Genomic DNA, 72,089 nt, shown 5'->3' with positions numbered 1-72,089 from the left:
CCCAGGAGGGAGGGCTAAATAGCCATTCCCTCATCCTCCTGGAGTTTCAGCCACCGTGGGGCTTCCTGTCCCATGTCAGCACTTCAACCCCATCATCATGCCTCAGGACCCTGATGCTCCTCTTCAGTTGTCTGACCTGAGTGAGGACAAAGGTCTAGGGCCCTGCTGCCCCTTAAGATGATCCAAAAACTGGAAATTCAGCAGAAAGTTTACTGTGTGACCTTTCAAAACCACATGATTCTGTGTAACCACCTGCCTGTGAGTCATCTGATTTTGCTAAGGGATGTAACTTGTTTGACCTTCAATTTACAACTGATTAGGCCAGGCTCTGTGAAGTTATACCTAGTGTGTGAAAGAATATGTTTTGCAAATAACTCTTTCCAGTAAAGATGTAAATGACATCTGTCTGGTAGAAAAGATAGGCCCAAAGTTTGACTACACTATGAGGACATTAACCTGCTTTGTGCCTAACTCAGCCATCTTATTTCAGCATTTTTCTTTTCACTGGCTGTATATACTTCAATTTATCCTCCTTTGAACTAGCTTTGCCATCACGCTGGTTTCGTCCTTCATGAGCTAGATAAATATTCAACAAGGCTCACCGTATGCTTGATGAAGAGCTATGTTTCTAACTTTTAAAAAATCATACTTTGACATTCTTAGCCCAGCTGTAGCAGGCTTCCATGATGACTTTGCCAAACATGAAAGAAAGAAACAAGAAATTTAAGAAGTATAGTATCAAAACAACCTGGCTTCTGGTCTTATGTCTGCTTCATGATTTGCCTTGTCCCCAAAGACAACAAGTGGTTGCTGCAACAGGCCACATTGACCCACCTGGGATTCCATCCCAGTTCCTTACCATCTGTACAAAGAGGAACATCTGACCAGCTGCCAACTCCAGCCGCTTTGGTAGCTCCAACATTAGACCACGAAGAGTGTCAAAGTCTACCACTCAGGTTGGGACTCCATTTTGAGATCTGGGGCTCAACTCTTTCTCAGATGATGAGCAGGATTGTGAAGACTGATCCTGGCTGGGTCCTCCCTCCTCTGAACTCTGGCTGGGACTCTCCCAGCACCCAGCAGTAAAACCACATCCTCATTCACCTGACTTAAACGTGGGTTAGGACATCCTCCACCTCAGAGGGTGGCCTTGTCCTTAACCTTTGCATCTTGGTGGTTCACCCTGTGCCTTCCCAGAGTTTTATTCCCTCTCCTGACCTCATTCCAGTTTCCTATTTCCACTGAACACCTTATGTCATGCGCCACAGTTGTCCCATTCTCCGGGTCCTACCCCTGGAACCCAGCTCCCTGTTGATTTCAAAGAGGTATCACTTGCCCAAGGCAGCTGTATGCACCTGCATGCATGCTAAGTCACTTCAGTTGTGTCCGACTCTTTGTGACCCTATGGATCATACCCCACCAGGCTCCTCTGTCCATGGGATCCTCCAGGCAAGAATACTGCAACCTAATACATGGGCTGACATGCCCTCCTCAAGGGGATCTTCCCCACTCAGGGAGTGAACCCACGTTTCTTACGTCTCCTGCATTAGCAGGTGGGTTCTTTACCTCTAGTGCCACCTGGGAAGCTGAATGCACAGGCCTTTATAAAGGCTGGGGAGGGGTCACCACATTCACATCGGCTAGTCGAGTTGGTGAGTATTCCTGTGCTTTTGAGTGTTTTGCTGACTTCTGCTTCCCAGGCCTCACTCTGTGCTCTCTGGACATTAAGTCCTCCATTCTCCTTTCTCTAAAACTCTCTGCCTTCCCTCCCTTCTCTTCTCTGCCCCTCAGCCCCTCCTCCAAGGCTGCCTCTAGGGATTCAAAGTCCTTCCCACCCCACTGGGGAAGGCGTGGCCCCATGCATTTGGCCTGGACCTGAGTGAATGCCCACCATGAACACCAAGGCCATCCAGGGACTCACCCAGACTGAGAACCAATTCCCTCTCAGACAATAAGACATTTCTCAAGAATGAGAAGGTGGTAGCAGTTGTTTCTTGTTCTAAAAAGCAAAATTTTTGTCTCCCACCACACAAACAGAAAAATGGGAGAAGGGAAGAAGAAATTTTTCTGGCTCTCAGGGAAATTACTCTTTAATTTGCCATATTTAGATATGCCGAGGAAATCCGAGGTCATTCATATCCTACCCCAGGCACATGGACTTTAGTCTTTAGCTGAACCAGGGGACCCTTATTCTGAGAAGCTGCTAAAGCAGTCAATACCCACAAAGTAGCGTGAAACCTGCTGAAACAGAAAAATATCCTGCCCTGGGTATGGCCTCATCATCTCCATCTTTTAGCCAGCAAACATATCAAGGAACAATCAAGCAGCATGTTGCAATTTCTTAAAACTAATTCTGCATTTCATCAAGGGTTCATTTGCAATACAGGCATACCTCATTTTATTCTGTTTCATTGTACTTCGCAGATATTCTGTTGTTTACAAATTGAAGGTTTGTAGCAATCCTGCCTTAAGCAAGACTGTCTGATCCATATTTCCAATAGTATTTTCTCACTTCCATTCTCTATGTCACATTTTGGTAATTCTCCCAATCTTTCAAACATTTTCACTGTTATTATGCTTGTTATAGTGATCTGTGATCAGCGACCTTTGATGTTATTACTATCATTTCCTGAAGACTCAGGTCATAGTTAGCATTTATTACTAATTAAGAATCTCTAAAACAACAAAATTCTGTAAAGCAATTATCCTCCAATTAATAAAAAAATAAGAATTTCTAAATTAATTTATGTACTTTTTAAAAGACATAATGCTATAGCACACTTGATAGACTACAGTATAGTTTAAATATAGTTCTATATGTGCTGGGAAATAAGAAAAATTCATGTGACTCTCTTTATTGTGGTGATTTGGAAACCAACCTAGAATATCTCCAAGATATGCCTATATTACACATGTATTCTTTGCTACTTACATTGTCAAATCTTTCAAAAAGGAGACTTACTTCTCTTGCATGGAGAGGCTGGCCTAAGAAAGCTCCATGTTAACCTTCCTGCTGATTTTAAATATGGGAGAAACCAGACCATATTAGTTTACTTGGGCTCCATAACAGAATACCATAGGCTGGGTGACTTAAACAGAAATTTTTTTCTCACTATTCTGGAGGCTGGAAAGCTCAAGACCAAGGTGCTGGCAAAGCAGGGTTCATTCTGAGCTCCTTCTCTTGGCCTGACACTGGCCAAGATGTTTTCTCTTCTTTTTGAATTTCTACCACTATGTTCTCTCTTCTTTTTGTGCACACAGGGAGAGAGAGTTCTCTGGTTTCTCTTACAAGGACACTAATCCCATCATGAGGGCCCACTCTCATGACATCATCTAACCATAACCACCTCCTGAAGGCCCCATCTCTAAATATCATCAGGCTAGGGGAAAGGGCTTTAACCTAGGAATTTGGTCGGGGGGGGCACAATTCAGTCTATAGCAGGGTCTCAGCCTTTAAGGCAGTCTCTTCAATTCTCAATCACACGATATGAAATGACAGCCAAGACCACGGGTTGCATTTTAAATTACATGATTAGAAATGGTACAGCATCTTAAATATTATTACCCTACCTTCCAAAGGTTTTTTTTATAGTTCTCTTAGGGTACTTCATTAGAATAATAGGTAGTGGTATTCCTTTGAATTTCAACAGGTCTGCCAAATGGCCTTCTTCTGAGAAAAAGAAATTTATGCTAGCAACAGGAAGTTCCTCTCTGTGATGATCTAAAAATATCACATAACGCTACATGTTAACATGCACTAAAAAAGTGCAGTGACTTTCTTTTCACCCTTTCATATCTCCATTTATAGACTGTGATTCATAAGAATGCTCTGTCACTATAAAAGTGTAAAAATCAAACTTCAGTATGACATTTTTATGATCTTTACCAGGAAAATAGGTAAATGTAAGACAGTGGGTGATTCTTTCTCTTTGGTCTGTTTTTTCTTTTGTGTGTGGTTACAATGTTGACTGTACAAATCATTTATAGAATGAGTGAGTGAGTGAGTCGCTCAGTCGTGTCTGTCTCTTTGTGACCCCATGGACTATACAGTCGATGGCATTCTCTAGGCCAGAATACTTGAGTGGGTAGGTTTTCCCTTCTCCAGATCTTCCCAACCCAGAGATTGAACCCAGGTCTCCCACACTACAGGCAGATTCTTTACCAGCTGAGTCACAAGGGAAGCCCAAGAATACTGGAGTGGATAGCCTATCCCTTCTCCAGAGGATCTTCCCGACCAAGGAATCAAACAGGGGTCTCCTGAATTGCAGGTGGATTCTTTACCAACTCAGCTATCAGGGAAGCACATTTATAATAACAGTATAATGATAGCTGACATTGATTGAATTATTAATAGCAACTTACCAAGTGTTTGCATTCCCTATCTCTTCTAAACCTCACAAAGCCTCCTGAGGTAAAAGGTATTATTATCTATTAAACTACACACAAAAAATTAAGTGTTAAGTATTTATAATTCCTCCTTGCTCTTTGCCTTCTAAGAAGGTACATTATTTGGGTGCTGTTGGGAACAGGAAATAGAGAAGCAGAGAGAGGGCTAAATTGGAATAAAAATATGGAGACTCTGAGAGGCTGTAGGGAGCTAAAGATTAAGGGGGGGAGGATAAATTGAGAACAGCAATTAGGGGCTAGAAGAAGCCTGGCAGGGGCTGGTAGGGTGGAGAGATGGCTAAAGATAAAAGAGGAAAGTGTCAGGTCACTACCTATCAAGGGGAGGAGAATTTGGGGAAAGAATGGGATATTTGGAGAGGATTTCTCAAAGTTCTAGTACATGAAATATAACCTATTCCTTTTTCTATAGCTTCAGGAAAACCTCAGAACACAGAATCTGCCAGATTTCATCTAATCTATGACACCACTGACTATCACATGTAATCAATGGCAACATACACCATTCATGTGCTAGGAAGGAAGGAAGGAAAGCTATCAATTACAAGTTCCCATGTGTTGAAAACATGTCCCAATTTCTAAGAAAAGGGTAAATTATTCTTTAATCCTTTTCAGTCAGATTTAAGTGGTTTTTCCCCTTGTTTTTCTAATGTGCCATTATTTGATGAGGCCAGATCTGAGCTTCCTAGGAAGGCTTGGTTATATTTTAGTTAGATCCGTTTCTCAGATGAGAAAATTGAGTCTCAGAAAAGCTGAATTTACATACCCCCAAGTTCATGACTCATAAATGGAGAGCCAAGATTACAACCCAAGTCAGCTTGACTCTGAAAACTGTGCTCTCTGTTTTTCAAGAACAGTCAATAGTCGGCCAGTATTTTATTAAATCTGTAGTTGTTGTTTTCAGTCACTCAGTTGTGTCTAGTTCTTTGTGACCCCATGGACTGCAGCACACCAGGCTTCCCTGTTCCTCACCACCTCCCAGAGCTTGCTCAAACTCATGTCCATTGAGTTGGTGATGTTGACTCAAATCTCTAGTTAGTAACAAAAATAACTTTTTAATGAAAAAGTAACAACTTTATATAACATCTTTTACACGTTGCTGTAATTCATAACCTCCTGCCCCATCTGGAGCAAACTGGAGAAACCATGCTTTGGGTTTTGTGGCTCAAGAATTTCTTCTCTTCTTTTCAAATTGTTGTTGTTTAGTCGCTAAGTCATGTCCAACTCTTTTGTCATTCCATGGACTGTAGCCTGCCAGGCTCCTCTGCCCATGGGAATTCCCCAGGCAAGAATACTGGAGTAGGTTGCCCTGCCCTCTTACAAGGGATCTTCCTGACCCAGGGATCAAACCCACGTCTCCTGCACTGGCAGGTGGATTCTTTACCACTGAGTCACCAAGGAAGCCCCTCTTTTCAAATTATCGTGAATCAAATAAGCGTAGGATGGTCAAATGTCCACATAGCCATCAGGAGGTTTGAAAATCAAAGAAGATTCTGTACCTCTACTATGCAAGCATTTTCTTTCCAAGACAATGAAAGGAAAGCCTTTGTGTGATTCACAGAAATGGAAGAACATCAAGCTCTAGGGCTAAGATCTAAGGACGAGTTCTAAGTCCAAGACCAAACATATAAAATGTCAATAGATGAACAGACCATGAACGTGGGGAAAACTGTTCAACCACACCAATAATTACAAAAATCTTGGCCTCTCCACTTCCAAAGCAGACACTTGACGACATGGTTTCCCAACACTAACTGGTGCTTTTAGTAATTTGTGGATCTTTGCTCACTTTCATCTTCCATCCAAGCATTCGATACATTCTGCTTATTAAAACCCTTCAAGGTGGGATCAAAAGCTGCCTTTTTGTGAAAGTGAAGTCGCTCAGTCGTGTCCGACTCTTTGCGATCCCATGGACTGTGGTCTACCAGGCTTCTCTGTCCATGGGATTTTCCAGGCAAGAGTACTGGTGTCGGTTGCCATTTCCGAGTCCCTCCCAAATGCTCCAACAAGATTGATGGCTCCTTTTAGAAACTCTTGTTGTGATTCTGATACTCTTCTTCTTTGTTTTACAGGGAGTTGATGAAAGACCTATCTCTCAAGTGGATTATTAACTCTCTGAAGGCAGGTCTGAAGCATCATTTCCATGTTTGTTAGCATGTTTTTAATAATTTCATGTTTATAAAGCTTGAACACAGTGACTACTGAGTCATAGGGGAGCTGACTGGGGTACAGAGCAAGGGCCACAGTAAGAGACTGCAACAGTTCAGTCAGTCACTCAATCGTGTCTGACTCTTTGCGACCCTATGAATTGCAGCACACCAGGCCTCCCTGTCCATCACCAACTTGCGGAGTTCACCCAAACTCATGTCCATTGAGTCGGTGTTGCCATCCAGCCATCTCATCCTCTGTTGTCCCCTTCTCCTCCTGCCCCCAATCCCTCCCAGCATCAGAGTCTTTTCCAATGAGTCAACTGTTCGCATGAGGTGGCCAAAGTATTGGAGTTTCAGCTTCAACATCAGTCTTTCCAATGAACACCCAGGGCTGATCTCCTTCAGAATGGACTGGTTGGATCTCCTTGCAGTCCAAGGGACTCTCAAGAGTCTTCTCCAACACCACAGTTCAAAAGCATCAATTCTTCGGCGCTCAGCTTTCTTCACAGCCCAACTCTCACATCCTTATATGACCACTGGCAAAACCATAGCCTTGACTAGATGGACATTTGTTGGCAAAGTAATGTCTCTGCTTTTGAATATGCTCTCTAGCTTGGTCATAACTTTCCTTCCAAGGAGTAAGCACCTTTTAATTTCATGGCTACAATCATGATCTGCAGTGATTTTGGAGCCCAGAAAAATAGTCTGACACTGTTTCCACTGTTTCCCCATCTAGTTCCCAAGAAGTGATAGGACCAGATGCCATTATCTTCGTTTTCTGAATGTTGAGCTTTAAGCCAACTTTTCCAGTCTCCTCTTTCACTGTCGTCAAGAAGCTCTTTAATTCCTCTTCACTTTCTGCCATAAGGGTGGTGTCATCTGCCTATCTGAGGTTATTGATATTTCTCCCGGCAATCTTGATTCCAGCTTGTGCTTCTTCCAGCCCAGCACTTCATATGATGTGCCCTGCATATACGTTAAATAAGCAGGGTGACAATATATACCCTTGACGTACTCCTTTCCTATTTGGAACCAGTCTGTTGTTCCATGTCCAGTTCTAACTGTTGCTTCCTGACCTGCATACTGATTTCTCAAGAGGCAGGTTAGGTGGTCTGGTATTCCCATCTCTTTCAGAATTTTCCACAGTTTATTGTGATCCACACAGTCAAAGGCTTTGGCATAGTCAATAAAGCAGAAATAGATGTTTTTCTGGAACTCTCTTGCTTTTTCCATGATCCAGCGGATGTTGGCAATTTGATCTCTGGTTCCTCTGCCTTTTCTAAAACCAGCTTGAACATCTGGAAATTCACAGTTCATGTACTGTTGAAGCCTGGCTTGGAGAATTTTGAGCATTACTTTACTAGCGTGTGAGGTGAGTGCAATTGTGCGGTAGTTTGAGCATTCTTTTGCATTTCCTTTCTTTGGGATTGGAATGAAAACTGACCTTTTCCAGTCCTGTGGCCACTGCTGAGTTTTCCAAATTTGCTGGCATATTGAGTGCAGCACTTTCACAGCATCATCTTCCAGGATTTGAAACAGCTCAACCGGAATTCCATCACCTCCACTAGCTTTGTTTGTAGTGATGCTTTCTAAGGCCTACTTGACTTCACATTCCAGGATGTCTGGCACTAGGTGAGTGATCACACCATCGTGATTATCTGGGTAGTGAAGATCTTTTTTGTACAGTTCTGTGTATTCTTGCCACCTCTTCTTAATATCTTCTGCTTCTGTTAAGTCCATACCATTTCTGTCCTTTATCGAGCCCATCTTTGCATGAAATGTTCCCTTGGTTTCTCTAATTTTCTTAAAGAGATTTCTAGTCTTTCCCATTCTATTGTTTTCCTCTATTTCTTTGCATTGATCGCTGAAGAAGGCTTTCTTATTTCTCCTTGCTATTCTTTGGAACTCTGCATTGAGGCTTATATCTTTCCTTTTCTCCTTTGCTTTTTGCTTCTCTTCTTTTCACAGCTATTGTAAGGCCTCTTCAGACAGTCATTTTGCTTTTTTGCATTTCTTTTCCATGGGGATGATGGTCTTGATCTCTGTCTCCTGTACAACGTCATGAACCTTCATCCATAGTTCATCAGCCACTCTATCAGATCTAGTCCCTTAAATCTATTTCTCACTTCCACTGTATAATCATAAGGGATTTGATTTAGGTCATACCTGAATGGTCTAGTGGTTTTCCCCACTTTCTTCAATTTAAGTCTGAATTTGGCAATAAGGAGTTCATGATCTGAGTCACAGTCAGCTCCCGGTCTTGTTTTTGCTGACTGTATAAAGCTTCTCCATTTTTGGCTGCAAAGAATATAATCAATCTGATTTTGGTGTTGACCATCTGGTGATGTCCATGTGTAGGAGTCTAGATGAGCTACCGCTCGCCCGAGGTCAGGGGAGGTGGCCAAGAGGAGCAACCCCACGTCCAAGGAGTGGCGGCTGTTGTGGGTACAGGAGGGCCAAGAGGAGCTACTCCACGTTCAAGGTCAGGAGGGGCGGCCATGAGGAGATACCCCACGTCCAAGGTAAGAGGAACCCAAGTAAGACGGTAGGTGTTGTGAGAAGGCATCAGAGGGCAGACACAATGAAACCATAATCACAGAAAATAGCCAATCTGATCACATGGACCACAGCCTTGTCTAACTCAATGAAACTAAGCCATGCCATGCGGGGCCACCCAAGATGGACGGGTCATGGTGGAGAGGTCTGACAGAATGTGGTCCACTGGAGAAGGGAATGGCAAGCCACTTCAGTATGCTTGCCTTGAGAACCCCATGAACAGTATGGAAAGGCAAAATGATAGGATACTGAAAGTGGAACTCCCTGGGTCGGTAAGTGCCAATATGCTACTGGAGATCAGAGGAGAAATAACTCCAGAAAGAATGAAGGGATGGAGCCAAAGCAAAAACAATACCCAGTTGTGCATGTGACTGGTGATAGAAGCAAGGTCCGATGCTGTAAAGAGCAATATTGCATAGGAACCTGGAATGTCAGATCCATGAAACAAGGCAAATTGGAAGTGGTCAAACAGGAGATGGCAAGAGTGAATGTCAACATTCTAGGAATCAGTGAACTAAAATGGATTGGAATGGGTGTATTTAACTCAGATGACCATTACATCTACTACTGTGGGCAGGAATCCCTTAGAAGAAATGGAGTAGCCATCATGGTCAACACAAGAGTCCGAAATGCAGTACTCGGATGCAATCTCAAAAATGACAGAATGATCTCTGTACGTTTCCAAGGCAAACCATTCAATATCACAGTGATCCAAGCCTATGCCCCAACCAGTAACTCTGAAGAAGCTGACGTTGAACAGTTCTATGAAGCCCTACAAGACCTTTTAGAACTAACACCCCCAAAAGATGTCCTTTTCATTATAGGGGACTGGAATGCAAAAGTAGGACGTCAAGACACACCTGGAGTAACAGGCAAATTTGGCCTTGGAGTATGGAATGAAGCAGGGCAAAGACTAATAGAGTTTTGCCAAGAGACTACAACATGCCACCCCAAATTATGCCTCTGTGGTTAAGGATTACTTTGAGAAAAAGCAGACAGAAGAGACGACTGAAAACAGAGTAGAAGTTACCCTTTCATAAGAGAAATTAATGTCTGTAAAGGGACTCTCTCTCCATTCATACAGGTGTCTTCCTCTCCATAAAGAGGAAGAGGGTACCCTCCAGGAAAGAGGGCAGACATAGATCACAGGACACGGATCTGTGAAGAAGGCACAGACTCAAATCTGTGTGAAAAACCTTACCCTTATTTACTTACCTTTCCTGGCCACTTCCCCATAACTTGCTTCCTCCACAGTTTTACTCCTCTGTTTTAGCTTAAGATGGTATTTAAGCTCAAGTTCTAGCCACCTCTTTGAGTTACTCTTTCTTGACTTACTCTTCCTATATATATGAGATACATATTAAGAAACTTCTGTTTCTCTTGTTAATCTGTCTTTTGTAGCAGAGGCCCAGCTCAAAACCTAGAAGAGTAGAAGAAAAAGGTGTCTGTCCCCGCCCACACCACTCAGTTAATGGTAGAATCAGCCAGAGCAGAGAACTGTTACCCAGTCTTCCATGGAGCCCCAACTCCAGATGCTGCCCCCTTGGGTGTTCCAGTAGCTATTCTTGCTAGCAGTCACGACAACAAATACATAAAACACCCCAAAACTTAGTACATGAGGAATAAGAGGAAACATTGAGAGGAACAATACTCTAGTTCCTTTTTTTTCAAAAATTTTTATTGAAATTATCAACCTATTGGTTGAAATGGATAATAGAATGAAATCAGTTGCTAACATTTTGGCCCTTTTTTGGAGGGGCTGAACAACTTGAAAATAAATTGCACATCAAAACACTCTATCACTAATTATTTCATCATGCACCTCCTAAAAATAAAGACATTTGCCTGTATAACCATAATAATATTATCAGTAATAATAGGGAGGGGAGACCTATATAATTATGACTGATTCCCATTATTGTATGCCAGAAACCAACACAACACTATAAAGTAATTATACTCCAATTTTTAAAATTTTAAAGAAAATTTGGTAATAATAAAAATAAATAATAGTGATTTCCTAACATCATCTAACATCCAGTTCAAATTCGAATTTTCCCCAACTGTCCCTCAAACTGTCTTTCACGGTTAGGTTTTGTTTCATTTTTTTCCAACTAGGATCTAACCAAGGTTTATACCTTGCATTTGGTTCTTTAGCTTGTTTTAATATAGAATGATCTCCATTGTTTTATTACATGTGACACTGACTTTTTGAAAGGTCATGTGTCCTACAGAATTCCCCCCTGTCTCTATGTGAATGATACAGTTTAACCTGTTCCTTTATCACCTCTGTTTCCTATTAAATATAGGTTGAGTGACTTGGTTAAGCCATTTTTGGTAAAATTGTCTCACAGGTGCTGCTTTAGATTTCAGAGAATCCACCAGAATACAAATGTCAGGTGTCCCAATCTTGGTGACTAGTTTGGAATGCAAGGCTGAGTCCTGATCAGCAGATACCTACCTTGCTTTGCAACGAATAAGTATCTTGTGGAGTGAGTGACACCTTGTTCTACCTTGTTCATTTCCTGTGGTTCTCAGTTCCTAGCACAGGCCACACCCAGCAGATGGATCAGTTCTACCTTGGTCCTACAACTACCGTTGAGCACAAGCACTCAGATCTCATCAAAAGCATCTCCTTAAAGGATTATTCTGGAGTAAAGGAGACCCTGCAGCCCTGAGGGAAGGCAGGAGAGAACTCTGGAGCAGGTGCTGAGGGCTAACAAAGTTTCTTCTGCCAAGGCCTTGGGCTGGGTTCCCAGATCCAGCTAAGAGTGTGGGAGGAGATGCCTTCTTTCAGAGACTGCTGGGGGAGGCCACCCAGAGCTTGGGAGAAGACAGAAAAACACAGATCTAAAAGCTGGGATTTCAAAGCTGGGAATAGTTTTCTATCTGCAATAAGTAGACTTGGAATCTCCCCTTTTTCTTGGAAAACCACCTGCCTCAATCATTAATGTTATGCAAATGTTAAGCAGGAAATGTCGGTGATAAATTGCTTATCATAATGTAAAGGGATGTCTCTGCTTTTGCAGAGTCAAATTTCTTCAGAGCTTGTTCCCTTAGGAGAAATACCATTTTGTTGTTGTTCTGGGGTGTGGATGTGTGTGCCTCTGTGCTGCTGCCTAAGTATGGTCTGAAAATCCTCTGTAACTTAGAGTGAATCTTTCACTGTGGTGAACACGTTATCCAAAAGTTTCTTGGTTCCTGGAATTCCTAAATACCTTAAACCTCTTAGCAATAAGGATGGGGAACGGCCCACGAGTCTCTACTTATCTTAAACAACCATAAGTCCCCAGGGACAGACAATGCATGCTAAGGATTTGCCCTGTGTGGGGTCTGGGGAAGCACTGGGACTGATTCTGCTTGGAAAGGTGTGGTTATAACCCAGGGCCCTAGACCTCGAAGTTTTGTCTCTCTTGTCATCTTTATTAATTAAATATTTCTGCCTTGAAAGATTATCTATTGCGAGCTAAAATATTTACTGCCATATCAGTAAACAAAGGTGGTTTGCAGCCATCAAGCCACTACAGTACAGCTGCACTTATGCTGAGCCCTAAAAGAACTCAGGTAGAAACCAGATACCCACCATCCAGAGCCAACCACTGCAGCCACCCCTCTATGCCACCTGATTGTGCACCGGAGGAGAAAGCACAGGATACTGGTCCCAGATAGCTCAGGGGAATATCAAAGGAATGATTTCAGTGAGTCCAGACGCTTGCATCTTTCCATACATAGAAAAGCACTAAATTCCTTAAGATATCTGGTTTTGGGGTTTCTTTCCCTTCTTTTTTTAGCCTCACTCCCGGGCCTGTGGGATCATAGTTGTCCTGACCAGGGACTGAACCCACACCCCCTGCAGTAGAAATCTGGAGTTCTAACCACTGGACTACTAGGGAAGTCCCTCTGGTTTTCTTTAATTAACAATAATCTTTTGATGTTCCAATTATCTGGTCTTCTGTTGCAAAAAATCCCATATATCCTGGCTCTCCCCCTCGCTTCTTCGGAGCAGTCTCTCCGAATTATCTGAGATGCTGTGTCCTAGACTTAAGTCCTCAATTTTGTCCACCAAATAAAAGATAACTCTTAACTTCGGGGTTGTGCATTTTTTTTCAGTCAACACTATTAAGATAATCATATAGCTTTTTTGCTTGAATTTGTTAATATGGTGACTTAAATTGACTCATTTTTCAAATGTTAAATTAATCTTGCAGTGCTCGGATAAACCCTACCTGGTCGTAATTATCCTTTTCAGATATCGTTGGATTTCAATTTGTTAAAATTTTGTTTAGAATTTTTGAACCAATGTTTATGATAAATAGTGGTCTGTGGTTTTCTTGCAGTGTCTGCCCAGTTTTGATATTGGAACAATGCTGACCTTACAAAATGAAATGGGAAATGTGCCTTCCTCTTCAATTTCCTTGAAGAGTTTATGTGGAACCAATATTATTTCTTCCTTAAATGTTTGGTAGAATTTACCAGTAAAGCCATTCAGCCCTGAATCTTTCTTTGTGGGAAAGATTTTTAACTACAAATGCCATTTCTTTAGAGAGCTTTTAGGGTTGTCTATTTTTTTTCTTTAGAGAACTTTTGTAGTTTGGGTCTTTCAAGGAATTTGTCCTTTTCATCTGAGTTGTCAAACTTGTTGGCATAAACTTGTTCATAATGTTTTCTATGTTCCTGCTAATATCTGTGGAATCTAGTGATGTTATCTCTTTCATTTCTGATTAGTAATTTATGTTTTCTTTTATTTTCCTTATGGCCTGGTAGGATGTTTATCAATTTTATTGATCTTCTCAAATAACCAGGTTTTGGCTCATTAATTTTCTCTCTTATTTTCTGTTTCATTAATTTCTGCACTGATCTTCATCATTTCCTTTCTGTTAGTCATTCTGGCTTAGTCTCCCTTTTCCAGTTTCTTACTGTGGAAGCTGGGGTCACTGACCTGAGACCTTTTTTACTGGAATGAGGATTTAGTGCTTCAGATACTGCCCTCCCAGAGTGCTGCTTTCACAATGGCCCACACATTCTAATAGTCTACGTTTTCATTTTCATCCAGCTCAAAGACTTTCTAATGTCCCTTTTGATTTCTTCTATTACCTATGTCTTATTTAGAAGTGTGCTATTAAGTACTAGGGGATTTTCCAGAAGTCTGATATTGATTTCCAATTTAATACCATTATGGCCAGTGAAGATACCTAGTATTTTTTTAAAATATTTATTTGAAAAAAAAAAAATTTATTTGGCTGCACCAGGTTTTATTTGCCGCATGTATGATCTTCGATCTTCCTTGTGACAGGCAGGATCCTTTTTCAGTTGTGGCAAGTGGAATCTTTATTTGCGGCATGCGAACTCTTAGTTGCGACCTGTGGGATCTAGTTCCCCAACCAGGGATTGAAGCCAGGTCCCTTGCATTGAGAACTTGGAGTCTTAGTCACTGGACCACCAAGGAAATCTTGATACCTAGTATGATTTTAATCTTGTAAAATCTGAGACTTTCTTCATGGCCTAGAATATGGTCTATGTTGATAAATATGACATTATCACTTGAAAATTTTCATTCTACTGTTGTTGAGCAGAATGTTTTACATAAAATTGGTTGATAATGTTGTTCAAATCATCTATATCCTTAATAATGTTCTATCTTTGTGTGTATGCTTAGTCGCTCAGGTGTATCTGACTCTTTGTGACCTCATGGACTGTAGCCCTCCAGGTTCTTCTGTCCATGGGATTTTTCAGGCAAGAATACTGGAGTGGGTTGGATCTTGTTGTCCCATCAATTATTGAAGGGAGAGTACTGAAACGTCCAACCATAATTGTGGATTTGTCTGTCTCTCTTTGCTGTTTTACCTGCTTTTGCTTCATGTATTTTAAAGATCTGTTAATTACATAAATATTTAGAATTTTTATATCTTCTTGATGAATTGACCCCTTTGTCATCATGAAGTGACTTTATTTCTATGAAATCAACTTTGTCTAATATTAATATAGCCACTCCAGCTTTCTTTTGATTAGTGCATGCATGTATATTTTTTCCATTCATTTTTACTTTTACCTTATTACCTAGATATTTAAGTGTGTTTCATACAAGGCAGCATATAGTTCAATCTTGATAATCTGGTAAGATTGAACTGCTAAAGTTGAATCTTTGAAAATCAATCTGACATCCTTTATCTTTCAACTGGGTATGTTTAGACCATTTTCTCTTAAAGGAAATCGGTCCTGAATATTCATTGGAAGGACTGATGCTGAAGCTGAAACTCCAATACTTTGGCCACTTGATGCGAAGAGCTGACTCATTTGAAAAGACCCTGATGCTGGGAAAGACTGAAGGCAGGAGGAGAAGGGGACGAGAGAGGATGAGATGGTTGGATGGCATCACTGACTCAATGGACATGAGTTTGAGTAAACTCTGGGAGTTGGTGACAGACAGGGGGCCTGGTGTGCTGCAGTCCATGGGGACATGACTGAGCAACTGAACTGAACTGACTGAGACCATTTTCATTTAATGTGATTATTGACATAATTAGGCTTTAAGTCTATCATCTTGCTATTTGTTTTCTATTGTTTCCTTTTTCTTCTTTTTCTGCCTTCCTGTAAATTAATTGAGCATATTTTATTATTCCATTTTGTCTTCTTTATTGGCTTATTAGCTATAATTCTGTTTCTTTAATGGTTACTTTAGGGTGTATAGTGCATGAGTACATGCTCCGTTGCTCAGTCATGTCCAACTCTGTGCAATTCTATGAACTGTAGCCCGCCGGGCTCCTCCATCCATGAGATTATTCAGGCAAGAACATTGGAGTGGGTTGCCATTTCCTTGTTGTTGATCAGTCGTGCAGTCATGTCTGACTCTTTGCAACCCCATGGACTGCAGCATGCCAGTTTTCCCTGTCCTTCTCTATCTCCTGGAGTTTGCTCAAACTCAAGTCCATTGAGTCGATGATGTCATCCAACCATCTCATCCTCTTTCGTCCTCTTCTCCTCCTGCCCTCAATCTTCCCCAGTATCAGGGCCCTTTCCAATGAATCTACCCTTCATATCAAGTGGCCAAAGTATTCAAGGTTCAGCATCAGTCCTTCCAATGAATATTCAGGGTTGATTTCCTTTAGGACAGATTGGTCTGATCTCCTTGCTGTCCAAGGGACTCTCAAGAGTCTTCTCCAGCACCACAATTGGAAAGCATCAATTCTTCGGCATTCAACCTTCATTATGGTTCAACTCTCACATTCGTACATGATTACTGGAAAAACCATAGCTTTGACTATATGGACCTTTGTCAGCAAAGTGATGTCTCTGCTTTTTAATACACTCTCTTGGTTTGTCACAGCTTTTCTCCAAGGAGCAAGCATCTTTTAATTTCATAGTTGCCATTTCCTACTCCAGGGGATCTTCCTGACCCAGGGTTTATATCTTTAACTTATCACAAGCTACCTTCAAGTGACATTATATCATTTCATGTATCATATAAAAACTTTACAATAGTATACTCTTATTTCTCTGTTTCTAGGCTTTATGCAATGGTTTTCATGCATTTTACTCTTACATATGTATAAACCTACAACAGATTGATACTGTTTTTGTTTAGTGGATCATCTTTTGAGATGTTAAGGAATACAGCCCTGCTAAAAGAGACTTTCTCAGCCTGTGATCTGCAATCTATACTGGGACTGACAGTCAGGAAATGACTGAGGCCCCAAGCCTTTCTCAAGAGCTTCCTTTTGATATTTCTCAGACAATATGAAAAGCTTGAGAGGCAGCATCATCAAAAAGATCAGATTAAGGACACTACCTTTCTCTTCAGTCTATTGTTTCTGATGGTCTCAAGTAGCTGCCTTTATGCTAAGGAAGAGAGAACTGCTGAGAACATCAACAGGTAAATGAGATTTCAGAATTTTTAGCTGTACTTAAATGATGTGAGATATTTCACTGTGGTTGCTTGCTCATATAGCTGACTTGAATTGCCAGTGAGACCACAAGTCAGGCCTGCAAGCTGGTCTTAAACCAGGGGATTCCATCTGATTCTCCCAAAGTCTGGCATTTGATCTTGTTTCCTTTAGCACTATCCTCTCCCCCAGGCTGGGCTTCTGATTTGCTTAGAGCCCAACATCTGTCATACTAACCTGCTCAGCCCTCCTCCTCACCAGTCTCCTATTCCAAAGCTCCAAATATCCCTCCACCACTCCTAACAAGGTCTTCTTGACACCATTCATGGCCCAGAGGTCTACCTGCTGGACTAGACTTACAATAGGATCTGTGCCCCAGAGTTCACCCTGCCCCAAGGCCAAGTCCAATCTCCAGGTACCAGCTCCTCTAGTCAGGCCTGAACTGCCACCCTCAGCATCCAGGTGTTGAAAGAGGAGACTTCAGGTGTCATGGAGTCCATCTTGCCTGCCCAGGTAGGGTCCTCAACATATGGTCAACTATTAGAAAGGTACTTCTCACAATTAACTGAAGTGTCTCTGAGTACAACTTCCACCTGAGATTCTGATTCTGCCATCTTCTCCGTTTAAAGAGAACTTCCCTATTTCCTACTCTACCTGATCACCTTACAGACAGAAGATCCCTTTCATCACCCCTTCCTTTTGCCTGCTCTTCTCAAAACTGAAGCACTTTTAGTTGAATTAAATTTAGAAGAAAAAAAAAAAGCCCTTCTAAGGATATGTAAGATACAGTTGGACTCAGAGCAGGGAGAGTAGAGAGAAAGAATTCCAATCTTTCCATCAAGAAATTCTCTGTCCTACTTGATGGGAACAGGAGTAGAGCCAAACTTTCTAAACCCTGAAGCTGCTGCAATTTTGTGACCATCTTAAGAGAGACAACACAAAACATCAAATACACACACACAAAATTTCTTGAAATAAAATTTCAATGAATTTAAAAATTGTATATAGCTTAGAAATAAAAGGATCATAACATCCCCCCAAATTACATACTTTTATAAACTGCCTGAGACACCTCTATCATACTTTTTCCCTGTATTTTTTGGTCTGTACACTCTGATCATAAGTCACAGAATAATAATTTTGTGAAATGATTTTTTATGGAGAGAACAGAAGGATAACTCAGTCAGTCTTTCTTAGCATGTTTGATGAAAACTTGCTTTACATTGATAGTTTACAAAACTCTCTCCACAATGCTATGTATATTGTTCAAATTTTTCCCAAATGTGGGGAAAATTATCAAGTTCCTTTTATATAGGAGCTAGAGGAAAACAACAGAATGGGAAAGACTAGAGATCTCTTCAAGAAAATTAGAGAAACCAAGGGAACATTTCATGCAAAGATGGGCTCGATAAAGGACAGAAATGGTATGGACCTAACAGAAGCAGAAGAGGTGGCAAGAATACACGGAAGAACTATACAAAAAAGATCTTCACGACCCAGATAATCATGATGATGTGATCACTAATCTAGAGCCAGACAGCTTTGAATGTGAAGTCAAGTGGGCCTTAGAAAGCATCACTACGAACAAAGCTAGTGGAGGTGATGGAATTCCGGTTGAGCTGTTTCAAATCCTGAAAGATAATGCTGTGAAAGGGCTGCACTCAATATGCCAGCAAATTTGGAAAACTCAGCAGAGGCCACAGGACTGGAAAAGGTCAGTTTTCATTCCAATCCCAAACAAAGGAAATGCAAAAGAATGCTCAAACTACCGCACAATTGCACTCATCTCACACGCTAGTAAAGTAATGCTCAAAATTCTCCAAGCCAGGCTTTAGCAATACGTTGAACCATGAAATCCCTGATGTTCAAGCTGGTTTTCGAAAAGGCAGAGGAACCAGAGATCAAATTGCCAACATCCGCTGGATCATGGGAAAAGCAAGAGAGTTCCAGAAAAACATCTATTTCTGCTTTATCAACTATGTCAAAGCCTTTGACTGTGTGGATCACAATAAACTGTGGAAAATTCTGAAAGAGATGGGAATACCAGACCACCTAACCTGCCTCTTGAGAAATCGGTATGCAGGTCAGGAAGCAACAGTTAGAACTGGACGTGGAACAACAGACTGGTTCCAATAGGAAAAGGAGTATTTCAAGGCTGTATATTGTCACCCTGCTTATTTAACTTATATGCAGAGTACATCATGAGAAACGCTGGACTGGAAGAAACACAAGCTGGAATCAAGATTGCCGGGAGAAATATCAATAACCTCAGATATGCAGATGATACCACCCTTATGGCAGAAAATGAAGAGGAACTAAAAAGCCTCTTGATGAAAGTGAAAGAGGAGAGTGAAAAAGTTGGCCTAAAGCTCAACATTCAGAAAACGAAGATCATGGCATCCGGTCCCATCACTTCATGGGAAATAGATGGGGAAACAGTGGAAACAGTGTCAGACTTTATTTTTGGGGGCTCCAAAATCACTGCAGATGGTGATTGCAGCCATGAAATTAAAAGATGCTTACTCCTTGGAAGAAAAGTTATGACCAAGCTAGATAGCATATTCAAAAGCAGAGACATTACTTTGCCATCAAAGGTCCGTCTAGTCAAGGCTATGGTTTATCCTGTGGTCATATATGGATGTGAGAGTTGGACTATGAAGAAAGCTGAGCACCGAAGAATTGATGCTTTTGAACTGTGGTGTTGGAAAAGACTCTTGAGAGTCCCTTGGACTGCAAGGAGATCCAACCAGTCCATTCTGAAGGAGATCAACCCTGGGATTTCTTTGGAAGGACTGATGCTGAAGCTGAAACTCCAATACTTTGGCCACCTCATGCAGAGTTGACTCACTGGAAAAGACTCTGATGCTGGGAGGGATTGGGGGCAGGAGGAGAAGGGGACGACCCAGGATGAGATGGCTGGATGGCATCACGGACTCGATGGACATGAGTCCGAGTGACCTCCGGGAGATGGTGATGAACAGGGAGGCCTGGCGTGCTGTGATTCACGGGGTCGCAAAGAGTCGGACACCACTGAGTGACTAAACTGAACTGAAACTAATTCCAGGGACTTTCAAGTTTTCTTGTTCAGTGACTCATTTTATGCTTGGAATTGCCTACACTCATCACCCATTTTGCCATCAATATCCTCATAGAGGCTCAATATGAGTGTCATGGTAATAATGTCAGTTTTTCATAGCAAGACAGCCAAAACTTAGAAGACTGTATAGGTGTGTTTGGCAGAGGTCAGTTCAGGCTGAGGGAGAAGTATGAGCACAGGCAGGCCCAGCAAAGAGAAGTTCCATGGATCATGCAAAGGGATCAGGGATAACGTCAACGAGTGATAAGACTAGAGTGTTAGACCAGGTTGGAAGGTAGAAAACAGTATCAAATATAGAAGTATCTGAAGGCAGATTCTCATGCCTTAGTTAAGAAATCAAGTCATTGATGAATCACTGAGAATATGAAAATCAACCTAGTCTAGCGTTAAATCCATGAGATGAACCTCAGATTGAATCCTAACTCTGCCAAGCACCAGCCTGTGAAACCTTGCCACCAACATGGCTTGACACAGAAGGGACTGCAAGTCACATGCTTGGACATCCCCAAGTCTCATGAAATGTATCTCCAAATCAAATTTCCCTCAGTCAGTCCTCAGAACGTCCTCTCTTATAGCCACACAGCCAGACTCTAGAGGAAGGCTGAAATAAGAAGCAGCCCCAGCCCTAACTGACTGCTGTTAAAATACTTTCTAAACTTTACAAAGACATGACTGTGTGAACACATGGCTAGCAGCAATCCCAGGGCTGTGCAAGTGAGGGGCCCACAAACTTAAATTTCACTAGCTTCCTAGTAAATTTATCTCTTGGTGGAGAGCATAAAACAAAACACAAACACAATGTATTAGTTATCGCCTGTAGAATAACAAATTACACCAAAACTTAGTGCTTTCACATACACTTATTATCTTACAGTTACTGAGGGAGAGGAGTCAAGGCTGCAACCAAAATGTGTTGGCCTAGGGTCTGTAGTCTTATATGGAGGCTCAACTGGGGAAGGAGCCAGTTCTAAGCCCAGGCATGTGGTTGTTGGCAGGATTCACTTCCGTGAGGGTTTTTAGACTAATGGCTCCATTTCCCAGTTGGCAGACAGGCCACTCTCAGTTTTTTGCCACATAGGCCTTTCCAACACAACTTGTTCCATTAAAACTACCAAAAGGAGGACATCCCTAGTGGTCCAGTGGTTAAGAATCTACCTGCCAATGCAGGGAACACGGGTTTGATGGTCCTGGAAGATCCTACATGCCAAGGGACAACTAAGCCTGAAGGCCACAACTACTCAGCCCACTCGCTGTAGCTCCTGAACCCACGTGCCCTAGAGCCCATGCTCTGCAACAAGAGAAACCCACAGACTGCAACTAGAGAGTAACCCCCACTCGCTGCAACTAGAGAAACCTCAAGTGAGGCCAAAAAGACCCACTGCAGCCAAAAATGAATAAATAATTTTAAAATATATCTTTCCTTTAAAAAAAAAGCTATTGAAAGGAAGGTTTGCTAACAGGAAATCATTTATAATCTAATCATGAAAGTGACATTTCCATATCTTTGTCACAGTCTATTAGTTAGAAGCAAGTCACCAAGTTCAGACACTTAGAGGCGCCAAGAAGAAGCTGGTCTCTGGAATAATTTTCTATCTCCCTCCACTGGCAGGGACACTGGACAGGACACAACATGGCTGGTTGTCCTACAGGGTGGCGCAAAAATTAGGAGTGTCTCATCCACTGTGACCATAGGCAGGGTTGGAGACTGAATGCCAGACCCAGTCAAATGCCTCAGGCTAAGATTCAGGTCTCAAAATGAGTCATTAAATGCAGGACTGGGACAGATATCAAAGCTAAGAACAGAGGCAAATGGGAGCTGGAGGACTGGACAAGAAGTGATACAGGTAGTTAAGGTAAGTGACTGGCACCTATGGCCAGGTATTTATTATCTTCAGGTTACCCTTGTGCAGGCAGCTTGAGTCCATGTAAGGGGCCCGGATGGGCTTCCCTGGTGGCTCAGGTGGGACGGTAAAGAATCTGACTGCAATGTGGGAGACCTGGGTTCGATCCTTGGGTCAGGAAGATCCCCTGGAGAAAGGAATGGCAACCCACTCCAGTATTCTTGCTTGGAGAATTCCATGGACAGAGAAGCCTGGTGGGCTGAAGTCCATGCGGTTGCAAAGACTCAGACAGGATTGAACAACTAACACTTCACTTTCAAGGGGCCAAAACAGGACGGATGGAAAGGACACAAGAAAGAGTTAGCCAGAGGGGAAAGGAGTGGGGGAACGAGGGAAACAGATGAGACAGATAGACAGATAAGAAGTACAAACTTCAGATTAAAAAAAGAATGAGTCAGGAAATGTATAGTGTGGAAATGTAGTTCATATGATGATGTAATATCTTTATATGGTGAAAGAGGGTAACTAGATTTATGTAATGTATAGAAACAGCCAATTACTATGTTGTGCACCAGGAACAAATATAGTGGTATAGTTCAATTATACTTCAAAAAACAAACACACAAATAAACTCAGAGAAAGGGATCAAATTTGTGGTTACCAGAGGTAGGTGGTAGGGAAAGAGAGAGTGGATGAGGTGGTCAAAAAACATAAACTTCGGGTTATAAGATAAATAAGTACGAGGGTATAAGGTACAACATAATTTTATAATTAACTGCTATATGTTCTATATGAAAATTTTTAAGAGAGTAAATTCTAAGAGTTTTCATCACAAAGAAAATTTTTTTTCTTTTTCTTTTCTTTTATATATATATGAGGTGATGAATAGTCAGTAAACTTATTGTAGTAATCATTTCATGGTGTATGTAAATCAAATCATTATGCTGTACACCTTAAATTTATATGGTGCTATATGTTAATTATGGGGCTTCCCTGATAGCTCAGTTGGTAAAGAATCCACCTGCACAGGAGACTCTGGTTCAATTCCTGCATCAGGAAGATCCGCTGGAGAAGGCATAGGCTACCCACTCCAGCATGCCTGGGCTTCCCTTGTGGTTCACCTGGTAGAGAATCCGCCTGCAGTGTGGGAGACCTGGGCTTGATCCCTGCGTGGGGAAGATCCCCTGGAGAAGGGAAAGATACCCACACTCCAGTATTCTGACCTGGAGAATTCCATGGACTGTATAGACCAGGGGTCACAAAAAGTCAGATACGACTGAGCGACTTTCACTATGTCAGTTATATCTCAACAAACTGGGGAAAAAGTCAAGTGCCATCCCCTCCCAAATAAAATAAAAAGTGAAGAGTCAGCAACTGTGTGGCAAGAGAAAGGCAAATACCACAAGACAGCTCTTATAATGTGGAATTTCAAATACAATGCAAATAAACTTTTTGGTAAAACAGTAACAGATTCACAGAGATAGAAAACAAATTTATAATTACCAAAGCAGAAAGAGGGTGGAGGTGATAAACTAGGAATTTAGGATTGGCAGAGACAAACTCCTATACATTAAAATAAACAACAAAGTCCCACTTACAGTACAGGGAACTATATTTAGTATTGTGTAATAATCCACAATGGAAAAGAATATGAAAAAGAATAAAAGTATATATATGTGTGTATATTATGTATGCATATGTGCTGTGTGTGTAGTCACTCAGTTGGGTCCAACTCTTTGTGACCCCATGGACTGTAGCCTACCAGGCTAGTCCATCCATGGGGATTCTTCAGGCAAGAATACTGGAGTGAGCTGTCATGCCCTCCTCCAAGGGATCTTCCCAACCCCGGGATCAAACCCAGGTCTCCCACATTGCAGGCAGATTTTTTACTATCTGAGCCACCAAGGAAACCCAATGTGTGTGTGTGTGTGTGTGTGTATAACTGAATCACTTTGCTGTACACCAGAAACTAACACAACAATATAAATCAACTATATTTCAACTTTAAAAAATTAAAAAAAAAAAAGTTAGCAACTGTGTGGAATAAACACTTCCCTATTCTTTCTTCCTCTCTGGAGACTTTTTGCTTGTCTCACTACCTTTTCCTCCTTCAACAAATATCACCTGTTCATCTGTTCATTCATTCGACAATTCTCTATTAAGCTCCTATTATGGACAAGATACACAGGTAAACACCACAGAGATCTGCCTCATAGAACTTTGTATTTACTTTCACTAGAAAACTGAGGGGAAGAGAACAAAGATTGAACTCAAATCAATCAATCTGGTTAGAAAAAAAAAAAAAAAACTTAAGAAAAACACTTGGGAATCTGAAACTATTACCTATGCACTCACATACGTCTTCCTTTGGCAAATATTAGTTCGCATATGCATTCACTCAACATCCACGTCTTGAACTGCAGTCATATGCAGGTTCAGAGGCAATTAGGATGGACACACCTCTGTCCTGTGGGTGTGGATGGGAGACAACGTGCAGACAAAGAAACCAGTTCTCCAAAGTCAGTGAAGGGGAAGAACGGGATGGCGGGCGCCTGAGACTCACGGACAAACAAGCCAGCGCCAGCCTCCTCCTGGGTAAAGCACCTAGTCTAAGAGGAGGAAGGACGCGAGGTCAGCAAAGCGACTGAGCCGAGAGGCTGAAGGCTCCTGCCCTGACTGTACCCCTGATTCCAAGCAACCAGCTCATGGAAAGACAGGGACCTCATGGCCTCATGAAAGCAGAACTATAGAATTTCAGGATCAGAAAAAGTCTTAGGCCTTTGTCTGCAGAATTGGGAAGGAGTGTATGGACAACTGGGGTGCATTCACATGCTTAAGCCACTCAGTCATGTATGATTCTTAGAGACCCATTGGACTGTAGCCCACCAGACTCCTGTGTCTATGGCATTTTTCAGGCAAGAATACTGGAGTGGGTTGTCATTTCCTTCTCCCCAGTGGCTCAGTGGTAACGAACCCGCCTACAGTTTAGGAGCAGCAGAAGACGTGGGTTCAATCCATGGAACAGGAAGACCCCCTGGAGGAGGAAATGGCAACCCAGTTCAGTATTCTTGCCTAGAGTCGCAAAGAGTTTAGATGTGACTAAGCATGCATAGGTGTTAAGAGCCCAGTGGACAAGTGGGCAGGAAGCATTAAAAGGATACACCTAATAGGCAGTGACTATCATAGAGTCTAACGTGTCCGGTATTAGTACTGGGGAAAGTCTGAATCAACTGATTTGCTCTGTTTTTGTGCAAGATTGGAACCTTTTTTTTTGGAACCTTACCTTTTTTTCCCCCTTAGATTTGGTGAGATTTAATTTTTTTTTAGCAGCAACGCTATTGTGATATAACTCACATGCCACACAATTCACCTTTCTGAAGTGTGCAATTCAGTGGTTTTAGTATATTCACTGAGTTGTGCAACCATCACCACAATGAATTCGACTGTTTTCATCTAAAGAAATCGTATACTCCTTAATATGATCAGTCACTGCCTGGTTCCCCCGTTCCATCACCTCTAAGCCCCAGGTGGTCACTAACCTGTGTGGCCTTTTAACTACCTATTTGAAATGAAAAGGTCACATGCTCTATGAGCCTCAGTTTTCTCATCAACTAACACATCTTCATCAACAAACACTGTGGGTCTTCAAGTAGAGCTCCAGTATCTGCCCAGTGGGACACCAGGGTGGGGCTGTGTCAGATCCTCAAATGACAAAACCTGAGCACGGAGGCTGATAGAGGGGGAAAAAATCTCTGGACAGAGGCGTTAAAGTTCAAAGGGCAAATAGAAGCTCCTCCAGGCTGGGGACCTAGACAGGGATGTCACAGCACTGGTGGCATTTGCTGGGGACAGTGATAGCCTTACACATCCTCTTCTGGAAGGCCCAGGGAGACAGTCTCACAGCACAGTAAAGCCCTTACACTTTGAAGTCAGATACTCCAGGTATAAGTTCTGGGTCTCAAACTTGGGTTGACATAACTTCTTAAGCCTCACTTTCCTCATCTGCAAAATGAAGGAGGAATCCAGGACTCAATGGATCCATGGCTCAATGGATTACATCCCACTCAATGGGCTCAAAGTATCATATCCCACAGACACACTGAACTTCCCTCCCTGTAGCCAGAGTGCTCCCCACAAAACCAGACTCCTAACACTCCCTCCAGCAAGACCTGGAGGTCTCACCTCCCCACATCTGACAACACCAAGCACGCTTTCAAGAATGATCACGTCGATTGGAACAATCGATTATTCCAACCTCAGCAGCTGAGACTCTGCTCACTCGGTCCCGGAAAGCCCCGTGCAGCTTGGAGCACAGAACTTCCTAACGAGCGCCCACCCACCTTCTCCTCCCAGCTGGACCCAGCTGCTTGCTAACCCCTATAGAGCTGTCAGGGTCTCCCTCCGTTGACTGAGAGCCCGATAAGGGACCTGCATCCCACGCCCTGGTTGTAGAGGCAGTAAGCACCTCCCCCGCCTCAATCTTCTCCCAGCCCACCAGCATCTTCTCACAAGGAACTCGATTTTACACATGCAAACACACATGCTTGCTCACACACATCTCTTCCTTTTATTTTTCTGGCTCTTCACATGTCACCAGACCTCTCACTTAAAAACTGAGCTGTTAAACCTGACCCTGAAAGAGAAGTTATAAACTGTCTCATCCAGGGATCTCCAGACTGATGCTGAACACATCCTGGGAGAAAAGAAAGATTACTTCCTATTCCCCACTGCCTGATTCCTAAATTTTTTCACCTGGATTCTTTGGCCTAAGACAAGGACATCAACTCCCACCCCCAGCTGCCTCCTGGGAGCCATCGACTTGCAATTGGGAGGCATGGACTTGCCTTGGAGTAAGCACCTGGAGGCATCCATAGCTGGACTCAGCCTAGAACTCAGGGAAGGAACTAGCCTTCATCGTTATCAACCTTGACCATGAAACCCAACTGCAGTGAGCTTGAGAGGAAAGGGAATGCACTGGCTCGCAGAGCCAGGGAGGTCAGTGGTGGACGCACACCCATGGTTCAAAGTCTCCCGTGTCACCATCACTCCCTCCACACATCTTCCTGCTTCACCCAAGTCACCCTTATCCTTTTCCTCTACTGATGGAAAGATTCCAGGGGAGTCAGGGAGCCAGCCAGGCAACTCCACTAGCCATGAAGAAGAACACCCTTCTCCCAGTCCAGGGAGGATGCCCACGGGACCTAATTGGCCTTGTGCTCGACACTCCAGTCCTGGGCCTCAGTCTGGCTCCAAAAAGAGGAAAGCGTGCTACAGACAAAAACAGTAGCTACAACGTCCTCCACATGGCAGCTTTTCTCCAACATGGAAACTTCATCTCTGCATCAAAACAGAGTTCAAGTGCTCTAAAGTAGGGGAAGAGTCTGGGAGGTCCAGAAGACTGCCAAGGAAAGCCATTCTGTAAACAAAACTCTGTGTGTTAGAAGGACAAGGAACTTCTGGGACAGCACTTTGTAGCAGGCAACCTTGAGCACACTGGCATCTCCTGACCTTGGCCAAGGACCCCCTGCTCTCATGCAGTGGGAACCAGCATTGCTTTACTTGGGCATCCTTGTCCCATGCAGGAAGGGAGGGTTGCTCAGGGCTCCCTCCACCCCGACCAGACCGTCCACTCTGGGATGACCCTTGAAGATGGCTCAACCCACTGCCTTACTGGAGCAAACTCCTCCGACTTCTATAGAAGGAATTTACTTCTAGCTCACTCCTTTTGGGCTTCCCTGATGGCTCAGAGGTTAAAGCGTCTGCCTGCAATGTGGGAGACCTGGGTTCGATCCCTGGGTCGGGAAGATACCCCTGGAGAAGGAAATGGCAACCCACTCCAGTATTCTTGCCTGGAGAATCCCATGGACGGAGGAACCTGGTGGGCTACAGTCCACGGGGTCGCAGAGTCGGACATGACTGAGCAAATTCACTTTCACTCCTATTTCAAGCCTCCGCCAGGTGGGCCCTCCATCATCCTGTCCCTCCAAGTCCACAAGGAGTGTGACCGTGGATCCTCAGGTTCTGGCCCAGACCTCTACCATGAGGGATATGGGCCAGCTGAGCAGCCCCCAGCCAAGGCCACTTCTATAAGCACATATTATAGAACCTTCTATAAGTTCTGTAAGCACGTCCCATAAAGAGAGATACACCCTCCTGTTAGCAAGACTTTCCCCTTGCCCTGGAGTAACAAGAGGCTCTTGCGTCACCCCAACCCCGTGAGCTGAGACACCGCTAGCTCTTCCCTGCCACAGATATTTTGAGAGCCAGCCCCAGTGTGAGGAAGTAACCAGTGAGGGTTGGATCGGCAGGGGATGCAGAGGATAATGAAGGGAACAGTAAAGGTAGCCAAGACCAGAGGAAAACCAGGGATAGACCTGGGACAGAGGCAGCAATAATAGTGATGATGAAAAAAACAACAGCTATCTTCATTAAGCACTTACTGCACACCAGGCTTTAAGCGCTTTACATGCATTAACTCAGATATTTGTTAGTTTTAAATGTACAAACTTTTCAATGTACAAATGTCCTCCAAGGCATTTCTTAACTACAAAGATAAAAGAACCTTACAGAGAAGAAATCCAGTGAACAAGGTTAAAATTGCCAGGAATGGGACATCTTGACACCAGGAGCCCCAGCAGGATGCACTGAGGACGAAACATCACTTCTGTGGTGTTATTGCCAAAAATGCAAAACCTCATGCTGATCGTGAGTAAACGATCACGAGACAAGTCCAAGCTGAAGGTCACTGTACAAATATCAAGTACTCTTCAAAAGGATTTAAGTCAGGAAAGGCCAGGAGAGGTTTAGAAACTAATAGATTGGAGAAGGTCAAAGACAAAATGTAATGTGGGCCCCTGAATAGGACCCCAATGGACATTAGTGGAAACAACTGGTAAAGTTCCCATAAGGTCTGTGGCATAGGAAATAGAATTAGAGCAGTGTGGGTTTCCTGTTGTTGGCTGGCTCAGTGCTCATTTCGATCACTCTGATGTGGTCATGTCAGAAGCTGGGCTTCCCTGGTGGCTCAGATGGTAAAGAAACTGCCTACAACGTGCAAGACCTGGGTTTGATTCCTGGGCCGGGAAAAACTCCTAGAGAAGGGAATGGCTACCCACTGCAGTATCTTGCCTGAAGAATCCCCATCAACAAAGGAGCCTGGTGGGCTGCAGTCCATGGGGTCCCAAAGAGTCAGACACAACTGAGCCATTAACACACAGACATACACCCAAGATGTTACCATTATGGAAAGCTGGGTGGAAATGTACAGGTACTCTCTGCTCTACGTTTCTGTAAATAAAACATTCATTCAGATTTTTAATTTTAAAATTATTTTTGAATTTGATGTCTTCTAAGTGCAAGAGTCTCCAAACAAATCAATCCCATCTCAGAAGAGTAACTTATGGGGTTGGTCTAGCAGCAGTGAAAAATGCCCATGCTTTGAATAAAGCAGACAATATTTTGTTTGCAATATTATTAAAAATCTGCCACAGCTGGGGTTTTTAGTGGCTCTAGTAGGCCGTCTTTGTTGAACAAGTACTCAGTTGCACGGACCATGCCAGCTCATTCCACAGTTTCTGGAGGTGTGACCAGCAAGACACAACATGAAACGTCCCTCCCCACCTCACAGGCCAATGGGCTCTCCCCAGGGTTGTTCTGCATCTTCTGTTCATCTCGTTCTTCAATCTAGTAGGGCTCAGTGAGAGAGAAGTTTCTCTAGCTTTTCTGACTGTGCATCACACCCCCGCCTTCTTCATTCCTTCCACAATGACTCACTCTGGGAAGCTTTTGCAATCAAATACAAAAGGCATTTCCCACCAACTTTAAATGCGACAACTCTACCCCTCAATACTCATGTCTCACAACCCACAAGAGGAAAGACACACGTGAGATCACTGCTATTTAAGAGGTTCGGGTTTGTCCAGGTTTGATCAGTTTCTTGGTTCTTTTCTCTTTGTGCCTCTCGGGGGTTCTCCCATCTCGCTGGCCGGGAGGATAAGAGCAGATCTGAGGCTGGGGAATCTGGGGCTCTGGCTTCTGGCTGCTTGCTGCTCCAGGTATGCTGGGCCTCAAGGTTTCAACGGGCAGAACAGGCAGGACTTAAGCCTGGTTGTTCATCTGGACCTCGGTACCTGTTGTCTGACCCTGCGCTTCTGCACAGTGAAGTTCCTGCCAGGCCCCTCCAAGGCTCCCCGAGGCTAACTCTTCAATGTGCCAACAAAGTTCAATGTTTCCATTCTCTCCTCTAACCACAGACTGGAAAGAAATCACCCAATGATTAGTTAATGTCTCATGACTGTATCCCATTTTGCAATGAGGTAGGACAAGTGGGAAAAGGCATTCTGAACCCAAGGTCTTGAACCCTTGAACAAGAGGAAGAGTCCAGAGTGCCACTGATGCAGAGGAGGTGAGGGCCAGGCCTTTGTCCAGGGAGATCTTGATTAGGGCCAGAGCAAGCTGGAGAAGGCCTAGCCACTTCTCCCCTACCCAGGAATTTCTGGCAGCTGAGGGGGTGCTGTCTGGGCAGGGTCAGGTGTCTGTGAACAAGCCCCCTTCCCCAGGTCACCCCCACCCCACCCCACCCCTCAGCAGCTTCAAGGGACAGTGTGGAGGACAGAGCAGGGGGAGACAGCTCTGTCCCAGGCCCTCTCGGGCCAGTTCCAGTTGTGACCCTCGAGAATACAGACAAACAAGGAAGGGAAGGCGAGGCCTGACATGAAGGCTGTTGGGGGTGCTCTGAAGGGAGCACAGGGCAGATATCAACAAAGACAGGGCAAGGCAAGTGCTCTGACCCCAACAACAAAGGAACTGACCTTCCATACAGATCTTCTTGATCCCAGGGGCATTCACAAGTCTACCACACTCGTGGGCAACTGAAGGTCTCTGCACCCCACACTACCCACCGGACGTAACAGCATTCAGAGAGATCAGAAGCCAGGGCATAGTCCTTTTAAATCTGGGGGATATTCACCTTAGAAACCATAAAATGGAATGCCTTCCATTTCATAAGGCCTCTTCCAGACCTGACAACCCAGAGACTCCTTTCCCTAGAATGGCAGTGGGTGCCAGGAGGACATTTGTGGGGCCTGACTGTGACCCTAAGTCTACAAAGTTGACAAGTGTGACCCCGAGAGTCTGTGCCAGGTCTCAAGGCAGATCTATCCCTACAGGGAGAAACAAGGGATGCAGGTTCTGCAGAGGAAGAAGGAGTGAAGGAGAGGAGGGTGGAAGAGGAGGGTGGCAGAGGAGAGGTGGATGAGAAATGAACTTGGAAAGGTTTCCCACTGGTTTCTTCACTAGACTGAGAAGTGGGGCTTAGTGGTGGAAATACTGGGGAGGGGGACAGAAGGGAGGAGGCTGTGGGGGCAGTATGGGAAGCTCAGAACCAGGGAGCTGGCAGGACTAAGGGGCAGGAGGATTTCATGATGGCACACGTGGGTGAGGAGCGCCTGTTGCACAGGGCGGGAGGGCCAGCGTGGAGTGAGATGCTGCAGAGGCCGGGGAGGGGAGGGCAGTCGGAGGACCCTGGTTCAGAATAGCGCACAGGCAGAAGTGTTAGCCTCCTCCCACTACTAAAATCACCTTGAAATGACAATAGGGGAGACAAAAGGGAAGAAAGAAACCCCAGCAGCGAAGAAGAGAAAGTTTTCATCTCTGAAAAAATAGAAAATATACAGAATTGTATTAGTAAGCAAACCAGGAGAGCAGAGTCCAGAACGTGAATGACAAAGACGCAGGGGATGTGTGGCCGGCCTTCCCAAGGGAGCCCCATAGAAGCTCCCAGCATGGAAGAGGGAATGGGGGTGATCTGACTGAGGGCCTGGCTGTATAACAGCTGGATCAACATCACCCCACAACCACAAGCATAACTACACACACACAAGTTCGGTGAGCATGAGCTCAGCTTACAGGCTAGGAAACGTTCCTTAAACTGAGCAGAGATGCAGGAAAGGCAGCTTCAGCATCTGGGGTCAAATCTTAAGTCAGTTCAGTCCTTCATTCATAAAAATGGCAAGTAATCACTTTACTATTCTCTTCATAACCAAGCCCTGAGAAAATCCATGAATTACCAGAATAAAAGTCCATTTTCTTATAAGAAGTCATTGCATCCATAAAGACAGGCGGCTACAGAAAGACGAGTAATTAGAGAAAAAGATACTGTTTTGGAAATTTAAGGAAAAGAAAAAATACACAGCCAAAATTTAAACATTCTATAAAGGGCTAAGTAATAGAATGGTTACCACTGAAAACCTAACTGTTTCCATCCCGGACCATGCTGATAGTTACAGCACAACCCTACGCAAAATCACTGAACACTTGAATGTCTCAACAGAGCTGTTACCGAAAAATAGCCGAGCCCCCTTAAGCCTGAGAAGTGATCCTGCAGAGGCAAGTTTTCTGGACTATTCTTTAGAGATGCCCCAGGGACTTAACTCCAGTTCTGTGGTGCCAGTTGGCTTAATACACACTACTGTTGGCTGCCTGCCTTCCCAGCATCACTTCACCATGAACCATGCACCCACACTTCCCTAAACAACTTGAGCTGGAATCCTCCTAAGATCTGTTTCTGGAAGAGCCCCAACCAAGAGCAGGATAATACTTTTTTCATTTTGATAAAATTACTTTAAAAGAAGAGGTAGTTGCAGTTGGTACCAGGATCAGGGTTACTGATGACCTTTCAACAGAGTGGTCAGGGAAGCCAACCTGGGGGAGGACTTGGATGATGAGATGAAGCGTCAGTTGAAGACAGGCTAGGGGTGGGCTCTATACAAGATGGTAGGATTCGAGAGTCATGAGCAAGCCCACGCTGACACTGAGGATGCAAGCTCCTGGTGCAGTCCACTCACTGCTTGTGTAAGATGAAAGAGCATTTCCCTGATACAGGGCAGCTGTCGGGAAGCTGCAAGCACCATTGTTCAACCGCCTGGCCCCTGACTTCAAAATAAGCCCTTGGATTACAATCAAATTAAAAACTCTACTTCTGCTTCTTCAGCACAATCAATACATCCCCTTTCACAATGCACAATGGACAGGAAGAAAACAACTGCCAAAGCTCAGAAGCCACTACTATGATTGCTTGGGTGAAAATTCCTAAACACAGATCAAAGTGAGAGAAGCAGGAAATAAACCTAAATGGGCTCCACCTTTCAAATAAACCTAAACAAGGCTCCATCTTTCAATTTAAGGGCACACACATACACACTAATGTGGTACTTCAGTTATCCTAAAATGTAGTATTTCACATTTTAACACCTCCCACAACTGAGGCATCTCCTACAATTGATACAAATCATATTGAGTTTTTTAGTGGTGTATAAATAGTACTGCACCTTATAATTAATAAATATGGAATTTCATATGTAATGTGAACAAATAAGATTTTAGGGACTCCTTAAAGACAAAAGGGCCCAATTTTTGGCATCTACCTTCCGAGATGATATTAAGGGGGGAAAAAAACTTTCCTTTCAAATTACTTTGAGACCTGAATACATCATGATAAATATTTTAATTTTTCACATTTACTGTTAACGTTAATTAGGTAAAGTTCGGTTTCAAAGTCATTTAGCAAGTGACCCAGGCATCAGCAAAGTAAAGCCAGTACAGAATTAACATAACAGAAAAATCAGTGTATCCTATACTCTACACAGTCCAGCACATGAACTATTTATTTTCCTGGTCTAAACAAGAATTTTTACTTCCTCTGACATTTTTCTTAAGGCAAATCACAGAGAAGTTAACTTTTAGCCCAAATAAAGACTTCATTTCAGCTTTCCTTAAAGTGAAAATAAGCCATCCTTTACTTTAGTAAGGGCAGCCTTCCTTTCTGCATCTGAGAGAAAACAAGATAACCCAGTACATATCAGACATTCCAGACCATACCAATCACGGGTAGAAAAGTAGGAGGTGGTCACACTTTGGGTGCCTTTATTTCTGGATTCAACTTCAAGCGTGACTCAAACTTCCTGCCCTTCTTTTCTATTCTCCCCTCAACCAACTCAAGACAGGAAACCAGAGTCAGGGATGGAAACGAGCCATTCTGGTCTCCTTCATCCTTTTCCTCTTAAAGCCTGGTTGGGTTGATGAAAAGTCCAAACTCTGGCAATGCTCATTTAGCCTTTTTGACCTTCAAACTCAAAATCATCATGACTTGTGAATAAGCATGAAAAAGGTTCAAATACCAGTTTCCATTGAAGCCTCAGTTATTGAATGTTTCTCTAAGAATGAATTAGATCTGATACTTACATCCAAGATGGACACTCAGGTAAGAATCTATCAGGAAGCACCAAAAATGCTTCCTGAGTTTAGGATCAGCCAGTACCAATGGTGAGCCCAATACTTAGGATCCCTTTGCTGAAAAAGGGTCATCCCATGAGGTCAATGACCTGTGTTGTGGGCTCAGGTAATGACTGCATGAGAACCTCGGCCAAATAAAGATCTGGAGAGCATCTCACCCACCAAACATCATCAAGCACCAAGGACTGATGTTCAAACGAAGCTACATGTGATGAGGAGGCTCACCAAAGGCCCTCTGTGGCTTTTCAAACCTTGTTTCAAAACTTGCTGCATCTCTTCTTTCTCTGCAGACTTGAAATCTCTGTGAAGGAGAATCCCTAAAAGAAACAAAATTAAAAAGATATCTTCCTCTGGAGAGAAATCTGCTACTTGAGAGCACATGGTCACGGAAGCACATGCTTGTAAATGGACACAAGCAATTTGTGAACCAACTGCATATGAATGTTCTGAGAGCTTCATCATTCTTCTCTAAACCTGACGTGGTGGTGTGGGCCACTACCCTTTACTCACAAGCACTGGAGCCGAGAGGTCAGATGCCAGCATGTGAGCCCTTGAGAAGGACCAAACTTACAAGACTTCAAACCCCACAGTGAGTGAGTATCTGTGTCCTCACATCCACTCACACGTATGGCCTCAGCATTCCCAGTGGGAGAGGACAGTGTGCTATGTGTTCTCACAATAAGCCTTCTGTTTTTTGAGTGTCATCCAATGCCTACTTGTTTTTAACTGAACGTTAGCAGTTTCTTCTCAACACAAGTCCAGGAAAATAACGGGCGGTCAAGGCTGCTCTGTTTCATCACAGATGGAACATACATTATGTTTCACAGAAACACACAAACCCCAAAATGGATATGGCTTAGGATGATACAATCTTTAAGATGCTGCTCCATCTCCTAGTTAAATTCTTCATACTACCAGGAAGTGGAAGCATAAATAAGTACTCATGCTCCTCTCTAAAGATGCTACATGGGGAAGCACTTTTAAAAATATTAAATGCAAAGACAAATGACCCACGGAGACAGAGAAAAAGGTATAGCTCAATGTTACTACTGTAGTCAATAGTTTCTGGGGGGAAAAAAGTGGCCTTTTTGGGAAAGGCCTTTTGGAGAAAAATGTAATTAAATACAGGAAACAGAGATTATAGATGACACATTACACATGATAATTAAAAATATGGTGACTTTATTTCTATCTCCTTACAGTCCCCACTATCACATCTGTAAGAATTTTCATCTCTATAACACAAAAATATCTCAAGAAAGCATGTCACAAGATAGTATATATAAGCAACTGTTTGGCAGAATTATAGTTTATATTCCCCAAAAAAAGAACAGATTTTAAAATTCAAAAATAACCATTAGTTTTATTTAACATGTTACTTTACTATTTAAAATACCATGCTCTAGTTAAATAAGTCAACGACACTGTATACAAATAAAATATTACACAAAATATATTTAAGAAAATGTTTGGTATTTGATCTGAACAATAAATAAAAACACAGGTACTTCTACACTGAAACAGGAAAGCAGTCACTACTTAGGATAATAATTTTGTATAAGTAATATGTAACCATACGGCAAGAATAGAATCCTGCAGTTTTAAACTGACAAACCATTCATGACAAGGTCTGCAATTTCAATCTTTTCACTTAAAGTTCAAAAATTACACATGCTTTCCTGGTCCACAATGAAAAATTATAAATACAATATGGTTGCCAGGGACAATTCAATCTTCAGTTTGAAGATTATGGAATCATACTCATTATTTTCAAATACTAAAATAGAACTATCATGATACCACACAGGAGACCAAATGCAAGATAGTTACGCTTTCTCATGATGATCATAAAACCATAACATGATAAACTGGATAAATGTCACCCAGCGATGCTCATTTTGCAGAACTGATTGATTTGGTTAACACAAGGAAATACTGTTGGGGTGGCAGGGCAATTCTGACAAAAGTCAATTTTTTCTAGATGATTTTAAAACTTCATCTAAATTTCATGAAAACAAATGTAATTGCATTTCACTAAAACCACTGAGTCATATAGAGCAATGTCTCTTTTGCCAATAGGTTTATGAATACCTAAACTGATAATTTACTCATTATAATGGGAAATAGGATTATAGGATTATCATCATATGAGGGCAAAACAAAAATATGGTCAAATTATAGAAACATGATTTCAGATGGTGAGGGGGACAAGTTAGAAAATAACGAACCATTCATTTTGTCATATTCTACATAAAAAATTAACATCTTCTGCTTTCCCTCTTCAGGAAGTACCACACTGAAGAGTTTAGGGGCGGTCAAATGGACATGACCTATAAAGGTAATTTTGATGGTTTTACATAGAAATGACCTCTAATGGAAGAGAACACAAATGGGAACTATTTGAGATACATTTCTATGTAAAATGTAGTTTGCACATAATTCAGCATTTTAAATGAGCACTCTGCAACCGAGACCAAATATCAATCATCTCTTGAGGTTTTCTACTATGTACCAACATCAAATCTACATAGGAACAAATGTTACTCCTGCTTTTCTCTTCTATATCAAATGTCCTGAAGCCTTTGTGTCTCTCTGGAGCAAGGCCGAGTTTCTGAAGGCACATTCCAGTATAAACATCATCGATGGGGTAGAGAAGGACCCGGTCAGTTACATTGTACAGTCTCAGGGCCAGGTGGCCGGAGTACAGGAATCCGCCTCCTCCTGCATAAGGCGGGTAGACGCCAGTGTAAACAACTTCCGGGATGTAGTACTTGAGTTTCTTATCCCGATGAGGTCCAGCATTATGAATCACGTCACCAATAAACAAATCTTTGGCTTTGTTCCCGGATAAGCTATTCAAGTAATTCAGGAGATGATGGGTGTTCACAAAAACATCATCATCGCCCTTGAACACGAACTCGGCATTTGGGCAGGAAGTGCTCACCCACCTGAGAAAGAGTACTTCTTTCAGAGACAAGTTGAAGAATGTATCTCTGTAGTTCCACAAAAGAATGTCTTGGTGCTTCTCACTCTCAAATTTCAGCATATCTGAAAGGTCAGGATGGTTGTCTTCTGCGGGGGTCTGGCCCAGTAAGAAAACTCGCACCACCGTTTGGTTCCCCACATTGGTTTCTTTGCCCCAAGATTCCCGAATCGCTTGCCTTCTATCGAAATGTGAAGTTAGGGACTTAATCGCCAGCAATAAGAAGGGCTTCTTTGCACACTTATCTGGTTGGTCTATAAGCAGTGAATAATTTCGACATCTCAAATATAGCAGAAAATCTTTAAATCTGTCTGGCAAACTGCTGAAATCTGAAACTGCTGACATGACCCTCAGGTCGGGTTCACAGTAATTTAGATGGCTTATATTGGAGAATCCGTATGCTTCTCCTGTCTGGTTGGCTAACGTGTTCAAAATGGGATTGAACCTCCTGTTTAGCTTTTCTTGTTCCTTGTTCCAATATGCCCGAGGAGGGTCAGATATCTTCCAGAACCTTTCTTTAGGTATTATTACTTCCCCCTTTGCATTTTTTTCTTGGCTATTGCTTTTGGAGACTTCCAGGATCAAATAAATGAAGACATTTACCATCATCAGGATTCCCAACAACTTTATTCTTCGACGTCCAACACTCATTTCTCATATCTGAAATAAAAGAGAGGACCATGGTACTGATTAGATTATTATTCACTGCATTTGCTCACATGTCACTTGTCTCTTTCATGTCCCCCAGAACAGTGGTTTAGAGCACAGATTCAAGACTTGCAGTACCTGGGTTCCAATCATGGCTCTACCATCCTCGATTTAAGCTCTGTGACCTCAGGCAAGTTGTATAACAACTGATGTCTCAGCAGCTTCTCCATTTATAAAATGGTGATAATAACCCACTTAAGTCAGGAAGCAACAGTTAGAACTGGACATGGAACAACTGACTGGTTCCAAATAGGAAAAAGAGTACGTCAAGGCTGTATATTGTCACCCTGCTTATTTAACTTATATCAAGAGCACATCATGAGAAACGCTGGGCTGGAGGAAGCACAAGCTAGAATCAAGATTGCTGGAGAAATATCAATAACCTCAGATATGCAGATGACACCACCCTTATGGCAGAAAGTGAAGAACTAAAGAGCCTCTTGATGAAAGTGAAAGAGAAGTGTGAAAAAGTTGGCTTAAAGCCCAACATTCAGAAAACGAAGACCACGGCATCCGGTCCCATCACTTCATGCCAAATTAGATGGGGAAACAGTGGAAACAGTGTCAGACTTTATTTTTGGGGGCTCCAAAATCACTGCAGATGGTGACTGCAGTCATGAAATTAAAAGACGCTTACTCTTTGGAAGGAAAGTTATGACCAACCTAGACTGTATATTAAAAAGCAGAGACATTACTTTGTCATCAAAGGTCTGTCTAGTCAAAGCTATGGTTTTTCCAGTGGTCACGTATGGATGTGAGAGTTGGACTATAAAGAGGGCTGAGCACAGAAGAACTGATGCTTTTGAACTGTGGTGTTGGAGAAGACTCTTGAGAGTCCCTTGGACTGCAAGGAGATCCAACCAGTCCATCCTAAAGGAGATCAGTCCTGGGTGTTCATTGGAAGGACTGATGTTGAAGCTGAAACTCCAATACTTTGTCCACCTGATGTGAAGAGCTGACTCATTTGAAAAGACCCTGATGCTGGGAAAGATTGTGGGCAGGAGGAGAAGGGGACGACAGAAGATGAGATGGTTGGGTGGCATCACTGACTCAATGGACATGGGTTTGGGTAAACTCCGGGAGTTGATGATGGACAGGGAGGCCTGGCATGCTGCAGTTCACGGGGTCGCAGAGTCGGATGCGACTGAACTGAACTGAATAGGAAAGTTTCGAGGGCTGTAAGCTTTTAAAGTACTGGCTGGTCCACAGTGAGGTGTGAGTAAGTGACCCTTAACACTGTGACTGTTTTAGATATCTGAGGGCAGAGATATACATTAACTAGACAACTCACAGGTGCTTCAACTTCCTTGCTTATACAAGGACATATACAAACTAGTGTGCTGCAAACAGATGTACTCACAATTCAAAATAACAAATGCAATTTATATTTGTTCTTATGAACATACCTGTACACACATAACTATTTATATGTGGGCGGCAGCATGTGCAGTTCCATGTCACTCACTGTAGTCACCTATTTTATTCTATTTCCTTTTTTTTTTTTTAATAAAAAATGGTGGCCACAAATTTGAACTATTTCCCAACCTACCATTTCACAGATGAAGAAACCAAGGCAGAAAGATTAAGACACTTGCCCAAGGCTGCAGGGCTAAGAGGAGACACTAACTACACCGAGTGTTCAGAGAGATAAAAAGACACACACCAGCCTCATCTGAATCGCCCACAACTGAGACCAACCCAAATGCCATCAAGAGAAGAATGGATTATGAAACTGTGGTACATTCATACACTGGAACAACTCCCAGCTATAAAAAGGAAAACTACTGCTAGAGCAAAAATAGTATAGTGAGGGAGGAGACAGGCCTCACACTCCCTTTATGTTAGTTTAAGAAGGCAAAAATTAATTTAGGCTCTAGAAATCTGAAAGTGATAGGGGTGGGGGTTTTGAATGGAGAGGGTCAGGAGGGGCTTTCTGGGGTACAGAAATGTCCTTTGTATATCTTAATCTAGATGACGGTTTCATGCATATATACATTTGTCAAAACTCAAACTGTATCCTTAAGAACTCTGCTATTTATAGCAAGAAGGAAAAGAGAAATGAAAATGACATTTTAGTGAAATATCAAAGGCCAAGAACAGACCAGGCTGTGGGCAACACAACAAAGAAAGAGTAATGAGACAGTTTGCTGGTGCTATAACTGCAGAGTTCTAACACTACTGAGATGGATAACCTACCCAAGAACAACCGGTTAGATAAGCCTGACATTAAAAGACAATCCTCAAAAGTGGAATGGCAGTAACCGGTAAAGAATTTTCTTATCAGGTTAATTCTAGAGCTGAGAACTCATCCTTGAAAAGAATCCTGAAGAAGGATTGCTTCTCAGGTGCCAGTGCATTATCTTGTTACAATGAACCTCTGAAGTAGATACTGTTACTTTTATTCCCATTTTATACTTGAGGAAACAGATTTAAAGAAGTAACTATGTTAAGGGCAGAGCTGGAACACTAACCACGGTGATGGGGTTTCAAGACCACCATGTCAAATGGTAGCCACTCTTCTCTGACCTCTAGAACAAAGTGGGTTTGGGCGGGGGGCAGGGGGGTGGGTGGGTGGCAGCTTGCAGTTAATAAACATTGATTCTTCTAAAATTTCAATATGAAACATCGAAGTTCAAAAAGAATGACGTAGGACTTCCCTGATGGTCCAGTGGTTGGGAGGCTGCCTGTCAATGAGAGGAAACACAGGTTCGATCCCTGGCCCAGAAGAATTCCGTAAGTCATGGGGCAACTAAGCCCGCATGCCACAACTACTGGGCCCAGGGTCTACAGTCCATGTTCCACAACAAGAGAGCCCACCACAGTGAGAAGCCCAGTCGCCCCAACTAGAGAGTAGCCCCCACTTACCACAACTAGAGAAAAGCCCGCACACAGCAGCAAAGACCCAGCACAACCAAAACCAAAAACCTAAAAACTAAACTAGTAATAAAAAAAGAATGGTGTAAAGGAAACAAGCTTGGTATTATTGGAGGAACACTGGATTTTGTTTTTTTAACTGAAGCATAGTTGACTTATAACGTATTGGTTTCAGATATACAGCATAGTGATTTGATGTTTTTATAGATCATACTACATACAAAGTTACAATAAAATATTGACTATATTCCTTGTGCTGTATATTACATCTTTGTAACTTATTTATTATTTATTATATGTTTTAATCTAGAGTAGTATTTACTTTTTACTGTAAGATTTTAAGATTCCCTCATTCTAACAAATAGCCCCACGGTAGAAGAGGTATTTGTCATGCTGAGAATTCTGTGAAGTTATTACTATATTGAACATCCCAGAAGAGATCAATGGGGATTCACAAACTTTCTGTGTCTCTTAAAAATCTGTCCAGTAGATTCTAATCTAGTTGTTTGTATTTATTACTGCTGGATAGTTTTGGCTGAGGACATATAAGTGAAAGATGTTTTCATAAAGCCAGTCACTATGTCATACCTTCACTCCCCCAGAGCTTTTACACATCTAGAGAACACAGCAGATATAAAGGTATGTGCGTGGTCTCAGCTCACCTGGTAAGCAGTGTCCCATCACCTCATTCTTCCCTCCCTTCTCAACCACTACCCACCCTCCAGCCCTCAAGAATCCCACTACTGAGCTACCAAGGGCCTTCTTACACTTCCTCCAAAGAAAGTGATTAAAAAAAAAAAAAGAAAGAAACCATAAGGTATTTCCTACTCCTTAATTATAGTTTCAAAGCACACCAAGTCACATACAACCTGAATAATTCAAAATGTCCACACTAAATCTAAGGGCCATGCCCTCCTCCTTAGGTCAGCTCCTTTCAAAGAGCCTTTGAACACACCTATGAGCAAACTGAAGGTCTCAGCCCAGCACATCTTTGGCAACCTAAACCTCTTTGCTATGGGACTGACTTGCAAGGACAGGAGAGCGTGAATGTGTCTGTGTGGGTACCTGATACAGTTAAAGAATCAGTCATCCTATTAGTAAATAAATGATGGTCTCATTCTGTCTTTTTTTTTTTTTTTGATCTCCAGATTCCAGACAATATGCTTTCTAAAAACAAACCTTTCCTCTAAGTCAGGATAACTCTCCTAAAGTTAAAGGAGCACTTGACCCAGTATCACTGATCTGGAGGTCTTGCCCTTCACATGGACAGGCTGAAAGAAGGACAAGGAAAGGTATGAGGGGGAACAGAGAAAGCCTACAATGAGGAAGATCTGGAAGGAAAACAGCATATGCTACAAACAGCTAACTGCTTGACAAAAGCTGTCAACTCAGAAAAGGAATATGGATATTCCTGAAATTGCTAGAGTAGAAGAGGACAGCTTAAGGAAGGAAAAAAGAGAAGCACAGTACTTTTTGCACAGACTGTGCACCTTTAAGTTAATTTTCCCAGAAAAAGATTCAGGGTGAATAATATGATTCCAAATAAAAAAGCCAGTTATGCATCCTGACATACGGATACCTGCAATTCAACTAGAACCATCTGAAGTGATGATGTGGAGTTTCTTATCACAGAAAGTACCAATACTTCTTTCGGGAATACTCTGAGGAATACTGATCCTGGCCAAGGTTTCCAGCTTCACTGATGCAATTCAGGCTTTTCCATCCGTGATCAAGAACCAGCCAGGGAGGATGTCCTATGCCCTCAGCCAAGACAGGGCTTCATGGCTCTCAAAGGAACACCATCCTCCCCTTGTTTCAAGGATTCCAGAACATTTTCCTGTCCATTTCTCATTTGCGCTCCCTAAGGAAAGCTGAGATGATACCACTTTTCCAGGAAGAAAAATGGGAGCTCAGAGACAGTTAACTGGGCAAATGAGGGCTTCCCAGGCGGTGAAGTAGTAAAGAATTAGCCTGCAAGGCAGGAGACGTGGATTTGATCCCTGGGTCAGGAAGATTCCCTGGAGAAGGAAATGGCAGAACACTTTATTCTTACCTGAAAAATTCCATGAACAGAGGAGCCTGGTAGGCTACAGTACATGGGGTCACAGAGTCAGACACGACTGAGCACACAAATGTCACAGGGTTAGGTGATAAGGCTGAGATGAAACAGATTTCTGGCTCCCAGCCAGGGCTCTTGGGAGCTCCTCCTCTTTCTATAAGGCATGCCCACAGTATTGTAACTGGTTGAACTGGTTCAGTTCAACAGTGAAGTCTCAAAGGCTGGCTCAAGACTGAAAAGACCCAAGGCACCGGATCATGGTATATTTGGTGGTTACCAAGACTTTCCAAAGAAAGAGAAATGGGAGCCTAGAAATGCCCAGCCCTGCTTTTGACAAGCGGCCAGTCTTCCTAAATTCCCCAAAGTGCAGCTTGGGCCAACTCTTACCATTATTTCTAAAGGGCATTTATTCCAAACCAACCTGGGCAGGAAGGGTGGGAAAACCACCCAGATTCCCAGTTTGACATTTCTATCAAGTTTAAATGTCATCTTTCATTTGTGACCAAGGCACAGTCCCTCGCATGAGAACTAGACTATTACAACAAACCAAAGTTCATGGAAAGGAGGAAAAAGCAGTGACCTCCATAAAAATATCTGTGGGAAAAAGCTCTCTGAATATCTGACTAAATATTCCCATTACAGACATAAAACCAATTCCGTGTCCTTTTTTGAGCAGGAAGTTACACTGCTCAAAAAGAATTTGAGTAAGAAAATCTACACTGCAGCTAGGGAAGATGTTATACAACCCTCACTGTGACACACAGAATTTTTACTGTGAGTAACAGAAACAGAAAATCCCATGTGCAAACAAAGAACAACCTTAGATTTCACCTTGTACTTGGGAGTAAATTCTCCCCAACAAAGACTGAACAGTCTTGAAATTTCTAAAACACTACAGCTGATTTTGTTTGGCAACAACTTCCTTCTTTGCTTTCCTTGTGGCTCAGCTGGTAAAGAACCTGCCTGCAATGTGGGAGATCCGGGTTCGATCCCTGGGTTGGGAAGATCCCCTGGAGAAGGGAAAGGCTACCCAATCCAGTATTCTGGCCTGGAGAATTCCATGGACTGTATAGTCCACGGGGTCACAAAGAGTCAAGCATGACTGAGCGACTTTCACTTCCACTTTCCTTTATTTTGCAATTAAAATATTTAGAAAGGTAGAGACACACACATAAATTTATGTTAGCTGAAGATGGACTAACAAAATAGTACAGATGCCATGCTTAAACTGTGTGAAAATCCAGATAAAATACCACACAAAACCAAAACCAGTGTAACCAGGGTGGCAGGATTCTAGGTTATTTAATTCTTTAATGCTGCCGCACCTCCCTTCAACATCCTCTACTACACACATCCAGACTGCTGGGATGGGCGTGGGGAACATGTCTCACACAAATCCTAATATGAGGTCCCCATTTTTGCAGCCCACATCACTAGCGTGGGCCATGGTCCCACAGTCCCAGACACTCCAGCCCTGTCCTGGACCCCGCAGTATTCAGCACAAGTTCTGTCACTACATCCACCCCTAGATCACTGCACATCTTTCCCTGGGTCCGTGCTCTCTGCCTGAAGCCATGTATTAGAGAGGACTCTTAAAAATAATAGTAAAATATGAACATATCGAATCTAATAAATACTTAGGTACCACTGGCTATATGCTAGGCACCAGTGATGTTATGAGGCAGATACTCAGAGAGGTGATTGAACTTGTCCAAGGTCACACAGCTGGCAGATGGCAGAACCAGGATTCAAATCTAAGCAGTTCAGCTCTATTATCTGAGTTTTAAACCATGATACAAGCGAACACTGCAGCACAAACTTAGGACGAAAGGGACTAAAAAGATGATGGTTTGGTTTTCAATGGTTTATCTTAAAAAATTATTTTAAAATGTTAAAGCTTTATATGTATACATTTGAACCCTCAAAACTACTATCAGACAAAGTCAAATACGGGAGGTAGGGTGGGGTCATAAGTAACCCTTACTGAATGATTATGCTATAGTCATTTTATTCCCCTATAAGCAGTTTAAATAATCCCAGTGTTTCATTCCTGAATGCCAGACTGGCACCACAAAAGAGGATGATTCTAAAAGGTTCCCTCCAGTTCTAAAAGCAAAGCACTGGCCAGAAGACATTTTAATGTGGCCATTGCCAGACACAAGGACTTATTCTCACAAAACTCTAAGTCAGGGACTCATTCACCCATCCCAAGGGGCTCAGGTATGTTAGGTAGATGGTCACCAACAGCTAGTCAGGGACAGAGCCAGCAACCACACTGAGACCAAATCCAAAACCTATGCCTATGCTCCCCCATCCCTAGAACCAATGTTAAGGATAAAAGAAAGGCAGGACCTTCTTGTAATCATGAAATGAAATGACCAGCCATTCAATCCAATCAGGCTGAGGCTTGGAGGCTGGAAATCCAAGTTGCTGATTCAGTCACAAGAGTTTGGACTAGCAGCCTCTGTGTCCAGGGAGGATCCTGCTTCCTGCTCATTCTCCTCCCCAAACAGGATACACAAATCCTTCAAGGATCTAGAGCCCAAGCCTGCTGCCATATCACACGGAGACAGGGGACTTGGACGTCAATCAGCCTGCCCAACCTCCTCCGTCCTCACTCCAGAACCCTGGCGAGAGTGGCTTTTCTAAATCCTTACCTCCCAGGCTGCTAACATCTGTTGCTTGGTCCTTGCCAGACCTTTTCAGGTTCTGCTCAGAAAGAGAGGGATAGCTTGCAGCTAAGTGGTTCTGGGGGAGACAGGGAATACCCTCCAGTGCTCAGGGCAGACAGCTGAGTGATAAGGGTGTAAGTGTGGCATCCTGGTGGGGCCAGAAGAGTGGGCCCATACCTAGAGCTTGTTCCTTAATGGAAGCAAGAAGCCTGGCCGCAGTTCTTGTCAGGACTGGAGCTGGGGAGCCCCAAGATGCCCTCAACACCCTCACCTAGCGAGAACATATGTCTGACATTTTGTGGTCTGTAAGTCAGAACAACGATCAACTGAATTCAAGGAATCTGGTTCATAAGTCAGCAGTAGTAGCTTCACATTCAAGATTTAAAGGGAAAAGTATACATGATGAATCTATTCACCTATATGTCCCCACAAGCGACATTATACATCTAAGTGTCTGCAGGACAAGCTCTGATCCCCACTGATTATACAGTTCCCCCAAAGCCCAAATGTGGCTGATTTTCTCAAATGGTGTGTATTTAGCCGCTCAGTAATGTCTAACTCTTTGTGACCCCATAGACCGTAGCCCATCAGGCTCCTCTACCCATGGAATTCTCCAGGCAAAAGAACTCGAGTGGATAGCCATGCTCTTCTCCAGGGGATCTTCCTGACTCGGGGATCAAACCCAGGTCTTCCACATTCCAGGCAGATTCTTTACCGTCTAAGCCACCAGGGAAGCCCCAGGGAAGTCTCAAGTGGTACTTACCATTTAAAATAAAATCAAACACTAAGATCATTCTTCACATAAACATGTTCAGATTTTCAGAAAAGCAGAAAGAAGAAAATTTAGTAAACAATGATAGGGATTAACCTTCCCAGAGGCCATCTTGCCCCTGCCTTTACTAAAACTGGTAAGGGTTCGAGATCTTCAGTGTACAAGATTGTGTCATTATAAAACAAAGCTGGTAGATGTTTGAGGACAGGTATGTTCCAGACCCACCTGCACTTTGGAAAATTAGTATGGCACCTGGAGCCAAACAACCCAGAGTTAAATTCTGGTAATGCTACCCTAGTCTTAGCTGTGTGACCTAGAAGTTACTTGACTTGTCTGAGCCTCAGTTTCCTCACCTGTGAAGTGATGATATAACCTGCCATACCAGGGTGTTGCCTAATGTAAAACAGGCAATCAACAGTTTTCTTTGATGGGTTTGGTTCCTCCACCTAACACTAAGCACATTTCTCAGGTTCTGTCATTCACTGCCTCTTTATAAATATTCTCCCTGTAGAAACCGTTCTATCCATCACCTTAAATGTCACTCCAAAAGGAGGACCCCCCCCCCAAAAAAACCCAAACCAACAGGGCTTCCCTGGTGGCTCAGTGATACAGAATCCGTCGGCCAGTGCAGGAGAGACACGGGTTCGATCCCTGCTCCAGGAAGATCCCATGTTCCATGGAGTGACCGAGCTTGTGTGCCGCGGCTGCTGAAGCCTGTGCTGCGCACAAGAGGCCACTGCAGTGAGAGGCCCACACACTGCACCAAGGAGTAGCCCCACTCGCCACAACTAGAGAAAAGCAGCAGCAACAAAGACCCAGCACAGCCAAAAATAAATAAAGACAGCAGCAGCAAAACAAGAAACCACGGGTCGCAAGTTGAGCCAGCTAACTCCAGATATTCAGTGAGTGTGGAGTCTCTCTTCCTGGGTCCTGCGTTCGCCATGGATCGACTGCCCACGTGCACGCCCCAGCAGCAGTGAGCTGCTTCTTCCTTTGCTCTCCACATCCGTGTTCCCACCTCAGTAATGTCACCTCCTCCTCAGCTCTCCTCTATTCCAATCAGGCTCTGCAGCTGGCGACTGTAGGAGCCCAAGGCCTTATTCCCCGCAGCTCCCAAACATCCCTGTTTGCCAACAACTCAGTCTTCAGCCTTTGTGCACGCAGCCCGCTCCTGGTGTTCCTGGTCACCACCACCACCACCACCGTGGCACTGCTTCCCCACAGCCTAAATAGAACTGTGCTGTCTTCTAAAACGCCTCTTTCCTCCACTCCCAGAGCTCAGGGCCTCATGGCCTCTGCCCCTCTTCTGTAAGACCTCCTGCCCAAGGATATGCCCCAGCCTCAACACCAGCCTCACCCCTCCATCTTCTCACTCATATGCCCTCTAGTCCCTTTATGATGCTCTGTGCTTCCTCCGCAGCCCCTCCTGCCAGCATCCCCCACCGCCACACCATGGACACTTTCACCGCCGACCACAGCAAACAGTCTCTTCCAGACAGTCCCAGTTTCCCTCTGCCATCCGCAGAGTGCCCTCTGTCTGCCATGCCTTCCTGAAGAGCTTCTTGTACTCCTCAATTCGGTCAAGTGTCACTCCTGAAGCATCCAGGAGCGAGGGTACCCTCTGTGGTCAAGGTCTTCACTCTGTAACGCCACTACCCCAGGCTGTAGCATCTGAGAGTTATTCCGCATTTGTTGAACAAACAGGTGTTTTGGTCATCTGGTTGAGTTCACTGAATATAGCTGTTTCAGTAGAAATTAGATTAAATAAATATACATGACCCTTCTCCAAAGAGATGACACTGGGAACTCTATGTGTGCTGCTCAATGACCTATGTATTCATAGAAACCTGTCTCACTTTTGTAAGTACTAAAGTAGAAAAAATGTAAAGGCTTTTCTAGAGTTATAGGCGATAAGACTATTAGTAGTGAGTCCATGTTAGACCTGGGAGGACAGGGGCTAGATCTGAAGAGGTAAGCTGTGGTGAAAACCCCACCCAGGCCCACAGGCAGCCCTGCACCCCCGAGTGGGAATGCAGGCATGCGGGGTCCAGCAGAGAGGCTATGAAGGCTTCATCCCTCCACTAGCACGGCAATGCAGGCAATCCCCTCCATTCCAGCCCCAGAGGGACCTCCACACTCCTTTCTGATAGGGGGGTGGACCTCCAGCAATTGCTAGTCCCACCAAGGCCATAATAGCAGAGGGACAAAGTGAACGTGCCTAAACAAAGGCCCCTGGTACAGACTGAAAGCTTGGGGGCACCTATTTACCCAGGCAGGAAACCATTAGAAAAGAAATGTTGCAATGCAGGCACTCACTTCCTGGGGCATTTAACATGTTTTGGAAGTCCTTGTTAAAGAGCCTATACATGGGTATGGCTTGGAAAGTTTTTCCACGTCAGGCTCTAGAACCTATGTACAAACCAGCATAGTCTGGCAGGCTCTAAACAAGTCCTCAGAGAAATTCCTAGACTTCTCTCTGGCTCATCCATATGCTTGCTCAGTTGGGTAACATGGGATGTATTTCAGTCTGGGTTCAACCAGGAGGAAGAAACCACACCATAATTCAAGCAGGGGAAGTTTAAAAATATGATAATTGAGTAACTATAAAGACAGAACTATAAAACATTATAATTGAGAACTATAAAGGGCCTCCCTGGTGGCTCAGTGGTAACGAATCTCCTGCCAATGCGGGAGACGCAGAAGATGAGGGTTCAGTCCCTGGGTTGGGAAGATCCCCTGGAAGAGGGCATGGCAATCCACTCCAGTATTCTTGCCTAGAGAATCCCATGGAGAGAGAAGCCTGATGGGCTACAGTCTATAAGGCTGCAAAAAAGTCAGACATGATTTAGTGATTAAACAACAAAGATGGAATAGAACTCTAAAGCGTGCCTTATACGAGATGAAAGGTACCCCAAACAGGACAAACATGGAAGCAAGGTTTGTGTCTTGTTGAAGAAGGTACAGGAGGCAGTTCCTGGGTGCCCAGGATGGTCCAGTCACCTGAAAAGCAGGAGTAACTCTCTAGGCTGCCGGTACAAAGCCCGAAATACAAGAATCCCCATGCGGAGGAAGAGAGGAAGCAAACTTTGGAGACTGCTGGGAGCTAGGCGGAGAGAACAAGGGTGCAGAGGGAGTCCTGTCCGCACAGGAAGTCCAGCTACCACTGGACCCAGGAGCTGAAGAGACCTCCCTCTGCAGGAGCTTAGCATGACAATGCATGGCCCGGACAGGAAGTGCTCAGGGCCACTGCTCAGGACAAATACACGTGGCCAGCTCTCTAGATGGTCAGGACCACCAGGCTCCCATATATACACATGGAGACTGAGGAGAAGCAGCAACCTGAGTTGGGCTCAGGCTCCCCGGTCTATCACAGCCATGAGAGCTGCAGACAGGACAAGGCAGGCACACACTGCAGAAAGCTGCAGCCTGCAAGCCCACGGGAAAACCAGCAGGCTCTGTAGGAGCCTGGTTTTAGACTCTGGAAAGCAGGAAGGAAAACCTCCTTCTCCTGCACCATCCTCTTCAGAGCCCTCAACTTGAGAGAAGGCAAAGGAAAAATATCTGAAGAGCTCTGATCCATTTTCATAGATCAGACAACAAAAGAGGACTGGGAGCTGACAGACAATAGTTAAAAACTGGTACAAGTTAGAGATCTCTCTATCACCCACCTGAAGTCATTTCCAACCATGAACATCATTATTTGAGTCTGAAGTTAGCTGGAAAGTGTATAAAACATGGGTCCTGTACAGCGAACTAATAAATAAGTAATAAATAAGTGACAGTACATTTGTCAACAGCAGAGGATGAGGCAGGACCTGAGTGGAGCTTCAAACAGGGTAGATTTCAGAGAATTGAGGAGAAGCAGGGCAGGCAAGCAGTGCGGTGGGGCTACAGAGTGTCTGCTAGTAAAGCAGCAGCCAGTCTGTAGCCAGATAGGTTCTGAGGCGACTGGAGAAAGCAGATAAGCCCAAGGGCTCTCCATGGGATAAGCGTGCACCATGCCTATATCTAAGTAACAAGTGCTGTTGCCAGTGAGATAGCCACAATGTGCTTTCACAGCCCATCTTAAAAAAAAAAAAAACCTGACTAAATCACACAGGAATATGAAATAAGGGAAAAAATGAAGAACAGCTCCAAATCTGACCTCCAAGTTCATTACAAAGACAACTGGCTATTGTGTTCAGAGATTTAATTTTTGTAAAGCAGATGTGGACAGGGGAAGGCAGCATGATCTGAGTGACTCACCTTCTATCATGCATGCATGCTCAGTTGCTTCAGTCATGTCTGACTCTTTGTGAGCCCATGGACTGTAGCCTACCAGGCTCCTGTGTCCATGGGATTCTCCAGGCAAGAATACCTGAGTGGGTTGTCATCCCCTCCTCCAGGGGATCCTCCCAACCCAGAGATTAAACCTTCATCTCCTGCACTGCAGGCAGATTCTTTACCCACTAAGCCACCAACAGATCTCTAAAGTACCTCTGACGGAGTACAGGCATTTGGCCTATCTTCCCTGTAGCTCATATGGTAAAGAAATCTGCCTGCAACGCAGGAGACCCAGGTTCTATCCCTGGGTCAGGAAGATCCTCTGGAGGAGGGCATGGAAATCCACTCCAGTCAGTATTCTTGCCTGGGAATCCCATGGACAGAGGAGCCTGGCAAGCTACAGACCATGGGATTGCAAAGTCAGACACAACTGAGCGAGTAACACTACTACTACCCAATCACTAACCCATGAGTTGTTTCTGACTTTCCCTGCTGCTGCTGCTCCTAAGTCGCTTCAGTTGTATCCCCGACTCTGTGCGACCCCATAGACGGCAGCCCACCAGTCTCCTCCGTCCATGGGATTCTCCAGGCAAGAACACTGGAGTGGGTTGCCATTTCCTTCTCCAATGCATGAAAGTGAAAAGTGAAAGTGAAGTTGCTCAGTCGTGTCCGACTCTTAGTGACCCCATGAACTGCAGCCCACCAGGCTCCTCCGTCCATGGAATTGTCCAGGCAAGAGTACTGGAGTGGGGTGCCATTGCCTTCTCCGGACTTTCCCTATAATTGGGAGAAAAAAAAAATCTGATGAACAACCTCACTTGTGTGTCTTTGTACACTGTCTTATTATTTCCTTTGAAAAAAATTGCAAAGAGAACAATCAAGTTATTCCATGTCCTTCCTCATCAAAAAAAAAAAAAAAAAAAGCCAGACTGTACAACACCAGAGAGCACAGAGGTCTCCACACTGACTGTGGACCTTGTCCTTCTTTTAAATCTTCACACAAAAACAACCTCTGCATGTTTTAACTGTACTTCCCTCCTGACTTTCCACTCCTCACACCCTTTGCCCATTTTTTACATCAGTATTTTCTCAACTAACCGTCACAAGCTCAAAAACACGAAACCATTAGCCTGAGGTTACAAAGCTAATCTGAGTAGAGCCAGGACTTGGACCTTGGACCCTGACCCCGAGTCTAAACTCTTACTCCTTCTACCACCCAACCTTGTTGCTCAGAAGATTTCAAGAATCCTCAAATAAAGCTGCAATTAAAAAAAAAAAAAAAAGACTTAGGAAGTGAAGTCACTGCATTTGTGGGTACCCGGGAACGTGCAGGTAGTTCCAAAGAAAGCCAGGCAGTTGAGTTTTTTGAGAAGCATGAGAAAGGAATAATGTAGACAAAATCTCCAGCTGGGAGCCGGTCCCTAGTTGAAGGTGCCCAGAGATCCTGGTCCGCTTGGGCGGACACCGCCCCTGCTGAGGGTGGAGTCCCTGCCGTGCAAGCGGCAGGTGTTAATCCACACTGAGGAATGAGAGACTGGCAGCGCTTGCACCAGCCTAGTCTAACAAACCTGCTGGGCAAACCCTTTGGACAAGAGCTTTTACAAAGAGAAAATTCTGCCTTTCCTCGCCCTTCCCTTCACTCTGGCACCACAGCCAGAAACAGCAGGGATTCCAGCCTGGTCCTCCCACCGGCCACCTGCCAGAGGTGAGCTCCCAGCCGGCCAGCAGCCCAGCTCCCCAGGCTCTGTGAGGAAGGGACACTAGTCTGCACCAAAAAAAAAAAAAAAGGTGATGGAAGAGCAATGTTGGCCACAAACTGCACCCTCTCTCCAGAACATGCACGTGCATTCCGCACACAGACCCTATCCTGAGTTTGATGCCCACAGAAGCTATAAGGATTTCTTTTCCAGGGCCTTAGACCTCAGGGACTCCAACCTTCTCCTGTAGAGAAGAGGAAACCCAAGGCACCAGAAGGCACAGAGCCTCGCCCGAGGTCAGCACAGGGAGGAGGCCAGCACTGAGAATCACCATCACTGACAAAGTCGTCTTCTCACAGCTTTGATTCTGGGCTGTCAACATAAAAATACGGCCAGCACCACGTCCTGTGGCGCCTTCCCTGAACAGAAACACCCCCACGCCCCACACCCCCGCCTCTCCCGTCCTCCGCCTGTGGTTTTCTTACTTCCTCTTTGCGTCTCAACTCTAAATACACATTTATCTGACTTATCACACCTCGTGGGGAAGGAGGCTGACACACCTCCCAGGGCGCTAAGAGCAGGAGCTGGGCCATTCCATTTCTGCCTGGTGTCTGGCTGACGACAGGAAAACTGGAGGACAAGGAGGACATAACCGGGGAGGGGCAGTAAAGGAACAAGGACTAAATACAAGTTTTATTCTTTCACCATTTTCCTCTTTTGCTCCACACAAAGCATTGTTGAGTCATTTCACACACAGGCCCTGTATCTCCAGGTCCCCCCGAGACCCTCCCTGGCCCCTGACTGTCTGTGTGTCAGGCCGGGCCACTTTTCTTCACAACTATCATCCTGGGGTTTCCCCTCCATGCCTCGTCCACGAGGACAACATTACTGGGTGTCATCTCGACACAAGACATCACCTAAAAATCCCAGGAGGACTTCCCTGGAGGGCCAGCCATTAGGAATCCACCTGCCAAGGCAGGGGACATGGGTTCAATCCCTAGTCCAGGAAGATTCCATGTGCCATGGGGCAACTAAGCCCAAGTGCCACAATTACTGAGCCTGTGAGCCCTGGAGTTTGTGCTCTGCAACAAGAGAAGCCACCGCAATGAGAAGCCCGTGCACGCAGCTAGAGAGCAGCCCCAGCTCACCCCAGCTAGAGAAAGGCCACACATAGCAACAAAGACCCAATGTAGTCAAAAGTAAATAAATAATAATTTTAAAATTGTTTTTAATTTTTTAAAAAGTCTCTGGAAACATTTGTCTCATACAATTAAACAAATCTGTAAACACAGGTCCAAGGGATGGAAGATGGGGAAAAGGAAATTCATAAAAATTAATAAAAATACTGGATTGGAAACTAAGTTATCATTATTTAATATAAAGTGTATAAACTAAGTTATCAATCTGACCCTGTGTAAGTGCTTCTGGAAACAAGCAAGCCGTCAGCCATGGCCTGGTGATCGAGGTGGACAGAGATGGTGGGGGGAGAGAACCTGGTGTTTGCTATGTGGGCTCCTGTCTACAGGTATGTATAGAGAAAAGCTGATGAAATCAACTGAGAAAGAACATTTTCACCTATCACTGAGAAGAGATTATTGTCATTTTACGTAGTAAAATGCATGAAAAACTCAAAGACTAATTTAACAAAATCAAAAACTGACTCTCCTCAAAGTTTCTGGACTGACGTTCAAAATCGTATCATTCCTCACCACTTAATTTCACGGACAGTAGTAAATGACCATAAAGTAAAACTTTTAGATTTTTAACACAATCACTTTAATGTTAAGCATTTAAGCAGCCAAATTCAATCTACCACCATCACAGAGATTCACCTATATCACTTCCAAAAGGTACTCTGTGCTGTGCTGTGCTTAGTCGCTCAGTCGTGTCTGACTTTTTGCAGCCCCACAGACTGCAGCCAGCCAGGCTCTTTGGTCCACTGGGATGCTCCAGGCAAGAATACTGGAGTGGGTAGCCATGCTCTCCCCCAGGCAAAAGGTACTCTACAAACTTTCAAATCAACCAATGCCCTTCCCAATTCTATTAAATTTGGTAATTCTTGCCCCCATGAATTGTAGGGTTTGAAAGCAACTCCATCAACTCTTGCAAAACCAAAGTTTACATCTGTTTACATTTATTTCCAAAATAAAAATATAATCTCCCAAAATAAATACTGTTTGAACATGCTTCAAGTTGGGACTGCATTAATAATAGTGACATTAACTGTGTTTAACTTAAATAATTTAATAAATTGCCTTGGGAAGTCTCAATTTCTTGGCTGTTTGTATGAAGGTTTCCCAGTGACAAATTTTCTTAAAGAGTATTTCCCCTTGGGTACAATGAAGGGGACACCAATGAGCATAAAGTACCATGCTTCAGGCTCCAGGACTCCCTGCTTAAACATTTGGAGTCTCTTAAAGAAGCAGCTTTGAGATAACTGCCTGAATCACTCAGAATTGTGATTTCCATGTAGTGAACAGTACGAGCTTGGACTCAGTGACACTGGTCCATTTGCCTGGAAGTGTGCCCAAGGCCCAAGAGTAAGACACAACTTTGCAACTAAACCACAACAAAAAGAATGTTGCCTATAGCCTGAAATATACAGGATAGCCTATTCTCAAAGCTCTAACCCTTAAAGGCATAACACTTCCTAATCATACAAAGATAAAAAGTTGCAGAACAGAGAATACATTTGTCTTGCTGAAGGTTTGCAAGATCATGAACTTTAAGACACCTATGTGGACAGCTGCACGAACAAAGGATTCTGACACCAAGAAGTCTGCAATAACCTACCACATCCTCTTCCCTTTTACTATGAAAGCCCAAATTCTAACTTGGGTAAGATGATTCTCTGGGACACTAGTCCACCATCTTCTCTATCTGCTGACTTTCCATATAAAGTCACTACCCCTTGCCTCAGCCTCTTGTCTCTCAATTGACTGCCCTGTCATGTAGTGAACAGTACAAGCCTGGACTCAGTAACACTGGTCCATGTGCCTGGATGTATGCCAAAGACCCAAGGGGATATACAATGGTTACTCAGGTATCCTTATTTTACAGATAAATGATCTGCTTCCAGAAACTTATTCAAGGTTCCCAAGATAGAGAGTGGAGGGAGGGGGCATGAACAGGGACCCCAGATGGGCTGCTCCCAGCCTGCAAGTCCATCTAAGCTACTGCCAAACTTGAATTCAGGCAAGGAGCTACAGGGTTGGCACAGCCAGGACGGAGGAGCATGACGTAGCCCTTCCTCCTTAAGCACTCTCACAAAGACCCCATCCGAGACCCAAGCATGCCATCCTCAAAACCTCCTGGGACACAGCACCCCTTAAAAACAACTGTGGTCCTCATCCACACCACAGCTCATGCTGGCTTCTCCCAGCCGGAAACATCCATTCTCTTACTTCTCAATCCTTCCCCCAAGCTTAAAGGTACAGGTTCAAATCCCACCTCCTCCTCCATGAGGACAGGCTCAGTTCCCCCAGGGCACTGTATTTGATCTACTCTCCTTCTAGCATTTGGGATTCCCCAAAACTGAAGCCCCTCAAACGGAGTACCAAGAGCTAGTTGTGCAGAACCACCCCACCTCCAACAACATGCCCCAACCTCAACAGTGCCAGGTGAAATGAGACCCATTCTCCTCAACCCTGAGGGAGGCATGAACAAGAGGCTCCCCAACCTACAGGCTGTCACTGGGAGGTTAAAGCACCCCAAATGGTGAGAGCCAGGCTCTGCCACTTGCACACAGCACATCCAATTAAAATGCAAGCCCCCTGGGATTCCACTTCTGAGTCAGGGACAGTCTCATCCCAGAAGACAACCTTTCTAGTGATAAGTGGCCCTTGGGTGGCAACTTCAGGACAGGATACCAAACAAGCACAGTGGTTCCCCTCTCTTCCAGCCTCCATCTCCCAGATTTCTTTCCTGCCTCTTCTCCGTTTCTCAAATGTTGGTTAATTGTCAACAAGTCACTAACAGGTGCCTGAGGACTGTTTTTAGGTTTTTTAAATATCAAAATAATTCATATGGATTTAAAATACACATCCTCAAAACAGTGACATTTTGGCCTTTTGTCCAAATGTTCTATTAAAGGAAAAGCTGTTCAACCAAGACTTAATGTGTACATATTTAAAGAAGGGATGAAATAGTAACATCACTTTCTCTGGCCACCTGCCAAGAAAAATTTGTGTTGCCAAAATAAGAGGACATGTTGTTTGCTCAGTATATGAGCACACTGCTGAGCAGCTTAGAAATTGGGCCTCTTTAACCAAGCAGTTTAAATCACTCAGTTTTATTGTATTTTTACTGGAATATAGTTAATTTACAATGTTGGGTTAGTTTCAGGTATACAGTAAGGAGAATCAGTTATACATATATCCACTCTTTTCTTATATTCCTTTCCACTATAGGTCATCAGAGTATCAAATAGAGCTCCCTGTGCTATACACAGTAGGTCCATCTCTTTTGTATCTGCTGCTGCTGCTGCTAAGTCGCTTCAGTCGTGTCCGAATCTACGCGACCCCACAGACGGCAGCCTACCAGGCTCCCCCGTCCCTGGGATTCTCCGGGCAAGAACACTGGAGTGGGTTGCCATTTCCTTCTAGTAGTGTGTATATTATTTCCCTGTAGCTCAAATGGTAAAGAATCTGCCTGTGATGCAGGAGATGAGGGTTCAATCCCTGGGTCAGGAAGATCCTCTGGAGAAGCACATGGCAACCCACTCCAGTATTCTTGCCTGGAGAATTCCATGGACAGAGAAGCCTGGCGGGCTTCGGTCCGTGGGGTCGCAAAGAGTCAAACACGACTGAGCGACTGAGAGACTATACACACACACAGTGTGTATATGTCAATCCTGATCTCTCAGTTTATCCCTCCACCCCCTTACCCCTTGGGAACCATAAGTTTGTTTTCTCAAATCACCTAATCACCTAATTTTAAGTGTCTCTGTGAATGTCACCTTCATCTACCACAGACTACCACCACCTCCTTGAAAACATCTTGGACACAGCAATCCAGGCATTTCTCAGTGCCATATGTACCCTTTGCTCACTCCTTTCTCTCTCGAGGAGTCCAGTCACTCCCAGAACGTCCACCGTCTCTACACCGATGACTCCCAATTCCACCATCTCTACACCGACGACTCCCAATTCCACCATCTCTACACTGATGACTCCCACACCCACACCTGGAGGGCCACATGAGCTTGCCCTCTCACTCTCAGTGATGCCCACACAGCAACTCAGTCGCCTATGGGCCAGGGACCAAAAAGGGGAAACCAGTGATGGCTCCCTGGGGCTTCATTATGTCACTCTCTGTATCTGCACCTGTTTAAAAGTTTCTATTATAAAGAGGCTTTTTTTTTTTTTTTAAGAGGATCCATCAGAACCTTGAAAAAATTCAAAAGAGAGAAGCAGTCAGTTAAAAATAGGAGTATTCATGAGAGATATTTTAAGTTCATTTGAAGAAAAATAACTCCTTATGTCATGAAGGGAGAAGAAAAATAAAAGGGATGCATCTCATTTACTTTAAAGAATAAAACCTACATTAAGTTCCTTATAAACAAGCATCAAATTTAGCCATAAAATAAAAAATGTAAAATACATGTTATTAGTTCCAAATGTTAAATAATAGAGAGAGGATGGTATTTGTAACAAACCCACTTTGACCCTTTCATTGTTAGGTACAAAGACTTGATCCTGAAAACAACACCAGGCTTCCCACTGAACAATCTACACCCAGACATGAAGCTGGTTTTTGTTTTGCCTTTTTTAAAAAACAACTGTGTTACTTCCTGATCAGGATTCAAAAAAACAAGAAAGAAGCATTTGGATGTTAAGTGCTTTTCAAAGAAAATAACAACAGAATTCTGAAGCACAAATTATAAGCCTTAGCAAATTTATGGTCCATGGAAATAACCTTACTGGAGTGTTAACACTTTCATATTGGTGGCTGCATAGGATTCAAACAATCCACACATAAGCCTGGCTGCGCAGGTTTTCTCTTATTATGCAGGAGGTGGGGATGAGGAGGGAACAAGCTAAGTGGGTTGCCATGGATACAAAGATACTTAATATCAGCTCAGGGACCAAAACCTACTTCTTGTTCTCCACACGGACCAGTCTCCCTTTTCAGTAAGTCACTCCCCAGCCCCCACAAGACCGCCCTCCCCTGCGACAGCCCTTGCTGCTGCCTGGGCTCCTGTATCAGCAACAATCTCCACTTCATCCCCCACCTCAACGTGCTCCCTCTCCACTGGCTCCAGGCACAGGCTGCGCTTTCCCTTCTCCATCAACTTCCAGAAAATGTTCTCCACTTACCACACCCCTTTGTTGTGCCTCGACTTTCCCATCCCCTTCACCCTCTAGAAACTTGAGTCCACAGCCTCTCCTGACTTCTCAGAGCACCTAACACTGCTGGCCACCACTCCTACCCCACCACAAGTTCAAGACCATCTCCTATCCCCAATTCTCTACTGGTTCTTGTGCATCTTGGCAGCCTCTGATCCTGGCCCCATCGCCCCAAGTGGGCCCTCTCCACAGTTCTGGGCTCAGGCCTATGCTGGGTCTTCCTTCACCTTACACTCCAGTCCTCCAGGCCCTCTGCCACACACTACAGCCTCCGGTGTCCCGCTAAGAAACGTTCAGATGTACTCGGGTGTGGAGCCCACTTCCTTCACACCTGCCTTCCAAATCTCCAGCCATCCACTATGAGAATCTTTTCCTCTCTCACTTTCAAATAAATCTCACACATACACACACACACATACTTTAATACTGTACCATCCCTGACCTGGTTTGGGCCCTCAGTCTTCCCTCAGCAAGACTGATGAAGTGACCTAATTCAACACATATCAAGCACCTAGTTAAACCAAGCAATGTTTCAAACAGACCAAGAAGAATGAAGTTATGTGGCTGATTATCACAAGGTTGATAGTGCTTAGACGAAATAGAAGGCACAGTATGGGGGAAAGGAAGGAAAGGGCTAGAGACAGCCTCTCTTTTCAGAGAGCAGGTTGCAGGGCAGGAGCAAGGGGAGGCAATTCCAAGAAGAGGGGGCAGCCGATGTAAAGGCCAGAGACAGGAGAGCCCGAAGGCCAGCATGCCTGCAGAGACTTAAGCTGAGGGAGAGCTAATGTCACCAGGTCCAAGCTTGTTCTCCTCGCCACCACACAGGCCAATAAATCCAAGAGACGAGGTGTTGGGCCAAGGAACACGACTTCATTCGGAGAGCCGGCTGACCAAGATGGCAGACTAAAGTCTCAAATAACCATCTTGTCAGGTTTGGATGCCAGGTTCTTTTATGGATCTGAGATGCGGGGAGGGAGGAGAGGAAACAAAGTAGAAAGGCAAACATCTTCTAGAATGACAAGCCTCGGACAGGGGCATGTGTTAATTTCTTTCCTCCCGTCATCTCCAGGCAGACAGGGTTCTGAACAAAGGCACTTCAGCTTAACAGTCAGGCAGAGGGGCAGGTTTCTCTGAGACAGGCCATCATGTATGATTACAATAACAAAAGCAACGGAAAGCAAGTCAAAGAAACGGTTTCAACGTGGAGTCAGAATTGACTTCCAGCTGCAACACTAGAAGAGGAGGTGAACTGAACTAAGGGCCCAACAGGTGGCAGAGAGTGTTGGCTTTACTCTGAGGGAGACTTGGGGCCACCGGAGGGTTCCAAGTAAAGAAGTTATGTAATACAGTTTCCGTTTTTAAAGATGCCCCCAGCTTCTTCCTGAAAACAGACTGTTGTGGGGCAAACGGGAAGCAGGGAGCCCCATTAGGAGACCTTGAAATGACCTGGGCCCACAGTCACAACTCCCTCACATCCACCTCTCTGGCTCAAGCTCATCTTCCTGATAAACGCAAGCCTTACCATGACATGTCCTCATGTCCTCTCTGCAAGGACTTTCCATGGCTCCCCACGACCTCCCTGACCAGGCACCGCTTCTTCACACTGTCATCAAGGCTGCATGGTGTCCTATGAGCTCTCCCTAAAGGACCCTGCCCTCCAAACCCACGGGATCACCCGCTACTTCCCTGAAAAAGGGCCACAAGCCTGCGATCCCCACCGCCTCTGCCCCTAAGTTATTTATTCATCCATCAAGGCTAAGCCCCAACTCAACTTCCTCCAGAGCCTTTCTTGGCTGCCCCCAACTCTGCACTCTCCTTGCACCTCTCTGTCAGAGTGCTCCTTCAACAGTTTCTGGTTAGAGTTCCAACCAGATTGCTAACTCCTTGATGGCAAGCATTGTGCCTGGCCCATTGAGGAATACACAAGGAGCCAAGCATCATGCTAGGCATCCACTAAGTGCTCACTCACTGCATGCTGGCTAAGTGAACGAAGTGACCCTTTTCTTATAATTATCTTGAGATCTTGGGTGGCAGGTGGTGGGATTGTCCAAGGACAGGTTTTCCCCCTTGGCCACTGTAATCTGGAGACCAGAGGTCTCCATGATGGAGCCTCTGGGGACTGCATGGTCCAGACACAAGCAGGGCCAGAGTGAGGACGGATCTGAATCCAGGCCTTCAAAACCTTCTGTCCTCTCAGCCAGGCACCTGCTTTATATTTGACTAAAGCATTGGCAATGGGCTTTTCCTAGTCTCATTCTGCAAGTATAAAGATGTAGAAAAAAAGCACCTAGAAGGATCTCAACCAATTAACAGCAATTAACAGTATTAAGAGATGGAATTAACTTCATTCTCTTCACTTGATCTTGATTGCTTCCCTAAATAAACATAACAAAAAAAGTCTTTTAGAAAGAATGCCATAGTACCATCAAGATACACTTAAAAAATGGTTCCAAAAATACAAAGTATATATATATATTTTTAAAAAGCACAAACACTGGCAACATGAGACCATTGAATATACAATATCATTCATAAAGGAAGACTATAAAAGTTGAAACTGTTTTAAATGGGTTGTCTGAAGCATGCAATTAACAACCAGCCCTGTGCTTTCACTCTGAAATAATCATTTTACAAAACATAAGGCAGTAAAATATTGTTCTGGATACCCTGGGCACTTAATGATGTCTCTTATCTAAATCAAACTCTTCCACGGGTTTCACAGACATGTGTGAACCAGCTGTCATCACTGCATCTTAGCTCACATCACACAGGTGACTAATCAGCTCTAAAACGGACATTTCAAAGACTGTTATTTTATGACTTACAGAGGAAATATCAAAAATGATAGGTGATCAACTATTAACAAATAATAGGCCCCATTTAAGCTGAATGCTACAACACCAATGTGTTGACTCAACAAAGATCTGGCTTCTAACTTTCAATAGAAGACCTACACAGCTTTTATTTAGTGAAACAGTATATTAAAATACAGAAGATATAGTTGCTTTAGTTACCATCTTTTTAAAGAAATAAAAGGAGGACAAAGAAAACTGTATGTCAGGCACAGTGCTAGGTATTTTAAGTGTCTCAACAAATTAATTTTCTTAGCAAATCTGAGGTAATCTCCCCTATTTCTCTAATGAGGAAACTGAGGCTTAGAGTTATTATCACACAGTAATCACATCAGAGTAAGTGGCAAAAATGAAACTCAAATCCAGGTCTGTCTCACAAGACTACACACTGTGTCAGTCTGGAAATGCCACTTAAGCGGAGTTTAAGAACAGGCAAAACCGACATATGAAGATATGTATCACGTCTCAGATGATGTAAGTCAGAATAATGGTTCCCTCTAGGGGCTGGAGACTGACTAGGAAGTGGCACAGGGGCCTTCTGGGGTACTGCAATAATTTTCCTGATTTAGCAGTGGACACGTATGAGCTGCACACTTAATATTAGAGCACTTTACATACTTTAAGGGTTTCCCAGTTCGCTCAGCAATAAAGAATCCGTCTGTCAATGCAGGAGGCACGGGTTCAATCCCTGAGTGGGGAAGATCCCCTGGAGACAGAAATGGCAATCCATTCCAGTATTCTCATCTGGGAAATCCCATGCACAGAGGAGCCCGGAGGGCTACAGTCCATGGGGTCCCAGAAAGTTGCACATGACTTAGCAACTAAACATCACCGCTACCTCCAAGTTCATGCTCTTTAACCACTAAATATCACACAACCACTTGACAGAACTGACCACACTCTAGAATTGACTCCCTTGGACAGTGGGTTTTTCAAAACATTTTGGTAAATGAAGTACATCCTAATTCCACCAGAGTGGAGGCATTAGAACAATAAATCTATTTTTAAATGTTACATAATGAAAAGTAGAAAGTATCAGTTTCCTTACTACTGGGAATTTCCCCTCTGTAGCCACATCAGAATGAAAATAATTTTAAACCTTGCTCTAAAGGAATGTTCATAGATGCAGAGAAAGTAATTTGTAACAAAATCCTTAGAGTTATCTATGCTGCTGCTGCTAAGTCGCTTCAGTCTTCAGTCGTGTCCGACCCTGGGCGATGCCATAGACGGCCTCCTACCATGGACCTAAATAAAACTACACAAAATATTTCAAGACTTATCTTGTAACTTTATCAACAGTGCTGACCCCCAAGAGAAGTTTGGATTTTGTTACAAAAACTAAGACAAAGCAAGAAGACAAAGTTGGTGGGCAAAGAGCATAAAACTCACAGTAGGGGCATTAGGCAGTGAGTGTAAAATCTCAATGCAAGTTGTAACAGAAAACTCAAACAACTTTTCCCAGCAGTAAAGTCATTGTGCTGCGTATGTCCTATTAATAAACTCTCCATCAAGTAACCAGTTCTTCGCACCAAAGCTTTGTTCAGACTAGCAAAGTCTCATCATCAGCTGGTGATGATGATGAAATTGTTACATCAATTTGCTCCAAGCTTTACCCCACACATCCATGTTCCTCTGTAGTCAAGAGGTAATTGCCTCTCCTGAGAGAGGAATTTATTCACCCACAATTTGGAGACAGTTTGGCAAGCATCTAGTTACAGTTATCCCATCTCGGGGCAAGTGGGGAAGGACAGCTGACTCCACACGTGTTGGGTGTATGTCTTTACTAGGTGCCATGGATTATGCAAGCCAGGAAACCCAACCTTCAAATTCAGAGCCCAGCTTAATTCATGTTTTAACAACCTGTACACACCAAAAAGGCCAGGCAATTGACTGAAATGATTTTAATTCCTCCTGAGTATTTGCAAATAAGACCAAAAGGACTTTATGAGAATTTTTCAGCATTGGTAACTCATGCATCACTGTTGGGCACGCTGCAAGATTACATAACCCAATATTATCCCAGATGCGAGAACTGCAACATTTCTAAAAGTAAACATTTGCATGTATTAATTTTTAAAGTCTTTAAGAACCTGCCTAATAAAACTGTTAAAAAAAGAAAAGAAAACCTAAGTAGAGTCAAATATGGCCAATTAAGCCTGAGTTTGATGCCTGAGTTGGGAGGATACCCTGGAAGAGGGCAAGGCAACCCACTCCAGTATTCTACCTGGAGAATTCCTGGGACAGAGGAGTCTAGTGGGCTGCAGTTCATGCGGTCACAGAGAGTTGTATACTGAGCGACTAGGCACAGCCAACAGGCCAGCTATACTGAATGAAAAGCACTGACCCAGTATGTTATGAACAGAGTGTGCCTTAAATACATTCGCAGCCCTGGTTCAGCATTCCTAAATTATGCAGTTCATGGGGTTCCAAAGAGTCGGACACGACGGAGCGACTGAACTGAAATTATGGTTGGGGGGAAAAACCAAAAAAAAAAAAAAAAACAGCATTGTCAGAAAACATTAAAACTTTGAAGTTTTGAAGGGGAACAGAATATGCCACCCTTAAATATGTCAGTTTGACACAATGATTATTTTGAATTAAAGTTACTTGAGAGACCAGCCAGTGTAAGGACACACTGACTCCCTCTGTTGCCCTGAAAGCAGATCAATCTTCCATAAGAAGGTACCCTCCCTGCACCAGGAGGGTAGACGGCATCCTTATCACCAGAGATAGGGAATTCAGGGCTGAGAAGGTTGCACAAACCTTGTTACTCCTTTGCTGATTAGTTACCCTAAACCCAAACCCCTTTGTTTTGTCAATTCTTCACAAATTTGTTTCCTTGTCGAAAAGGTATGAAAGCTGCCTGCTGTGGTCACTTCTTTGGGTCCCATGTTTTTAATCCCCGTACATAGAAATGTTTTTCTCCGATTAATCTGTCCGAGATCAATTTAATTATTAGATCAGCCAAAGAACTCAGAAGGGAAAAAAAAATTTTCCTCTCCTACAGTTAAGTTTGTGAAACAAAGGATTCACTTTTTCGCTTAACCCTGCATCAGCTGAAAAAGTCCCACACACTTCTACCCAGAACATCTTAGTTTTATACCAACAATGCATCAGGTAAGATAAAGCAAAATGATTATTAACTTTTTTGGATTCTCATTCATTTCCTAGTGTAACCTTAAAAAAAAAAAATAGCCACACATCTGAGTAAATTGTACAATGAAAAATCAACCATGAATTATCAGTTTCACTTTCTTATTTTTAGCAAACCTTTAGCATCTCAAAGAAATCTAAATTGTGGGCTTTAAAAAGCAAAAACCAAGGAAATCTTCAAAATTACAAGCCACCTATGTACACTCAATTCTCCATCAGAAACCCAGAAAAAAATTTCCAACTTTTACAAGCGTATTATGCTTATTTTCCTCAAAAGATTACCTCATTCCCTGGATTTCAAAAACTATCTGCCATCTGCCAAATTTGGCTGATTTCAGTCTCCAACAAATCTAAATGGTTACTGTTTTTGTTAAGGGGAAGTTGGCGCCTGGAGAAACTTCTGTACTGATTATACAATGACCACCACTCACTAAGCATTTCTTAACCCCCCATGATGGGTTTCCCAAGTGGCTCAGTGATCAAAGAATCCGCCTGCCAGCGCAGAAGCCACAGGAGACAGGTTCGATCCCTGGGTTGGGAGGATCACTCGGAGGAGGAAACGGCAACCCAATCCAGTGTTCTTGCTGGGATAATCCCATGGACAAAGGGGCCTGGTGGGCTACATGCAGTCCATGGCTTCCATTGACTCTCATAAAGAATCAGACAACACTGAGCAACTGAGGACACACACAACCCCCCATGAGGTAGAGCGAGGAGTCTGGCAAACATCATCCTGTTGTTGTTTAGTTGCTAAATTGTGTGGGACTCTTTCCTGGTCTTAAAATCTAATCTGGTTTAAGAGCCCTGGGACTCTGTGTACCACTCTCCCCAATTCCACCAAGCTTATTAATAACTTCTATTCAAAAGAAGGTGGCTTCCCTGGTGGCTCAGACGGTAAAGAATCTGCCTGCAATTCAAAGGAAACAGAAGAGGGAACTAGGACTGAGGGAAGAAGTGACGGCCCAGCCCTCCCCCCGGATCAGCCGTGAGATCCACAAGGGAGAAACCATGAGACCTCAGGGCTGAGCTGGGCTGGGTCTCCGCCTTCCTAGTTCCAGTCCAGGCCCTGTCGGCCACCTCTTTAACTATCCCCTTACCTCCCGGGGCTACATTACACTGGAAGGATTTGTTATAACAAGTAGAAGACCATATTCAACAACTGCCTTTGCAATCTGAAAATCTACAGCAAGGCTACAACAAGAGAGCGGCAGGAGACTGGTAGAATTGTTCCAAACTACCGTTCTGCGAAGTTAGGGAGATTCAGGAGGCCATGGGTGGAGAGCAGGGGAGAAAAGACAACCCACCCCTCTGTTTTAAGGAGAAGGAGCCTCCTCCTCAGTCCAGGTTTAAAATATATACATTATTTTCAGAGATCTGCTTTCATGTCATGACACTCGTGCTGAGTATCTCGGCCGCTCCTCCTCACTTGATGGGGAGAAAGTGGGTTCTGGGGCTCCCCAGCCCTGAGTGGAAAATCCCGTGGCCTGGAAATTAAGGTGACTCGGTTTTACAGGCTCCGGAAGGGTCCGCCTGCCGTCGCGGGGCAGCCTCCAGGACCTGCAGTCGCGGCCTTCGCAGAGTCCGCACCCCTCCACGTCCACACCCCCACGCAAGGTGGTTCCCAGAGGCTGGCTAGACCCGCTCCCGCAGCACCCACCCTTCCCCCCCATCCCAGGTTTCGGTCAAGTAGCCTGGTTAATCATTCGCAGGCGGCGTGGAATATTTCTGTAGAGGTCAACGCGAAAGGTTTCTCCTAAGTTTCACAGAAACCAGCCTTTAGGGACCAGAGGTTGGCCGTGGCGGGTGGATGGGGGTGGGGAGCGACTGCTCGCGGCTCTCGGAACACCTGATCTCCCCATGCGGCACGGGAGGCAGCGCAGTACGAGGGTGGGGTGCGGGGGTGCAGCGTGAGATCAAGCAGGGACCCCTCCCCAAAACACCTGTGCAACCCAGATGAGGACGCCAGGGCCTCTGACGCCCCCCTAACCCAACGCCTGCATCACCCCGGCGAGGGCTCCCCCGGAAGTTGGGGTGCAGCGGGGAGGAGCGGGGGATGTTCCCGAGCCCTAGGAGGGGAGGTGTGGAATGGGGCAAGAGGCTCGAAAGACACGCTGCCGCAGGTTTCGTTAACCTCTTCCTCTAGGACCAGGAAGGTAGCAGAAGAGGGGGGACGGGGGGGAGGACCGGGACGCCAAGATGCGGCAGGAAGACACCTAGAGTCTGATTCCTCCGCTGGGGCGCCGGTGCGAAGCTGGCACCCTCGAGGAAGCAGATGGTGGAGGGGGAGAGGAGGGTCCCGTGGCGGGGAAGCCGGGGACCACAGAGAGAGGAGGGCGCGCGGCCGGCCTGCGGAGGTGAGGCGTGCACACCCGCCCGGCCCTACCTTGTCCGGGAGCAGCTCCTGCTCGGCGGGGCGGGGGCGGGAGATCGCGGCTGCATCCACGTCCCGGCCGCTCCGCGCGGCTCAGCCCGGCGACCACCGCCGCTCTCGCTCCATGCGTGGCGCCCGCTATGGGGCAGCCCGGCGGCGGGGTGGCTCCGCCTCTGCTCGGCTCGGCCCCAGCCTCGGCTCAGCTCCGGCACTTGTTGCCGCCTCGGCCGCCGCCTGGCTCCCGGCTCCGGCCCCGGCTCCCGGTTCCGTCGCCGCCGCAGCGGAGCCCTCCTTGCCCCACCCCCACCCGACGCACCAATCAGGCCCGGCACCGCCCCTCACGTCGCCGCCCCGCCCGGCCCGAGGCCCGGCGCCCGGAGTTTGGGTACGGCTCAGCTCCAGCCTGTCTAGCTGTGCGCGCCCACGATCAGCCGCAGCTGGGAGTTCCTCCTGATTTCCGGGGAGCCTCGGCGCCCTCACCTGGAAAGCAGCCTTAAGCTGGGGGGAAGGAGACTTCCCGCTCGCCCCCGCCAAGAACTAGACCCTCGGTGGGGAAAGGGCAGCTCTCAAAAGAACTATTTTCCAACTCCAGTCTAACCCAAATCCCTCGTGTTGTCGCCCCTGTTGTAATACATCCGGTGTTGGGAAACTAAGCGCCTGAGCGAGGACTCCAGTGGCGTCTTCTGGCCGGAGTCAGTTCGCGACAGGTCCTAGACCGAACCCCGGCGGCCCAAACGCCTGGCCTGAACTTGGGGTTCCACTATGGAAGATGGGGGTAGGGAGAAACAAGGCCAAAAGGGGACTTGACAATTGCTCTCTGCCCATCCAGTACCTGCCACTAACTCTTAGGTGCCCGAATGACGCCTACTTGGCACCGGCACCGGATCTTCGATTTTATGAAAGCCGCCCAGGACGTGGGGAGAGGAGTTTTGGTGTTTCCTCCAGGTCCCATGGGAGACTCGGGAAGCCAGAGACACAAGATGTCCAGCCGCTGGGCCTCGAACCCGCGCCGCGGCCCCAGGGGGCAGGGCGGACACCTAGGTGCAGCCTTAATGGCTAAACTGTGACACACATCCCTCCTGCAAGATGGGGACGTGGCGCTAACCGCAAGCACCCGCCGGAATTCCGGGGACCACTGACCCACCCTCCTATCCCAACGCCCCAGCCGGCTTGTGAGCGCACTGCATTCTTAAGTGAGTCTAAGTTGCTATTGACACAAGTTTGAGGGCCCCAGATAAACCCGGCGCGACCGGATGGAGAGGTTGCGCTGGTTTGAAAGGGCCAGCTCAGGCAACTGGTCCCCTTGCACACCGCCCGCCGGGAGGTAAGCCTGGCCAGAGGCGCACCTGAAAGTGCCCTCCTCCCCCGAAGTATTTATCTCTCCAGAAAGAAAGCAATCCCCCTTAGATAATCAGACTAAGAAATTAAGAACACCACACCCACAATTATGTGCATTTTCCAGGAGGCCTTCGGAAGCTAAATTACCTGATAGTGAAGGAATTGCAGAAGTAGTCATTTCAGGTACCTTTGAGCTCGGCCAGGTCAACTGTGGGCCCTTACTCTTAATCCAAACTCATTGCAAAAGGGCAGCTGGTTGCTGCTGGATGCACCGAGGCTCACCTCATGGGTGCGGTCCTCCACAAACAGGAATTCTGAGTTAGATCTGGAAAAGCTTTGATTTGCAGCCTTCGGTCCTTTTTGCTTTTACGTTGATCTCATGATTCTTCTACGACTGGGACATAAAGTCCAAACAGTCAGACTTTTGATAATTCATAGAAAAACATCTGGAAGCATGCAGACGAGCTGTCAACATACCCCAGGTGTGGGGTTGGGGTGTCAGAAGGAAGGGAGATGAGTACTATAACCTTACTGACTCTGAATTTTTTTTTTCCAGTTATATTTCATAGGGTTTCCCTGGTGGTAAAGAATCTGCCGGAGAAGGCAATGGCACCCCACTCCAGTACTCTTGCCTAGAAAATCCCATGGGTGGAGGAGCCTGGTAGGCTGCAGTCCATGGGGTTGCTAAGAGTCTGACACGACTGAGCGACTTCACTTTCACTTTTCACTTTCATGCATTGGAGAAGGAAATGGCAACCCACTCCAGTATTCTTGCCTGGAGAATCCCAGGAATGGTGGAGCCTGATGGCCTGCCATCTATGGGGTCGCACAGAGTCGGACACGACTGAAGCGACTTAGCAGCAGCAGCAGCAGCAAAGAATCTGCCTTCAAAGTGTAAGACCCAGGTTCAATCCCTGGGTTGGGAAGATCCCCTGGAAAAGAAAATGGCAACCCACTCCAATTTTCTTATGTGGAGAATATCATGGACAGAGGAGCCTGGTGGACTACAGTCCACGGGGTTGAAATGAGTCAGGCATGACTAAGGGACTAACACACATATTAACTTTCATAATTTAGAAAACTAATAAGACATTTTTAAAGAATTCAAGATATTAGAAAAATTTTAAGAGCTCTACAGAATATATAAATTAATAAACAAACGAGCCTGTGTCTTTCATTCTGTGTCAAAATGCTTAATTCCAAGTCCATGTTCCTGGGAAAGAAATATGTCAAGGCTGTCTATTGTCACCCTGTTTATTTAACTTCTGTGCAGAGTACATCATAAGAAATGCTGGGCTGGATGACTCACAAGCTGGAACCAAGATAGCCCGGAGAAATATCAACTACCTCAGATATGCAGATACCACTTTAATAGCAGAAACTGAATTGGAACTAAAGCGCCTTTTGACGAAAGTGAAAGAGGAGAGGGGAAAAGCTGGCTTAAAACTTAACATTAAAAAAACTAAGCTCATGGCATCTGGTCCCATCACTTCATGGCAAATAGATGGGGGGGAAGTGGAAACTGATAAGTTTTATTTTCTTGGGCTCCAAAATCACTGTGGATGATGACTGCAGCCATGAAATTAAAAGACACTTGCTCCTTGGAAGAGAAGCTATGACAAACCTAGAGAGCATATTAAAAAGCAGAGACTTCACTTTGCTGACAAAGGGCTATAGTCAAAGCTCAAAAGCTATGGTTTTTCCAGTAGTCATGTATGGATGTGAGAGGTGGACCATAAAGAAGGCTGAGCACCAAAGAATTGATGCTTTTTGTGGTGCTGGAGAAGACTCCTGAGAGTCCCTTGGACAGCAAGGAGATCAAACCAGTCAATCCTAAAGGAAATCAGCCCTGCGTATTCACTGGAAGGACTGATGCTGAAGCTGAAGCTCCAATACTTTGGCCATCTGATGTGAAGAGCTGACTCATTGGAAGAGACCCTGATGCTGGGAAAGATTGAGGGCAGAAGGAGAAGAGGGCAGCAGAGAATGAAACGGTTGGATGGTATCACTGACTCAATGCACATGAGTTTGAGCAAACTCCAGGAGATGGTGAAGGATAGGGAAGCCTGGTATCCTGCAGTTCATGTAGTCACAAAGAGTCAGACACAACTTAGCGGCTGAACAACAACCATGTTTATTGGTTTAGATAAAAATATCTCTATGCTGCTTTTCTGATCTTTAAAGGCTGTGATGGGACAAGACTGACGTTTGAAGATTTTTTTCTGCCATCAGATCATTATATTGTTTCTACACATATGCCTTCCCTTTAAATGCACTCTTAGTAGTCACAAACGTATTTCCAGGGGCTGTCAGCCAAGGGGTTTTAGTAAAGGAGCTACTACAATGTCAGCTGGCAACCAACAGGAAATTAAGCAGTATCCTCTGCAGCTGCCAAAAGCTGCCCAGTCCCTGAAATTAAAAAAATAAGCACATTCTCTCCATAGTGCCATTAATTAACGCAGCTGGGAATGTATCTGTAACTATTATACTGTGTCTTGGGGGAAATTACTCAATGCTGAATTCCACTCTTCCGCTAAATTACTCAATGCTAAATGCCCAATTGGCTGCAGTCTCTGCGCTAGGGTTGGGGCTTGGGTCCATCATGAGTAGGTAAATATGTATTATTCATTTATTTAACAAATATGAGCTGACCACCTACCAGGTGCATGACACAGGGCTAGTCACTGTGTGACTAGCAGAACATAGACACACTCTTCCCTTTTGGAGCTCACAGTCTAGCAGGAGAGAGAGGAACTTAACAATTAAATGCACCGCCAATTGTATGATTACAATGGTGATATTGGTCAAAGAGAGTGCAAGGTGGAGGGACCATTTGTCTGGGGAACCCAAAAGGAGGTAACATTTGAGTTGAGCTCTGAAGGGTGAGCTGGATTTACTCAGGCAAAGAGGAGAGGAGAGTGGAGAAGAGTTCCTGGCAGGTTCAGGCAACATAAGGGGGTGTGGTTGAGGAGGAGGCTCGAGAAGTAAGCAGAGACTAGTAGACAGATCATCCAGGGCCTTCTATACCATTTTCAGTGGGATCACTCTGACTTAGATGTGAAGAAGGAGCAGGGAAGAGGGAGAAGTTCTGTGGAGGAACAGTTCAGGGGCTGCTGCTATAAAGCAAAGGGCTATTTGTGCCGGAGAACAAAGAGAAAGAAGTAGATAACAGACAAGACCACAAGACGTGGCAACTGCTAAGCTAGGGAAGAAGGAAGAAGTTCCAGGTCTCTGCTTCTTCAACCAGATGGGTGGTAGTACCATGTTCTGAGTTGGGGGACCTTCGGGAAAGGAGGATTGAGAAAACCTTCCAAAGGTTCACAGTTGGTCAAGGTGGGTTTGAGGTGCCTATAAGATGTCCAAGTGGAGATGTTGAGTAGGTGCTTGGCTGTAGGGTCCGGTTCTCTGTGGAGAGGCTGGGAATGAAATGGCTGTTATAGCGGTGGTGGTGAAGTCCCAAGAGTGAGATGGCATCCTGGAAATGTGTAGAGCCTACCAGAAAAGGACCGACAACTGAGCCTGAGAAACCCTTATCTAAAGGCTCGTGCGCATGCTCAGTCGTTAAGTCATGTCCAGCTCTTTGCAACTCCATAGACTGTAGCCTGCCAGACTCCTCTGTCCATGGGATTTTTCAGGCAAGAATACTGGAGTGGGTTGCCATTTCCTCCTCCAGGAGATCTTCCCAACCCAGGGATCAAACCCACGTCTCCTGCATTAGTAGGTGGATTCTTTACCACTGAGCCACCAGGGCTTCCCTGTCTAAAGGCTGGCCAGAGGCAAA

The 72,089-nt window shown here is 44.5% G+C and overlaps 1 protein-coding gene across 2 annotated transcripts; it reads right to left on the bottom strand.

The window, feature by feature from the left end:
• Nucleotides 1-35,384: 35,384 nt before the first annotated feature.
• Nucleotides 35,385-67,257, bottom strand: B3GNT2 (UDP-GlcNAc:betaGal beta-1,3-N-acetylglucosaminyltransferase 2). 2 transcript variants are annotated; one of them, XM_040224011.1, is made up of 3 exons: nt 66,983-67,209; nt 65,904-66,083; nt 35,385-37,862 (listed from the first exon to the last, which is right to left on the bottom strand). In XM_040224011.1, the coding sequence occupies exon 3, from the start codon at nt 37,851-37,853 to the stop codon at nt 36,660-36,662; it is 1,194 nt and encodes a 397-aa protein (XP_040079945.1). In that variant the 5' UTR covers nt 37,854-37,862; nt 65,904-66,083; nt 66,983-67,209; the 3' UTR covers nt 35,385-36,659. The 2 variants fall into 2 exon arrangements, with proteins under 2 accessions (XP_040079945.1, XP_040079944.1); XM_040224010.1 differs by lacking the exon at nt 65,904-66,083 and having other exon boundaries at nt 66,983-67,257.
• Between the last annotated feature and the right edge of the window lie 4,832 nt (nt 67,258-72,089).

The sequence above is a fragment of the Oryx dammah genome, unplaced genomic scaffold (genome assembly GCF_014754425.2).
Source record: "Oryx dammah isolate SB20612 unplaced genomic scaffold, SCBI_Odam_1.1 HiC_scaffold_25, whole genome shotgun sequence".
In the NCBI taxonomy this organism is placed as follows: Eukaryota; Metazoa; Chordata; class Mammalia; order Artiodactyla; family Bovidae; genus Oryx; species Oryx dammah.
Note: the sequence above shows the minus strand (reverse complement) of the source record. Positions and strands in the feature narration are given on the sequence as shown.

What these genes read in the sequence shown, in the direction of transcription:
- B3GNT2 (XM_040224010.1), bottom strand. Translation starts at nt 37,853, where the DNA reads ATGAGTGTTGGACGTCGAAGAATAAAGTTGTTGGGAATCCTGATGATG.